The following is a 53,492-nucleotide window of genomic DNA, read 5'->3' on the forward strand; positions in this document are numbered from 1 at the left end:
ACTAAATCTCTTGAGAATTAGGTGTTCACCCTTAACCATCCAAGGCCTTCTGTCCCAAGCTCATCTAACATCAGCTTCATGCTTGAAGGTGAACACAAAAACATTCTTATCCACTGAGGCTACTTCTATTTCGTTTAATACATTCCAAGCTTTTGTTAGAATGTCCTTAACTAACGCTCTAGGAAAGGATTTATTAGATAAAATCTTACCAATGAGTAAACACTTGGATGTATTACTAGAGGTTGAAACTACTTCCAGATTGACTTTACTCTTAAGCCAATTGAGTTTGGCCGCTTGAGAAGTATATTGGTTTGAAACTACCCCAGTTGATGCCATATTTCTTGATCCTGTCCTTCCATCTTCACACACTTCTCCTTCCCCTTGTAATCCTACTCAAGTTTCACATCAAGCAGTAGATCCTATCAATACTGTCATCCCTAATTCTATTGTACCCGAATCTATCATATTAGATTCTAGTCATTCCACTTCTACAGAATCTGTTACTATTCCTTTAGTTGCTCAAAATCCTATAAATGATCCACCTGCATCTATTCCTTCCTTAAGAAGATCTTCTAGACCTTCTAAGGCTCCTACATACTTGAAGGATTACAAATGCAGCACCATTACTTCAAATGAGCTTACACAGTCCACTCATCTCAACAGCAACAAGTCAGGTTCTATTCACCCATCAGGTACTAAATATCCTCTCTCTAATTACATTGATTCTTCCCAACTCTCTCCTTCCTATGCCCATATTTGCTCCCTTATTACCTCAATCCCTGAACCAAGATTCTATCATGAGGCTATTAAGGATCCTAAGTGGAAAAATGCCATGAATGCTGAGATTGCAGCTTTGGTTTCTAACAATACTTGGACACTTACTCCTTTGCCTTCCAACAAAAGGGCAATTGGATGCAAGTGGGTCTATAGGGTTAAATACAAGGCAGATGGATCTGTGGAGAGGTATAAAGCAGGACTAGTTGCAAAGGGATTTACTCAGCAAGAAGGATTAGATTTTACTGACACTTTTTCACCTGTTGCCAAGTTAACTACTGTTAAAACTCTTCTTGCTATCTCTGCTGTGAAAGGGTGGCACTTGGTACAGTTAGATGTCAACAATGCATTCTTGAATGGGGATTTACATGAGGAGGTGTATATGCAACTCCCTCAAGGCTTTCATAGCAAAGGGGGGAATGTTGTTTGCAAGTTAAATAAGTCTTTATATGGACTCAAACAGGCCTCAAGGCAATGGAATGCTAAATTTTGTTCTGTTGTCAAATAGCTTGGTTTTAAGCAATCCAAGGCTGATTACTCACTGTTTACAAGGAGGCTTGGTGGCTCTTTCATAGCATTGGTGGTCTATGTTGATGACATTCTCATAGCCAGCAACAATGTTCAAGAGGTTGAAGCACTCAAAGTCTCCTTAGATCAACACTTCAAGCTTAAAGACCTTGGAGATTTGAAGTACTTTCTTGGTCTTGAAATAGCTAGATCAGCCAAAAGGATCAGCTTATGCCAAAGAAAATATGCTTTGGAGACTCTAAAGGATGCTGGTATGTTAGCTTGCAAGCCTAGTAAAGTACCAATGTAGCAGAATTTAAAGTTGAGCAAGCTACAAGGTACTTTGTTACCTGATCCTAGAGTCTACAGAAGGTTAGTTGGTAGATTGATATACCTGACCATCACCAGACCAGACATAGCCTACCCGGTTCACAAGTTGAGTCAATTCATGTCCAAACCAAGGAAGCCTCACTTAGATGCAGCTTACAAGATTTTGCAATACATAAAGGGGTGTCCAAGTCAAGGAATTTTCTTGTCTACATCTTCAGATTTTCATTTGAAGGCTTATATAGATGCTGATTGGGCATCTTGTATAGACACCAGAAGATCAACCACAGGCTATTGCATATTTTTAGGTGATTCCTTAATCTCTTGGAAGTCTAAGAAACAATCTATAGTGTCTGGATCTTCTGCTAATGCAGAATACAGAGCTATGGTTGTCACTATGTGTAAGCTGACTTGGCTGCTATCATTGTTAAAGGATTTGGAGATTTGGCATCCTCAACCTGCTCTTCTGTTTTGTGACAATCAAGCAGCCATTTATATTGGAGAAAACCCTGTGTTTCATGAGAGAACCAAACACATAGAGGTTGATTGTCATGTTATTAGGGATAAGGTACAAGACAATGTGGTTAGGCTGTTTTTCACTCCCACACACACTCAGCTGGCAGATTTGCTCACTAAGGCCCTTAACAGTTCACAGTTGAGACATTTGTTAAGTAAAATGAATGTTATGAACATTCATGTTTCAGCTTCTCTTCCTCAGGGGGAATGTACAGTCTTAGATGGTGATAGATCATTTGCAAAGAAAACAGATACAGATGCAAGCAACAGATTAGATTCTCATCTTGAGGGGGAATGTCAAAGTTTGAAGGTAAATGAGAGTATTTCAAGATGAGGTTTTAGATTAGGCAGAGAGGCAGAGTATTGGGGTAGAGTATACATGTGTTGATGAAGTTTGCCAAAGTCATTAAACGACAATTGCCTCAACTACAAAGCATACGACCTGTAGCTTTCTATAGTGTAATCAGTTTACATGTAGCTTTCTGCTGTAGTGTAGTTAGTTTATTTGTGTTGACACGTGTAAGGTGATGATCAATTGTAGGTTGTAATGATCAGATGGTGGGAAGTTGATCCGTGAAATTTGGAATTGGTTAGGGAGTGGTTAGATTATTCTCTTTTTTCTTTAGGCTATATAATCTTTCTGTAACGATTTCTTTGATGGATTGATTCAGATATTTCACAGAGCTTTGATTCTTCATTCTCTTTCTTTCTCTCTCTCTCTCTCTCTCTAGCTTCACTGTGTTTGTTACACTTTGTTTTCTTACAACTTGCACCATGTCCAGATTTAACTTCTGCAACTTGGATTCTGTAAAATTTGGATAAGAGCTGCGTTTCTTTTTCTATTAATAAACTTAAGAAGACAAAGATGAACTTGTCTTTATATTTGATAAGATTTACATTGTATTGGTTTTAGCTTTGGAAAACAAGAAATACATAATATGGTGATGTTGACGAACTTCCCACTATTCTCTTCAATTTTGAAGTGAATCTTACAGCCTATTTGGCCAATTTGAATTGAGGGAGAGGGAATGGGAGTAAAGTAGAGTTGGCTGCAAATTAACTGCAAAACTCCGGTCAACTCTACTCTAGCGCACTCTGAACTGAAAACTAAAAGCTATGAATAATCAATTGGGAATCAAGCAGATTTTTAATGCCCAAATTGACAAAATTTGAAGAGATCTTTTTGACTCTGCCACTGTCAATGGTAATGAATGGAGGATAGAAAAAGGAAAAGAAAGAAATTAAAGAAATGAAGAAATGGGCAATATGATAGTTTTGCTGAAACCAATATTACGTTTGGAGAGATGATTTCAAATTAAGGTATTTGAAGAACAATTACTAATATAAATTATTGGATAAAATTTAGTTACAAAATTGGTTGTAACCTTAGGTTACAACCTTACTCAATATTATTAACATTACTACATATTTTGAAAATCTAACCGTTAAATTGCATGTTCTATACGGTCTTAATCATTGTTTTAAAAACGGACCGGACCGGCCGGTTCAACCGGGAACTAGGAGTCAATCCGGTCCGGTTAAAAGCTCCATAACCGGTCAACAACCAGAAAACCGGCCAAAAACCGGCCAAAAACCGAGGTTGAACCGAAATTAAAAAAAAAAACGGTTTTATGACCGGTTCGGTTTTTAAAACCATGGTCTTAATACACATGTCAAATTTTGTGCCAATTGGATATTATTTACTACATAATCTCTAAAATTATATTTATGCATAATTTTAAACTACAAAAACTTGCAATTTAAACAATTTTTTGATGACATAGATGTTTAATTTTCTAAAAAATTTACAAGCATAGAGGATATAAGAAGAAAATGTAATCCAATGGTGGATTTGTCAAAATTCACTTCCAATAAAAAGATATTGAATAAGGTTTTAGCCTTAGGTTACAACCAATTTTGTAACTGAACTTTGTCCTAAATTATTTGATACAAATTTAACACCACATGATAGTTTGAGCCTCTGGAGATTTTGCTGAAACAAATATTCTTGTGATATTATGAATTTGAAATGACTTCTTAAACTTAACCATTTCAAACACACATTTATATATCTAAAAAAGCTGTTGAATCTAATAATATCTCTTAGTTTGTTGTATCTTGTCTTGTGTTCTATCCCATATTTTCATGTAATCTTTTATACGTTTTTAACAATTTATGTCATTAACTAGTTCCCATAATTTTCTTACACCCTCTTCTATTAGTAACAATTTATGTCATTAACCAGTTCCCATAATTTTCTTACACCCTCTTCTATTAGTTGGTATCAGAGCCACAACACGTGAAATGTTTCTCCCTCCTTTGATTAGTATACTTTGATTATTGTCCTGATTAGTATGCTCTGTGATTTACAGTTGCCACAATACGTGAATCCTCTGTATTAATCACATCAGAACACTGGATTTGATAATCAAGTAGAACACTAAGGAGTTGGTTCTCAAAATTCCTAAAGAACTCAGTTTTCCATAGATTACCATGTGGACATTTGAGCCTGGAGTTGGCGGTTTAGTCCAATTGGGTCTTAGGTAAACAGTTCTTTCTTGAAGAAACTATCATGGTCAGTTCATCCTCAATAGTTACTGATATTGAAAAACCTATCCTTGATCTTCCCCTCCGTAAATCCACTACAAATAGGTTAGACTACTTGTATTAGATTTCTCATGTACCTGAAGATACTAAGATCCCTCTTACTGATTTCCCTATTGTAAATCCCTATACTGTGTTTGATAAACCCCAAACTTCTATCAAAAAAACCATAAAAAATTTAATTGGCCCTTCTCATTCTTCTACTATCAAAGAGTTTGTCCAAGGTTCCAAGTTTGATCATCTCAATATGTGAATATGAAAACTTTATCACCCTTGCTCTTCCCAAAAAATTTATAATTCCATGGCAAAAACAAAGGTATACACACCTTCATTTTGGTGCAGTAAGTTTGGCACTAACTTTCCATGGAAGGAAAGGACTCCCCGTAGTCTCTAGAATTTCACTCCTTGATTCTAGATTCCTGGAATATCAAAATGCAGTCAAAGGAACTGTTCAGACCACTTTAAATGCGGGAACAATTTTTGTCACACTTTTTCCCAACTTCAATATGTCTCTCAAAGATCCTCACCTTTGTAATGCTCTCAAAGTACAAGTCCAAATTACAGGAGCCTCTCAAGTGCAAGACACCTTTGTTGCCACACTTCATTACCAGCTTGCTTATAGGCTTCAAAATCATGACAATATATATATATATATATATTTGTATCAAGGAACACATATGAATTAGTCAATAATAGGACAATGAGGGTACAAACCTCTAGTTGGAGATCCTCCTATGGGCAACTATTAGGTTATATCTTTCTACCATCAATGATTAAGCAAGACTTGTGAATATTTGTATTCTTCATTGATTTCATTTTTCAATTATAAACAATCAAAAGTAAAATTCTAAAAAACACATATATTCATCAATCTAAGGTAGAAATGCAATAAAAATAATAATAATAAATCCAACAAAAAATGGAAAAAAAATTGATAGAGAGAACCTTTTTTGTATAGGAAAAATATACATAGAATGGTAGAGAGTGGCAAATTTATAGTTAGAGGAAGAAAATAAGAAGAGCCAAAATAAAAGAAAATAAAAGGGCAAAATAATATTTAAATTTAAAACCGCCCAAGAAGAATATATGTAGACAACACTTTTGTTTTGATTTTCCATTGATTTATTATTTAGTAGATGAATATGTAAAGTTTAAACTACTTAAAATGAATTTGTAAAGCTAAAACCGCCTTAAATGAAATTGTGAAGTCAATATATTTATATAGTTAATATTGTAAAAAATTAAATTTAAAAAATAAATATGAAAAAGACTAATGATGTGATGAATGAGGTAGCTCAACAGGAATGTAACAATAATAAATGTTACGTTTCAGCTTTTAGATATATATAGATTAACCAAAATCATAAATGATCACGAACATACATAATATATTATTGACACCTAATGTATCTAAAAGATAAAAATCAATTATCTTATTTGAAGTGTTCCATTTTATACTATAGCAATCTAGCCTACCACATGTCTTTTATTATTTTCTTATAAAATAACCAAAAATTTTTTTTTTAATTTTAAAAGACACATAACATATAATAATTGGTGAAACATAAAGTATAACACTAAAAGTGGAACATAAAATTATATATATATATATATATATTTTTTTTTTTTTTTTTTGTGCTTAGCAAGATTGGAAGTAGGACTTATTCCAATCACATCCATCTACCTCTTGAGTCAAGACATTATGACAAGAAGTTAAATTTAGACTAATAGGGGAATGTGGCCATTTTTAAATGGTATGGGTAGAGAAGTGTCCTACTTGTGAACTAATAAACTATGTGGCCCCAATAATATTATTAGCTCTCCAAATTTTATATATATATATATATAAGTTTGTCATTTTCATCCTCTTTCCCCAAGACGGCACCCGCAAATAAGAGGAGTGCAATCTTCACCATTTGTCTTAAAAAATACTAGTAGTTATAATAACAATCTCAATCTCTCCACATCATATAAGGCTGTGATGCGGCATATCTACTAGATATTATCTAGGAATAATACCAGGCATCTACCATATGCTCTTTGGCATTTCCAAGAGAGAGAAAACCATGCACACCCCACTTTCTGTCTTTCACTATGCATTGCATGCAATGCAAACACCAACTAGGCTCAAGTTACTTCCCCTTCTTTAAATAGTGAGGGTGTAATATCCTCTCTTTTCATATCTCGTCACTCTTGGATCACCAGCATCTCAATATATATTTGCTCCACTCAAGACTAATATTGTTTCCTTTCCTAGCTGTAACTTGTAAGTATGATTGCCCTTTTCTTTTCTTTAAATAAAAGTTGGATCGATACTAGTATTTTAATGGAACATTTTATGTGGTTTGGCTGCAAGTAATTAATAACACTGTTTGCATATGCTGGTTGTTACCTTTTGATGTTTTCAAGAATAATGGAAAGTTATTGAGCTAACTGAGAGACCAACAGGTTGAGCATATATAAAAGCCATAAGAAACCAAGAGAGAAGTTCATCAAGGCATCCAAGCATTGCAGAAATGGGAAGCAATGGAAAACATGCAGCAGAAAGGCACATTATTATCTTTTTCAGTTTCTTTTCACATAGCACTATAGCAGCTTACCTTTTCTTGACAAGAACCGCATTGTTGGTTATAGGTACGCAGTGGTTACAGGGGCAAACAAGGGCATTGGTCTTGAAACCGTTCGGCAACTTGCATCTCAAGGTGTGACAGTTGTTTTGACAGCTCGAAATGAGAAGAGGAGGATGGAGGCTTTGCTGAAGCTCCAGGAGTTGGGTTTGTCAAATATAGTCTTTCATCAGCTCGATGTTTTGGACCCAGTTAGCATCAAGTCCTTGGCCAATTTCATCCAGGAAAAATTTGGCAGGCTTGATATCATGGTAAGGATGAAATTCTTTCCATTTTTTTTTTAATTTTTTATATTTCTAATTGTTACATCAAGTTGGAGAGGGTGTTCAAACCGTTATTCTCTTCATAAAGAATAGTGTTACTGAATTACAAGGCTCTTAATAAATTCTTCCAATTAGAACCTTATACCAACCATTCAAGTAAAATGTATTGCCAAATTATTAAGTGTATGTGGGATTTTAGGATGAAATTCTTTCCAATTTGAATCTTAGACCAACCATTCAATTAAAGTGTATAGCTAGGCAAGTTATTTCAAAAGTACGTGGGATTTTGCTGAAATCTCTTTTAGCACATTACTTTACTTATATATATTTGTTTGAAAATGAGATGCAGTGACTACACAATCAGTTAATGCCTCCAAAAGTTCCTTGATGAAATTTGTATGAACACTTTCTTCTCATATCATTCAATATGTTGCCTAAATTGTATACACTTTTTTTTGTCCTTGCCATTAACTCTCTACCTCATAGACATTGGATATCACGAATAATCGTGATAGGCTGATAGGCATACTTGAAAATTAGCTCGATGTGAAAAACTTTGACCACTTAGATCATTCATTATGAATTCTAATAATTTATAATTATGTGATTTGACACAATAATTTATAATGCCTTTATTATGAATTCTGATATTCAAAGAAGTTCACCAACTTTGGGTGTAGTGAGTGATCCATTAACTATGTACCCAAAAAAAAAAAAAAAAAAAGTTTACATAAACTTTAGTTTGTGTAATGAATCATTAACCATCTTTCATTAATTAACAAATGTAATATGACTTTCCTTTGACTTTTACAGGTTAATAATGCAGGAGCTTCTGGAGTTGTGGTTGATGAGGATGGCCTAAAGGCCTTAAACATTGACCCCTCATCCTGGGTAAGCTCATAAAAATAAAGACAGTAATTTTGATGCATGCCTTGTTCAGACCGATATCCGTAACTACTACTTCAATGCAGCTTTCAGGGCAGGTTTTCAAGTTGATTGAACTTCACGGAGTGATTGAAACAAATTATGAGAAAGCAGAAGAATGCTTGAATACTAATTACCATGGTGTGAGAAGAGTAACAGAAGCTGTCCAACCACTATTACAGCTTTCCCCTGCAGGAGCAAGGATAGTAAACGTGTCCTCCCTCAGGAGTGAGCTAAAGGTAAAAGGTTAACCTTCCTCTACCTATACATATATTCAACAATTAGCCTTGTACCAATTGTCATTGTGCATACACAAAGTTCCCTTAACGGACAAGGCTTGAAATTGGGCTCACAACTTACTTGTATAGTGGGCTTAGTGTTACCTACTAAGGGTGGTTCCTTGCCAAGCGACCCAATGACACCCCTCAGCTCTCACAAGCTCCTTCTTTTCATTTCTAAGTTGCTCCCCCTTCTGTTGGTACTAGCTCTCTCTCTCTCCTCTACTCTCTATTTTCTCCCCCGAATTGCCAACCCCTTTCTCTTCACTCACTTCCCCTATTTATAACTTGAGGTTGGTGGAGGTTTCATGATTGCGTTCTGGTCTTACTCATGTGTGTGGGGTCCAATCTGATTATTCTTGACAAGGGATAAGCTCTATCGAAACAGAGGTGATGGCATTGGAACTGGTTCCTACCTCCAAAAGATTGTTCGACAACGATATTCTCCAAGGCAATACCGAGTTGCCAAGGACAGGGGCTGTTCCGAACAAACACATCCTTGGTCAAGTCATACTTGACCGGTGTGGGCTTCTCTATCACGCATCCAAAACGAGATGGACTTACTAAGAGGTTTGGGCCCAATTTTGGTTTTTGAGAATGTTTGGCCCAAGGCCCAATGTGCTTGGGATCATACCTCGTACAGTCATATATCCAAAAATAAATAAAAAGGAGAGTATAAGGAATGAAGGTAACTAACATAGTGGTTGATATTGCTTGTGATTGGAACAACATCACTTTCACTTGGGTCTAACATTGACATTGCTTTTTTTAAACACCAATCAGCAATTGTGAAAAATGTTGTCTCCGAGACCTATTAATTTTTTAACCCCATGTTGGCAAAAATGACAAAACTCATAAATTGAAACTTTTTTATTTTGAGGGACAAAAATTGAACTGGGCCCAAATTTGCAAGATGAAAATTGCATTTTAATCCATGAGAAACAAAAATCTCCAAAAGGACAAAATAATGGTGAAGTTCTTTTGGTGTACATTTTAAGCATAAGTGTGTTATGACATGAATGCTCCCCAGAATACCAGCCTCTTACTTAGATTTACCTCCAACATCATAAGAGGATCTCATTTTCATTCACATTAGAATCTTATATATTAGATGCAAAGAAGGCATGTATTATCATCTATGAAGCACGGGTACGTTTCCAGATTCGAGTGCGGGTGCAAGTGTGGGTGCGGGATTCAGCAATTTTTGAAAAAATAGGGTCAGGTACAACGAGATGCGGCGATTAAAAAACTATTAAAAATATTTTTATTTATATTTTCTATATATTGCTAAGCATACTTTTTCACATTATATAAACATATACCAAATTTAAGAGCAATAGTAGATAATAACTAAAACATGATATTCATAAATTTAGAGGACATAACAGTTCAATGGAAAATATAAAAGTGAATGCCCAGCAACCACCATCAAAAAATTTTCAGCTGTTATCGATCCTAATCCAGCATGGAGCCAATGGCCTCAATCTTTTAGAAGCACAGCACGTTGTCTTAGTAGAACCGCTATTGAATCTAGCAGCAGAAGCACAAGGTATCAGCCGGGTACATCAAATTGGGCAGGAAAATAAGACACTCATACACCCTCTTCTTTTTTTTTACTTGAATTTCATCTTGAGAGGTACGTAATTTTGTTTTAATTAAAACCTATGGTTGCGTGGTACAACGATCTTTAAATATAAATATAAATTTTGTTTTAAATTGCTTCTGCAAAAACTATCACCATTGACGTTACCCAAATTCCAATTGTTGCTGCCTAATTGGTGTTGTTATTATTGTAGCTATTGGTGGTGGTATTGGTGGTATTATTGCCGGTGGTGCTAGTGGTTGTGCTAGTGACGGTGATATTGTTTCTGGTGGTGGTATATGTGGTGGTACTAGTGGTGGTATTATTGCTATTGGTGGTATTGGTGGTATTAATGGTGGTATTATTGTTGTTAATGTTCACAAGGTTTGTTAACAAATCCTTTAAGGCATTATCAAAATCAATTCCTTCCAATGCCGGGATCTCCCAAAAAATCAGACCATTCTTCTCAGCAAATCCACAAGCTTCCTTTCTTAGAACTTCACGATCATTCTCGGAATCACTTTTGTTCCCTATCAAAATGATAGCTTGTCTCTTCTTTGCATGGTGATGCAGCTCTTCCAAGCAAAGAGTCATGCAATCAAAACTCTTGCGGTTAGTTATGTCGTAAACCAATATTACCCCATCAGCATTCTTGTAATCTGCATTTGAATCTACATTGTTTCTGCTCAATACACCCAAAAACATGATTAGATGAGTATAAATTATACTAACAAAATTAATTCAATTATACTAAAGCCAATTATTAAAATTGACATCAACCTCTTGATGCCCATTCAAAAGGGTTAAGAAAATCTATCATACTTTCCATCCTTGAATTCTTAAAACATTAAAAAAAAACCAAAACGATTTAACCAAAGCTGACTTCATCAAATATAGAATAGCCAAAGTTTTTGAAATAAAAATACTTGACTCTTTCTGCCCGAATAACTCTCTTTTTTTTTTTTTTGCTGAAACCTGAACAACTCTCCACTCTCACGCTTGCTGTCGATCCACCATCAGCAGATCCACGTCGCTGACCCATGCCACCGACCCAACCCCAACGCCGATCCTCGCTGCCAATCCGCAAAGCCTCGGCCGCCGACGCATTTCCCCTTCCCCAGATCAATGTTGGGTGGCCGAAACGGTCTTGGGTTTGGTGTTGGGTGGCCAAATCGGTGTTTTGATCGCTTCAAAGGCGTTGATTTGGATGCCCTTCTCGACATGTCCACAAACGACCATGTCAAGCTCCTCACTGTCAGAGATCGTAGAAGGTACTTGTTTTTTTCTTCATATATTTCATCTTTCATTTTTTACTTATTTGTTTTATAATTGTTTTATTAATTTTGTAGGTTTCAAAGTGGTCTGAAGCGAAAGCCCATGTCTTTGATCAAGAAATTGCGCTAAGCTGTAACCATCTCTCTCTCTTTAAATTTTTAGATATCTTGAAATTTTGGGTATTTTGTTTTTGACAATGTTGTTTGGGTTGTTTTTCATGTTTGGGTGTCTAGATATGCTGGGTTTGGGTGGCTGAATGTGCTAGGTTTGTTGAGAGAGAGAGAGAGAGAGAGAGAGAGAGAGAGAGAGAGAGAGAGAGAGAGAGAGAGAGAGAGAGAGAGAGAGAGAGAGAGAGAGAGAGAGAGAGAGAGAGAGAGAGAGAGAGAGAGAGTGGTGGGGTGGGGTGGGGTGGGGTGGCTGGTTTTTTTCTTTTATGGTTGTTGGCTATAGCGGCGTTTTGAAATGCTACTATATTGGTATCACAATTTAATTCCTCCAACAAAAAATCATTGTAAGCCCTTGGTTCTCATTGAACTTAAAACCAAATCCTTAGGAATTATGGAAAGAGTAGTGTTTCTTATACACAAATTGTTTTACACAAACCCTAAAAAAAATACTAAAACTGTGAATTAAAGTGAGAAATTTGTTGAGCTAGACGTACCGTTCTTGGTGAATGATGCCCCAGATGTGGGCCTTGACACTCTTTTTCTCGATGTGAAGGGTTTGGGTCTCGTACTTGACAATGACGGCAATACCAGTCTTGGACTCTTTGCGTTCGCAACATGCTAGTATCTGACACTTCCCAACCTCAAAGTCTCCTATCAGCACCACCTTGAATTCACAGTCAATCCTCTGTTCCGAAACTCCATATCCTTCTTTACCTTGGCTTGCCATTTTCTTTCTATTATAAAAAAGCAATTTGAGAGAGAGAGAGAGAGAGAGAGTAATGAATGTCTGAGCTATACTTTATGGAAGTTCAAGAATCGGAAAGGAAGGGCTATATATATGCATTTGTGTGAATTGTGCAAAGTGTGATCGATGCAATTATTTGGAAAAAAATGTCCCTACAACGTTGTTCACTTCTTCTTCTTTTTCTGTCTTTTTTTTCTTTGTTTTCTATTATTGTGCAAAGAAACATTTAACAGCATATAACCTCAATGAAAAACGGTGGGCAATATCGTTGACTTATGAAAAACGTGGCAAAACTAATATATATAACCATCCTAATATATATAACCAAAGAAAACGTGGCAAAACTAATAGGACTTAATATATACAAATCCGAAAGAAAACGTGATGGCGATATTCACTTGTTCTAGGGACCCACAGTGGACAACGTGAAAGCCATACACACAAAGGCCAATTTTAAGATTTAATATATATACAAATATGTCTCCCAATGGGTTTAACAACATATAACCTCAATGAAAAACATTGGGCAATATCATTGACTTATTATATATATATGTACATATCTGAAAGAAAGCGTAAGCCATAATCATAGATTAGAACTTGTAATTCCATGGCTCAATTCAAGAATATACATAGTAGGCAGTGGGTAATCTAACGTAAAAGTGCAAGTCATATTCTAGGAAAATCCCTTTTAAACAATGTACACATCCCTAATGTTTTCCATGATAAAATTCTAGACCTTCAATTATTTGTTTCTAACAATGAGAAATCATACCTTGAACAATTTGGTTACCTCTTCAATTGTATGTGCTCTAAACTCCGAATGAAAAATACACCTCCTAGCCTCCTTAGTGGTGAAACCCTTCTTATGAAAACCCTAATTTATCTTTTCTTCTACCCTATATTTTAACGCATCAGAGATGTGGGCTTGATGGGGTAGTGGGCTGGAGTTTAAAACCCTCTTGAGCTTATCTCTTTAGACTCAAGAAGCCCATAAAACACCTTCCTCTTTTATTTATTTATTTATTATTTTAACCGCCGCACTAAATTGTATGCACTAAAACTTTAATTTTCTTACCTATTTTGTAGCACCACAAAATTTTCTACTCCCATACAATTGAAGAGGCAACCAAATTGTTCAAGGTATGATTTCTCATTGTTAGAAACAAAGAATTGAAGGTTAGAATTTTATCATGGAAAACGTTAGGGATGTGTAGATTGTTTAAAAGGGATTTTCCTAGAATATGACATGCACTTTTACGTTAGATTACCCACTGCCAGCTACGTATATTCTTGAATTTAGCCATGGAATTACAGGTTCTAATCTATGATTATGGCTTACGTTTTCTTTCAGATATGTACATATATATATAATAAGTCAATGATATTGCCCACCATTCTCCATTAAGGTTATATGTTGTTAAACCCATTGGGAGACATATTTGTATATATATATTAAATCTTAGAATTGGCCTCTTTTACTTACAGCACTTAAATCACTCTGAAAGTCCAGCCGAAACATCCTCCAAAAAGTCTCAAAACACTCTTAAATAGGACCTATAATTAATCATGGAAATTACTTAATATCCTCCACAAAATATAAAGCTTATCGAATTATATAAACTGACTCACTAAGATTATACTTTGTTGAACTAACTAATAACACTAATGCAAGGAATCTCTACCCACAAATGTTTCCTTGAATTTATCAAACTCCAGAGGCAGTAACCAATATGTTGTAAACTCAGGACTTGATATATGCCCCAACGGAAAGTAAACCCTTATACATTATTTAAGCTTTATAATCTTGACTTTTGTTCTAGAATACAAGTTGTAGGGACCCTAGGGTTTAATATAAAACCCCAAAGAAAACGTTAAACCATCCTAATATATATAACCAAAGAAAACATGGAAAAACTAATAGGACTTAATATATACAAATCCGAAAGAAAATGTGATGGCAATATTCACTTGTTCTAGGGACCCACAATGGACAACGTGAAAGCCATACACACAGAGGCCAATTCTAAGATTTAATATATATACAAATATGTCTCCCAATGGGTTTAACAGCATATAACCTCAATGAAAAACGGTGGGCAATATCATTGACTTATTTTATATAAATGAAAGCATGAAACATTTAAAGCTGCCAACACATGTGAGACCCAATGTAGATTCAACTTTTATTCGATCGTGGGATCCAGGCGGTCTGGGGGGGATCACTATGGCTCCTCTCTTCTCAAGAATCCATACATCCCTTATCAATATATGGACAACTATCTCTCAAGCACTGGTTTAGGTTTAGCCTCAATGGGAAAATAAAATGGAGCACCTAATAACGTATCTTCATAGACCAAGAACTACAATATATGTACATATATATATGTATATATGTACATATATATATGTACATATCTATATATATGTATGTATATATATACATATATATTTATGTATATGTATACATATTATAGCACCCGATTATCTTGCATCAATATGTTTGCCATCTCCTTAGAGCGACCATGGCACTAAAGTGAGCCCGGATCTTGCAAAATTGATAAAAATTATAGCAGTTGTTAGATTAAAATTTTATATTACAAAAATTTTACAGTTAAAAATCTACTTCCCATGAAGATATCAATTGGACACTTAAGTGGTGGTAGTAATTATGATCATCATTTAAAGTGTCATAAAGAATGACATAATAACATAGGACAGTCTAGCAGAAATTCATGACAAGGGCATGGTTTAGTATTAGGACCATTCAATGTACATGGTCTTTCTAGGCAAATTGCTGGATTACAATTTCAAAGCAAAAGCATAATTAGGCTAGAATTCTAGGCACATTTACAACTAGCTAATCTATGTAGCTAGGACTTATTTTTGTTTTTTAATATTCCAAGTAAAAAAAAAAATTATAATAATAGTAATAATTATAGATGCTTTTAAGATGGTGAAATTAATTTAGTGTCTACCAAGGCAATTTCCATAAAGAATCTCCAATAAAATACCTATAGTATAAACTGTATATGTACTTTTATAAGTAACAAAACCTAATGGCTGATTAATTTTATGCCACAGTTATCAAATACATGTTTCAATCTATAAGGTTTTTTTTTTTTTTTTTTAGAATACTAATTTTAACACACGCAGGGAGAGGGGAAAAAGTCTAAAAAAAACTGACAGTAATGTATATCCAAAATAATCTAACTCTTAAATACACAACACAGACTTTAAACATTTTTTTTTTTCGGTAAAGTTGCTTTCAACGTTGAAAGTGAAGGAGTTTGAACCCCACACGTTTGTGTTTTTTTCCAAATTTTTACTTGGGGATGAGAACTTACGTGCGTGTGTCATTCTTTAATTTCAGCTAAATGTTATTAAATTCATTTGGCCTAAATGTCGCTTTCAAGCCAAACAAACAATGACTTGTGTTTTGTTTGCTTCTTGCACACAGTAAAGCATTTCATTCGTTCTTCAAAATTTCAATCTTCCTATTCCATTTTCTTGTAAACCTGGGAACTGATTGATACAATTTATTGTTTATTATCTGTGAGTGTGGCCCTAAGAATAATAAGAATAAGAACAACATCTAAAACCTTCATGATGATTTTAATATCATATACAAGAAGATCAATTTTCAAGGAGAGAACCCAAAATTACTCATTAAGCATCTTGATTTTCCTATACGGATTATCAGAAAAGTCTGAACTCGAATAACAAGGTAATTATCTTGATATTAAAGAGGATAAAAATATTAAATCAATGGTACTACTACTATTTGCCAATCTGACCTTGAATAAAAATATTAAATCAAAGGTACTACTATTTGCCAATTTGACCTTGAACAATGAAATATAATTGCAGGGAAAAAATTTCATGGTGGTGGAGATTGGAGAAACTAAAGAAAATGATGGCTGACATGATATCTTCAGTACAAACACTGCAAAAGATGACATAAAGGGTCCGTTTGGATACAACTTATTTTGCTGAAAATTGAAAACACTATAGCAAAATAATTTTTAAATGTATAAATAGTGTCATGGGACCCATTTTTAATATTTTTCTGAATAAAGTGGTTGTAGGTCCCGTAAACAGTGCATATGAACATTGCGCAAACAGTGCACTATGTCTCCTAAAAGCTGAAACACGTGCATCAAAAAAAAAAAACGCGTTTATTTCGTTTTATTGTAGCGTGGGTCCCAACATTAATAAAACATTGAACGTGAGGAGAAAACACAAATCCAAACGCTCACAAAGTTTGTTTCTATAATTAATACGTAGGCCCAAAGATTGAAATGGCATAAACTCTTCAAACAATAAAACAGAAATTTGTAAATTGAATATTGTAATAAGTGGGGTTAAAACCCAATGAAAATAGATATGTTTGAGATTTTTTTTTCCCCATAACAGTTAGACATGACATGTTGTGACTTATTTAACCTCTTTATCATGCACTAATAATAATAAACTATATTTTGATGCTGTAAAAAAAAATGTTGTATTTCCAAATTCATTGCTCATGGAAATTAAGAACAGACATAGTTAAAGATTTGGTATGGGTTGATCAATGGATATGGTGGTTTTGACTTTGAAAGAACTTGCCAAAAGTCAAACTCACTTTGTAAAAATTAAAGCCGTTATTAAAACTAGAAATTTCACCTTGCCATTCCAAATGTTGGTTGATCGATGATTTGTTTGTTGTGTCAGCAATGAAGTATTTTCTGGACCAGGGCACACGATCTCTGGCTCCTCATCGATCAAAGGCTCCATACTGCAAAGAGTGCTCTCGTGAGATCATTAATAGTTTGAGGGCAAATAACCTGTTGTCATTATGTAACACTAGTTATAGACTAAAAAATAAATAATAAAAAAACTTGGCTTTATGTTTTCTGAAAAAAAAAAAAAAAAAAAAAAAAAAAAAAAAAAAAAAAAAAAAAAAAAAAAAAAAAAAACTTGGCCTTATATGTACACATAATACTGTAAACATACAGGAGTACCTACCAAATGCAAACTTCTAAGTTCTAGCAAGAGGAAAATAATAATAACAACAACAACAATAAATGCCAAAATAGAGGAAATTTAGCGATCAGGACAAGCCAAATTCATTACATACAAGGAAAAAAAATGAGGACAGTATATAAGTCATTGTAGGAATTAGGAATAATAATAGAAACTAATTGAGAATCATAAGCAAGCTTCCATCACAACAAACCCAAATATAAATGAAAGCATGAAACATTTAAAGCTGCCAACACATGTGAGACCCAATGTAGATCCAACTTTTATTCGATCGTGGGATCCAGGCGGTCTGGGGGGGACCACCATGGCTCCTCTCTTCTCAGGAATCCATACATCCCTTATCAATATATGGACAACTATCTCTCAAGCACTGGTTTAGGTTTGGCCTCAATGAGAAAATAAAATGGAACACCTAACAACGTATCTCCATAGACCAAGAACTACAATATATATATCAACAAGGAACCTAATATGATACATGTTAAAGGAATCAAGTTTACACTTCAAGCAAAGTCAATAGAGGAGAGACATGCAAAAACAAGGCCAACTACTCCTAGCATAATCTTAGAAATTAATTTCTATGAATAACCTAGTTAGGAAATTGTTAGTCTATTAACTAACTAGAGGTTTGGCATGCACCACCTATGAGCACCATGACTCACAAAAATTTCTTTATTAAATTTATTTGAGTTGCAAATTCCCTTCTCCACAATTTTTGGTCCTAACAAGATCCCATTGCCAAGCAAATCTTGGAAAGTGGGAGATATAAATAACTTTAAATAATAAAAATCCAAATCCAAATTATTGTCTATACAACTATATCCTCAAAAGTTAAGATGAAACAGACTTCTACTATCTTCCATTAATTTCAGCTCAAGACAATAATAAGTGACACATGCCAAACAACTAAAACCCGAATCTCCTTCATGATGAATCTAAAGATTTGTCCCTTTTGTCCAATTTCTTCTTCTAATACCTAATTATACAAACCCAGATGGAAATTAATTTAGCACATAATGTTTGTAAATATGCAAGCTACAATATCAATAAAATAACACCAAAAAAAAAATGCAAACTTTACGTATTAAAATCACCACATTCCTTAATTGATTCTTATTTAAACCTGCATATGAATGCTTGCAAACCCAAATTTGCAAATTATGTGAAATGTTGTCATCTTTAAGGAGCAAATAAGGTCTTTACACAAATTCCCCACTGTAGCTACAAAGATACTTGTTCTTTTAATTATATATGAAAATTTTAAATACATTACAACAATATTTCAGCTAAAATTTACAAAATTTATTACAAAAAGAACAAATTAAATAAAAGAAAAAGGAAATATTTTCAAAAAGGAAATATTTTCAAAAATGAAAAAAAAAAAAATCTAAAACTGCCAAACTAAAAATGTAGGAAACAGTCATTAATTCCAGTGCAAATTCCTCATATCAAAAGCCAAGATCTCACAAAAAAAACCAAAAAAAGGCCAAATTTTGTAGGGAAAAAAAAGAAACCCAGATGGAATAATTATTTAAAAAACTCAAATTTTTATAAGAAAAAGTACCTTTACCACATCACAAATTATTCCTCATTTCTCTATAAATGAACATACAAATGAGAAAACATACCTTCAAAATTGAAAAAATCTGAACTTCCGTTGGTAGGGACAAAAGGGATTTTGAAGGTATGGGTGAAGGGATCGTCTGAAGCCGATTGTGAAGAAAGAGGAGAGCGTTTGAGGGTTGAGGGTTAGTGATTTCGGTGTTTGAGTGAGAGTGTTTGAGAGACTGAAAGATTGAGAGTGTTTGCGTGATTTGGGTGTTTGAGTGAGAGTGTTTGAACTTTGAGAGAGTGTTTGAAAGACCGAGTGTATAGTGGGCAGATTTGAGTGAGGCGAATGAAATAGTCGGCAGATTTTGAGTCTTATACACTCGATTTCTACGTGGCTAAATTTGGTCCACGTGGAAAATTTGTCCATGTAAGGGTATGACAAACACCAAAAATCGAGTTTCTAAAACTCGAGTTCTAACCGGATCTCGAGTTTTAAAAACTTGAGATGTTAGTTTTCAACATTGTTTTGAAACCTGACAACTAACAAAAATGTTTGATATTTAAGTCAATTTGGAAAAAAAATTCTTGGAACTTTTGTCGAACCTATGTGTGCAAGTGTGAGAATGTGCACTATGCAAAACCAAACTTTCTTTGTTTTTCTTCTTAATAGCCCATGCAGCAACACACTATAATTCCACTGAAAACCCATGATCACGAGGGGCAAAGAAAAGAAACTCACTGAAAACGTGTACTGGGCTTTAGTGATTTTTTTTTTTTTTTTGCTCTTCTTCTTCTTTCTAATCTTTAAACTTCACCCTTTACTTCTCTTCATCATCATCATAATTTTTTTTTCTTTTAAATTGGATATAATTTTCTCTCATCATCATCATATATCATTTTTTTTTCAAAATTGATTTGTTTTCTTTTGGGTTGAATTTTGGTGCCAAATAAGTTGTTCCAATAGTGATTTGTTCATAGAAGATAATTTGGGTTTGTTGCAAAGAGAAGATATATATTTTTCTAAAATATCCCTTTCACAGTAGAATCTTCTCAAATTATGTATAATGATTTTAGTAAATACATATGCTATACATAGTATTAAAAAAATATATTTTATCTGCTTAAATTTCCAATTGTTTGTTATGGTTGATTCAGACTAAAGATAATTTTTTTTATTGTGCTTAAAGGAATAGTTAAATATAGGAAGTGAAAGCCATACATTAGAGGGATTATTAATTAACGTAAAATTATATGATTTTTTCTAGATTAATTTTTTAACCATTTTATTAAAGATTAAGGAGATGCATGATAATGGATGATTTTATTCAATGAAAGATCATTTTCAAGCATAACTTTGATGGGAGATGATAAATTCTTCATTAAAATATTTTGTACATCTTTATAGCAAAATAAATCATTTTTATATATTCATTTGAGTTTAGAATTTTTTTTTTTTTGATAATTTTATATATATAATATATTTATAAAATAATGGCTAACATATGAATGTATAATCCGGCCCCCCCATGTGAAAATTCTTGGCTACACCCCTGCATGTTCCCTGTGACTCCAGTCTCCCAGTCCCACTTATCTCACAAAGACACTACATATATCTAATCTAAAAGCTCCCCCTGTAGTCTGCAGAGAGTGGAGATCATTACTGCATGATTATTATACTTCTTACTACCCTTCAAGAGGTAAATTAACCATCTTTCATTCTCTCACATCACATTATCATCATTCTTAATTTCTTATTATTGAGGTTGAGGTTAAGGTTAAGGTTGTGACTTGTGAATCTAATATATCTATTGGGAAATCTTAACTTTATGGATTCTCTATCCTTTTTTTTTTAATAGAGAAATGTTAAATATATATATATATATATAAATTTATAACAAATATTCAACGGTAGATTGTGGTTGGTAGTTATGAGTTGACAAAAAAGTAATTTAAATTTTGAATTTAAATTAGAATTAATAAAAACTTACCACACTTATGATTTGCTGTGAGTGTAGCAATTTTTTTTTTTTTTTGGTCACCTTTCCTAGAGTGACTTTAAACACTTGTCAATTGTCATAAATAGTTGTCAACTACGAGAAAAATATCGGATTTTCACGGTGGAGTTACAGTAAGATCTCTAAAAAAATGTTAACATATCCCATTGTATGTTTCCTTTTCATTTCAAAAGCAGATTTAATATCAATATTTTCCTATTTCTTTAATCTTTAGGTTTGAGAATTAAGATTGATTAAACTTCTCACAAGAAATTTATTATAAGATTTAAAAATCTTATATACCTATTTTGAAATGAGTTGATTGGATTTTACCATGTCACTAATATATAAATAAATATTGACTCTCACCATTTCTATATCGCTTTAAGTTATTAATGACATGACAAAAACCAAATTTAGTCCTATCAAAATGAATGTGACATGATTTTAGACACTCCATAATGGAGTTGCCTAATAACTGTAGAACATCCTAACATGTTGAAATAATATCCTTCCACTCACAAACTATTGTGGCATTAATTACTAGTAACAAAAATTACAAATCACAGATCACGTATACGTCATATGCATAATCTAACACCAACCATACTATGTGTTTTATGACTAATGTTCAAGGGTGTGTATTAAACCCACCAAGTCGACGAAATCAACCCAACTTGATGCCTCAAGTTGGTTTACATGGATTGATGGATTGGATTGAGTTAAAATTTTATTTTTAACATCAGGTCAAGTCGAGTTCGGATTGATAGTTTTTTAAAGCCATTTGACCCAACCCAATCCTTGATGTATATAAGTTTATTTTATTATCCTTATTTGAATTTTTTTGGTTTGATTGATTTTGGTATTTTGAGAATTAGTTTTGATTTGAAATTTTTGAATACAACTTAAGCATATTATATGAATTGTTATAATTTATTGAAAAAATGTTTAAATAATTTATGACTTAATTTTTAATAATAAGTTATAAAATATATATATATATATGTATACAACTCACTGATCCGACCCAATTCAATCCAACCATGTGGGCTGGGTTGGGAATTTCTCAACCCAATAAAGTAAAGTTGGGTTAAAAACACCCTCCAAACCAATCTACCAACCCAACCCGACTCATGCAAATCCCTTCTAATGTATATAAAATAATAATACCTTATCCTATTCTGCATCCTTTTTTGTTCCCTTATAAGATAATAAAAGTTAATATATTTTTCAGAAATGGGAAGCAATGGAAAGCATGCAGAGAGGTACATTGATATATTTTTTAGTTGCTTTCACATATCAGTTAGCTAACATTTTCTTGACAAGAAACACATTGTTTGTTATAGGTATGCAGTGGTTACAGGTGCAAACAAGGGCATCGGTCTTGAAACTGTGCAGCAACTTGCATCTCAAGGTGTGACAATTGTTTTAACGGCTCGAAATGAGAAGAGGGGGATGGAGGCTATGCTGAAGCTCAATGAGTCAGGTATGTCAAATGTAGTCTTCCATCAGCTCGATGTTTTGGACCCAATTAGCATCAACTCCTTGGCCAATTTCATCCAGGAAAAATTTGGCAGGCTTGATATCTTGGTAAGGATGAAACTCCTTCATCCTTTTTATTTTTTTCAAATATTACATCAAGTAAGGAAGGGAGAGGGATTTGAATTGGGGATGTTAATTCAGGTTAGCATGTTGTGTTGATGTAGTTATATTCAGTTAAATGGCTCAACCTAAACCCAACCCATTTTATAATCATGTCATGACCTTTCAACTCTAACATGACCTGTTAATGAAGCAGGTTGACACGACATGACCCACTTGACATGCTTAATAAATGGGTCGTGTTGGGTTGACACGAATGTGACATGACCCATTTCCACTTGCCTAATATTAAACAAGTTGGATTGACACAAATTCAATCCATTTAACTTGCTTCAAAAAAACACCTGATTAATATTGTTAAAATTTAATAAACAACAAATTGAATACAAACTCATAACATCAAAATACCTATATACAATTTGAAAGTCAATAACAACATCAAATACTTAATTAAAACACATTGTCCAAAAGTTCAAAATAACATCAAAGTATTTGATAAATATTAAGTTTTTTTTTTTTTAGAAGGTAATAAATATTAAGTTGATAATTTAATACCATCCATCTAAAAATAAGTTCTTTACATCCCAAAATAAAGTGCATACACTTCAACCAAAATCAAAATAACATAGTTCAACAAAAATATAGCATTCATCTATAAATAAGTTATTTACATCCCAAAAGAAGTGCATACACTTCAACCAAAATTCAAAATAAAATAGCTCAACAACAATATAACATCTACAGAACTTGTCAAATGCTAAGTATCAATATTGAAAGAGTTAGAGCAACTAATAGATTGATCATGACTATAACTATGACTATGAATATCATTCATAGATTTTTTAGGGTTTGTAAAGTTTGAACTTACAATTATAATACTTATAAGTTTTTGTAATTACTCACTTTTTTATTTAAGTTTATGATATAAGTTGGATATAAAAGGTATTTGACAAATCTAAAATAAAATGAATATTTATTTGCTATATGAGTTAAACCAGTTAGGTTAAATGAGTCATTTTAGGTTGACATGAATAAATTGGCGTGTTAAATATGTCAATTGCAAGCCACGCGAGTTGACCTACATATGACACATTTATTATCGTGTTGCTTTCAGGTCAACCCATTTATAACCCGAACCCGCTAAGGCCCAACGTAACTCGTAAAAACCTGTGTCATGTTTGTATCGTGTTTGCGGACCGTGTCAAACATTGGCGCCCCTAATTTGAATCTTAAATTGATTCCAAACTTAACGTTGTAACCATTCAATTAAAATTAGCCAAAATTTTAAGGATGAAATTCTTTCCTATTTGAATCTTATACCAACCATTCAATTAAAATGTATAGCCAAATTATGATAAAGGTACGTTGGATTTTGCTAAAATGAAAATGAGATGCAGTAACTTCACAATCAGTTAATGCCTCCAAAAGTTACGTGATGAAATTTGTATCAACACTTTCTTCACAGATCATTCAATGTGTTGCCTAAGTTGTTATCTTTTTGTCTTTGCCTCTAACTCTATCTCTCAAGCCTCTGGCAACAAATGCAATGGAAGAAAAATGAGGGCCCATAGCAGCATCAACATTAATCTTGATTGAAGAAATGGAGGGAGGGGTCCACTGATGTGAAGGAGCCAAGGTGGCCTGGCTTGAGACAAAGGGCCTAGTAGACTTGTGTTCAAGAAATAATGAAGAGATTCTAGAGGATAGCTCTTCAACCTTTATAGCAACACCTTCAAAAAGAGAAAGATTTCTCTACTTCCAGATAACATCACATAAAATAGCTCCAAAAAATAAGAAGTCTTCCCTTTGGCACACAGTAAGCTCCTCGGCAAATGGAGGAGAGAAGAGAAAATTAATGAGGTCATGAATGGAGGCAAGGCCAAGTGAGTCAATTCTCACACCCCACTAACTGCGAAACCAAAGTGACTTAGCAATGGGGCAAAGAGCAAATATGTGGAGAGGCGATTCATCAGACAAGTTACAAAGAGGACACCCCACCTCAACATTGGCAAATTGACTAATGACATCTTTGGTAGGTAAAACATTTGCAGCAATTCTCCATAAGTGCATTTTCAGCTTTTCGTGCAGCCTAGACTTCCACACTTGGCCCTAGGAGAGGTCCATCATCAAAGGAGGGTAAGAAATTCTGCCCAACCAGTAAGCAGATTTGATTGTGAATTTTCCTGAATTTGTGAGGGTCCACGACCAACAATCAGCACTAGGGAAAGAGGGCAAAGGTACCTGCATAATAATGTCCACCACCGAATCCTCAAAGAAATGCCAAAGTTTAGCAATATCCCAACCACTTCAATCTTGATTCAAGAGTTGAGAAACAATCAAAGCAAGATCAGGATTTACACCAACCTTGGGAGATGGGATGAAACCTGGTAGATTTGGGACCCATGGGTCTGACCAAGTTCTAATGAACTCACCATTACCCACCAACAAACAAGCCGCTTCAAATAATAGGTATTTAGTGCCAATAAGACTTTTCCAAACAGGGGAAGCATTACTATGGGGAGTTTGATTAAGCCAATTGTGGTGAACTTTGTACTTAGCTCTCAGTACCTCAATGTAATGACAATCTTTCCCAGATAGCACCCACCAAGCAAGTTTGGAAAGGAGAGCTTGGTTGAAATCCCAGAATTTCCTAAAACCCAAGCCTCCCTCCTTTTAGGGTCTGCATAATGACGACCAAGAAATTGGAGTCCAATAAGAATCGGGCTTTGATTTAGGGTTCCACCAGAACCTACGAACAGTAACATCAAGCTGCTCACATAGATTTTTTGGGAATTGAAAGGCTATCATGGTGTAAACGGGAATGGCTTGAGCCACCAATTTAATAGAGGTCGCCCTCTTGGACCAAGATAAATTTTTTCACTTCCAACTATTGAGCTTGTTCTTTAACCTCTCTTTCACCAATTTGAAATCTTGACCTCTGCTTCTAGACAAAAATAGGGGGACCCCAAGATACGTAGTGTGTTGAGGGAGAGAACAAAGTCCCCAGGTACACCTTACTTGATTGAGGAATTGATGACTGTCACCCTTGGAAGGGAAAAAACCAGATTTCTCTACACTAATTTTCTGTCCAAACCGGGAGCAATACTTTTCCAGGCAACCTTTAAGAGAAACTAGCTCAGATGCTTTAGATTTACAAAATAAGATAACATCATCTGCATAGCAAAGTTTGGAAATAGGAGGGGTCATACTTGAGACTTTCACTCCTGAGATATTGCCATCAGCCACTTCTTTGTTGATAATTCTCATCAAAACTTCACTGCCAAGGATAAACAAGTAGGGAGATAAAGGATCTCCCTGACAAAGGCCACGCAAAGGGTTAAAACTTGGGCATTGACCCCCATTCAACAACAAAGTGAATTGCACCAATGATAGGCATTAGTAAATACGATTAGTGAAATTTTCGCTGAATCCAAAAGCTTTAAGGACTATGATCAAATACCTCCATTCCATTCTGTCATAAGCTTTTTGAAAATCCAGCTTAATTCCCAAGAAGCATATTTTCTTCCTAGTATGTTTAAAACTATGAATAATCTCATGGGCAAGAACCACATTCTCATTAATCCACCTATGAGGAACAAAAGCAACTTGAGCCGGATCCACGATCCTATTTAGTAATGGCCTTAACCTGCCAACAATTATTGTTGAGATCACCTTGTAACAAACATTGCAAAGCCCAATAGGACGGAATTGGTTGAAATTGCAAGCCCCATTCTTCTTTGGGATGAGAGAGATGAAGGTCTTGTTGAAATCCTTTAAGAGCCAACCATTTCGAAAAAAAACTTTGGGTTGCTAACACAACCCGATCACCAACCGTATCTCAATAGTGCTTATAAATAGGGCTAGAAAACCGTCAAGGCCAGGAGCTTTAAGAGACTTCATACTAAACACCACATTTTTTATTTCCTCCCTAAATAGGATTCTACATAAGCCCTCATTTTCCTAATCAGAGGCACAAGGCCCTATTAGATTACTAAGGTCATCAGGAATGGGAGGAAAGCTAGTTTGATACAAAGCCTTAAAGTTATCAATGAAATAATTCTGGATCTCCTTCCTAGAGTTAATCCAAGAACCATCATCCAACTTAATCTCAGAAATACAATTCCTACGCCTTCTGATGATTATGGAGAGATGAAAATACCTGGTATTCCTATCTCTTTCCTAGACCCATAACTCTCTAGACTTTTGGTTCCATTTCATATCTTCCTTGGCCAACCAGCCATCTAACTCTAGGCTAAGAGAAGCCTCTAGCTCCAAAATTTCCCTAGTAGGGGCAGATTGTTGAACCTCAGAAATTTTGGCTTGGAGGCAATTGATTTTTTCCCTCGTATTCCCAAAAGAATTCTTATTCCAGTACTTCAAGTCGTGGCAGGTTACTGCTAATTTTTTAACAAGATTGAAACCATGAGAACCCTCCACCTAAACTTGCCAAGCATGCTTAACAACCAATCTACTTTCTTCCGCCTTAGTCCACATTGCTTCAAAACAAAAGGGACGGAGAGGATTTTCTGGCTCCAAGTGAGTGTCCAACAAAATTGGGTTGTGGTCAGAGTTTGAATTACATAGATGCCTGACTCCAGCCTTAGGGAAGAGAGATTGCCATTCCTAATCACATAAGCACTGATCCAACATCTCCTTAATATTTGCTAAACCTTCTCTTCTATTGGACCAAGTAAAGGAGGGGCCATTGAAGCCCAAATCGATTGCCCCTATATTAGACATAAAATCCTTAAGATAATTCATAGAGCATTCAAAGACTGCACGACCCCCACGTTTCTCTTCAGAGCGTTTAATACAATTTAGGTCCCCAATCATAGCCCAGGGCCCTGAGAAAGATTTCACCATATTTTCAAGCATTTCTCAAAAAACTTTCCTTTTGCCCTCCTATAAGGCCCATATATGCAAACAAAATCCATGGAGACTCAGGGGGATCCGAATAAACCAGAGTAGCAAACATATTTTTATCAGAATAAACAACTTCTAAATCCACACCTTTTCTCTAGAAAAGAGCAAGACCCTTAGACTTACCACTAGCCTCCACACATTGAAACTGGGAAAAATTTAATCTATTACTAATATTAGCTATTCTTGGAGATTTTATTTTAGTTTTTGAAAGGAAAACTAAATCCGGATTTGACTCACGAATTAGCTCCTTTAAGGCCCTAACTGTCAAGGATCTACCAGCACTTCGACAGTTCCAAGTTAGAGCCCTCATAGCGAGGTGGGGGGCATGATAAGGCCCACCTCCTTGGCCATCGGAAGAACACAGGAAGAAAAAGAAACATGAGACTTGGAGACCCTACCTTTGCCATTTTTCTGATTAAGAGCGCGAGAAACAGACTTGGCTCTAGTTTTGGCTTTGAGAGAATTTCTTCTGCTAGGGGATAAAAGATGGGACGGATGATTCGAGGGAGGTGTGGAAGTGGAAGCATTTTTCTTAAGAGATGAGCTAAGGGGATTAACAAAGTTGTTGAGTCTAGGTTTTTTGGGTACGATAGAAGTGGAGTTTGGTGGGCTGGAGGGACATGATTTTCTTTTGGGTCTTCACATGCTATGTTGGCTTTGGGAATTTGGCTTTTGGAAAATAGGATTAGTTGGGCTTTGGGTTGAAGAGGGAGCCTAACCAAGGAATTGGATAGGTTAGCAGTCTCTCGCTCCATGCCAACCCCATCAATCAACAAGGGAATAGAAGGTTTACACTACATTAGGCAAACCACTGCTTCATCTCTGACACCTTTTTCTTCCCTAGCAATCATGGCATTCCAAGAGTCCATGGCTAACTAAATCCATTTTGGAGGACCCGATGGAACTGAAGCACCATCTCCAGCCGCCTCATGGCGGTAACCACCACTCCCAGACATATCAGAATTAAGAAGACTTTCCAGATTCATACCTGATTGGAATTCGTCATTATCTACACACACCCACCTTCCATAAAAGCCAAAAGAAACTCCTTCCCTCATAAACCGTTGGGTGGCACTATCCTGACAATCCCTTTGGTCATGACCCAGTAGACCACACCCAAAGCAAAAATTGCCCAACTTTTCATACTTGAAAGGGACCCACAAATCTGGAAGTTGGTTTCTTTCAAGTGGGAAGCCTGGAACCTAGGGACAACTAGTGTCCATGTCTACCTGAACCCTGACATTATTCCTCCAAATACCATCCCCTAGACCCACAAAATCTATCTCCAAGGTTCGACCAGCCATGCTCCCAATTTTAAGCTGGTTTTCCTCGCTCTGCCGGTTAAGAGGGAGTCCATGGACTTGAATCAAAAACACAGTAGTGGGAAAATCCACTTCAGATGCACTAATATCGGGACTATATCTCTTGAGAATTAGGTGTTCACCCTTAACCATCCAAGGCCTTCTGTCCCAAGCTCGTCTAACATCAGCTTCATGCTTGAAGGTGAACACAAAAACATTCTTATCCACTGAGGCTACTTCTATTTCGTTTAATACATTCCAAGCTTTTGTTAGAATGTCCTTAACTAACGCTCTGAGAAAGGATTTATTAGATAAATCTTACCAATGAGTAAACACTTGGATGTATTACTGGAGGTTGAAACTACTTCCAGATTGACTTTACTCTTAAGCCAACTGAGCTTGGCCGCTTGAGAAGTAATGGCATCAGCAGAGGCAGGGCCGGCTCAAGGCCTAGGCAAGTTAGGCCTAGGCTTAAGGCCCCACCAAAAAACAAAAATTTTCTTAGGAAAAAAGGCCATACTTTCCATAGTTGAAGGCCCAAATTTTTATAAAACTATATATATATTTTCTAAAGATTGTACATTTTTTTTATTAGTGATGTTAAGGATACTACAAATTTTACTATTGGTTTACAAATTGTCATGTTATTAATTACAAAAAAGTAATATAAACATTCATTAGTTAAATTGATGAAGTTCATCAATGAGAGACAATGTCACATTATATTTTGAACATTTTATAGTGCTTTTAATTAGCGCATTTTTATTTTTCATTTCTATTAAACTCTCAAATTACAAGACTAATAGAACCTTAACTCAATTGAAACCCTAAAATATTTCAAAAAGATGTTGCAAATGTGTTAAATCATCAATTATAGATTAATCTCCCTTAATAGTTTGAGACTTTGATTTTTGTAAACTAATATCCTACAAAGCCACACACCAAATAATATCTATCTCTCTCTCTTAAAATCAAAATATAAAATTAAAAATTAGATTACAACTTTATTTAACTATACATCGTCTTATATCCAAAATAAAGTATCTTTTTCAATCGCAATATATTTTTATTTCTTTTTATTAATATTTATAATTCAATTATGATATTCAATTCTCTATATGAAATTAACATTAGTCTAGTTGGTATTATTTATGTATTTAATGTATCAAATTAACCTTAATTTGATTAGTATTAAATAATTTTGTTTAATTAATATTTACATATTAAAGGCCCCGCATAAATTTTTCGCCTTAGGCCCCAAATTATGTTGGGCCGCCCCTGAACAGAGGTCTCTGTCATAACAGAGCCGTACTATAATATTAACTGAGAGTGGAGTGGAGAAGAGAGATAAATGTTGTTGAGAGTAGGTGAGATCAAAGAGGTGGTGAGGGAGATAGCAAGCTAGATCAACCAAAGTCAACTAAGAAAAATCTTCACACGGAAGACAAAAGCCACATAAAGTGGGATAGCTTCACGAGGAAGGCCAGAGAGGCATTACGCCCAAAACGTTTTTCTTCAATGACAATGTGTGTCTTAATTCTTCTTCAACCATATAGATCATTCACTAATTATGTTAGAATAATTATGTTACTTGGCATAATAATTTCTAGTGCCTTTATTATGAATAAATATTTAAACTTTATTTGTGAAATTATTAATTATATTTTTGTTGTATAAAATATTGATGTCTTGAAATAAGTCTACTGCATTTAGTGGAATGAGGTTTTAACTGAACTCATATATTATACATAGTTCTAGACTTGACTATGTCTATCAATAATATACACTATCATACTAATTTACTATAGATACACGTTTTTGGATAACTTGGATTATGATGGAAATGAGGTGCAAAATTAAAATAGTTCAGAAAGACAAAAGGGTAGTCTTCATTTTGCTGGTCAATGCATAATAATTTGGTAGGCCTTGTATAATAAGAGATCTCATGCCGAAATGGCCTTATGACCTTATTGCATCATTACCCCAAGTACTTGATAATAATATGATACAAGTACTTACAATTTGCTGCTTTTAATTTTTTTTTTTTTTTTAAATTACAATATTTTGTGATTTGTTTTTCTCAGCTGTAAAAGTACAAGATATAGAATTCTAAAATTTTAAAAAAGTTTTCATGAACTTTAGTTTGTGTAACCATCTTTCAGTAATTAAAAAATATAATATGACCTTCGTTTGACTTTTGCAGGTTAATAATGCTGGAGCTTCTGCGGTTGTGGTTAATATGGAAGGCCTAAAGGCCTTAAACATAGACCCTTCATCCTGGGTAAGCTCATAACATAAAGGCAGTAAATTGTTGATGCATGCCTTGTTCAGACCGATACCCATAACTACTTGAATGCAGTTCTCAGGCCAGGCTGACAATTTGGTTCAACTTCAAGCAGTGGTTAAAACAACTTATGAGAAAGCGGAAGAATGCTTGAATACTAATTACTATGGTGTGAGAAGAGTAACTGAGGCTCTCCTGCCACTATTAAAGCTTTCCCCTGCAGGAGCAAGGATAGTAAATTTGTCCTCTCGCTGGAGTCAGCTAAAGGTGAAAAGCTAATCTCCTATATCCACACATATATTCAACATTTAGCCTTGTACAAATTGTCAGTGTTTGCTGCATAAACCCTATTCTAAATAGTAAGCTACTTTGGCAGCCAGAACCAAAATTTGGTGGCCCACAAAAAAAATAGTAAATAAGGTTAGATGGTAAATAACATACAGGCTGATATTGCAGTTGTGATTAAAACAACATTACTTTCATCTATGGTTAACACTAACATCACTTTTATTATACACCAATCACAACAGTCAATATCAACAATTGTAAAAAACGTTATGTCCCTAAACTTACTAATTTCTTTAACCCCCTTAAGATGAAAATTTCATGTGTGTTCTTGTGACAGTGAAGTTCTTGTGGCATGTTTTTTAAGCATGTGTGTGTTGCGAGATGTATGAGCCCCAAAATACCAGCCTATTACTTAGATTTACCTCCAACATCATAAGAGAACCTCGTTTTCATTCACATCAGAGTATAATAGGTAAGATACAAACAAGGCATGCATTATCATCTGCTATGAACACAATGGTAGAGTGAGTTTAGACCAGTAGTTCACAGTATTTGCTTAAATCAATAAGAGGTGTTTCATGAGCAATCTGTTCGGCAGCTATCTCATCCTTGGATAATCCACTAATCACTGCCACATTTTATCAATTATTTCATTGAGGTCCTAGCACCACATGGAAAAAATGTGTCGTATTAGTAAAAATTATCTAATACAACTACATGCATCACTTTAAGCAGAGAATTCCTGGTGAGCATATAAGAAAAGAACTAAGCGATGTAGAGACTCTAACTGAAGAAAGAGTAGAAGTCGTATTGAGAAGATTTTTGCACGACTTGAAAGAAAATGCTCCTGAAGGCAATGGATGGCCATTGACGGCGCCTGCTTATGGCATGTCCAAGGTCACCCTCAATGCCTACACTAGAATTCTTGCCAAGAAGTTCCCCAACATGTGTATCAACTGTGTTCATCCTGGCTATGTCAAGACAGATATAAACTGGAACACAGGGACAATGAGTGTAGAAGAGGGAGCTAGAGGCCCAGTTATGCTGGCTCTTTTACCTGATGGAGGACCTACTGGCTTCTATTTTGATCGTACTGAAGTGGCTGAGTTTTGATTCAGCTGTTTTCCACTTTCACCATGTCAAGATTTAACTTCTGCTAATTGGATTCTGTAAATTTTGGATAAGAGCTACGTTTCTTTTTCTATTAATAAACTTAAGAAGACAAAGATGAACTTATCTTTATATTTGATAAGAATTAGATTGTATTGGTTTTAGCTTGGAAAACAAGAAATACATAATATGGTGTTGTTGATGAACTTCCCACTATTCTCTCCAATTTTAAAGTGAACCTTAGAGCTTATTTGGCCTGTTTGGATTGAGGGAGAAGGAGGGGGAGTAGAGTAGAGTTGGCTGCAAATTTCTGGCCAACTCTACTCTATACACACTGAATTGAAAACTAAAAGCTATGAATAATCAATTGGGAATCAAGCGGATTGTTAATGCTCAGATTGACAGAATTTGAAGAGATTTTTCTGACTCTGCCATTGTCAGTGGTAATGAAATTAGGATAGAAAAAGGAAATTTAAGAAATTAAAGAAATGAAGAAATGGGCAATATGGCAGTTTTGCTGAAACCAATATTACGTTTGGAGAGATGATTTCAAATTAAGGTATTTGAAGAACAATTACTAATATAAATTATTTGATACAAATTTAACACCACATGATCGTTTAAGCCTCTGGAGATTTTGCTCAAACAAATATTCTTGTGATATTATGAAATTGAAATGACTTCTTAAACCTAGCCATTTCAAACACGTATATCTAAAAGCTAAATTGTAGGATTTATTTAACATTTCAATCCAATTCAGTCCATTTATTCCACCTCAGTTCCATTCGGTCCAATTAAGTGCATTTGGTCCAATTCGGACCTCTTAGGTCAATTCGGTCCATTCAGTTCAGTTCAGTCCATTTTGGTCCAATTCTGTCCACTTCAGTTTCATTTGGTCCACTTAGGTCTTTTTGGTCCAATTCGATCCACCACTGTCCAATTCGGTCCACTTTGGTTCATTCAATCCACTTGGGTCCATTTTAAACTAATTGGGTCTTAAATTGATGGAAAAGGTGTTTGGAGACTTCTCCTATATTTTTTTATTTGATGTGAATTTTGAAATTCTAACCGTTCGATTGCATGTTCTTATTATATCTTCACTACTTGTAAAATTTCAAAAAAAAAATCAAAAATCAATATCTATGTTATCAATCAAATGTTTAAATTTCAAGTTGTGGTCTAAAATTAAGCTTAAAAATTAAGTTTATTGATTAAATAATAAATAATATCTTATTTGAATGAAATTTGATATGCATGTTAATAACATAGAGAACATACAATCCAACGATTAGATTTTCAAATTCACATCCAAATAATATACACACACGAGGAGTTTGAAGGATTTCTGGAGAGAAACCTTATCCTTCAAAAAAATATATATCAAACATCTTTTTAACAAAGTTAGGTCAAACATTAATTTTGAATTCACTACCATTTCTTCAATAGTTTAGGAGGGAGCATCGTTTCCTGAAACATCAAATGAGGTTGGTGTAGTTTGCCCTAGGATATATATCATGGTAATGGGCATTAAACTTAAAGTGTACTCTCTTGCCAAACACCAACAAGGCAGTATGCTGACAGTGCTAAGTAAAATGCATCTGCACCAAATTTCGGTTGATACACGAACTCACGCATACAAACATTGCAGGCAAATTGACCAAACTGCAAGTGGCAGCTTTCCAAAGAAAGAAATATTTATACTATTTTTCCCAAATATTTCGAACGCTTGGTTGCAATGGCAAGTAACATTCGTATCACCATTGGTCCCGAGTTTCTTCTACATCAGCCACAAAAGATTTATTTTTCAGGAAATAAATCCTGGATATCAAGAATATCAGCAAGAACTCCAGCTGCTGTAGTATCATTACCAGCTCCAGCACCTTGAATAACCAGTGGCTGTTCAGAATAACATCTACTGTATATCTCCAACTGCATTACATCAAATGAAAATTAGTCTTTACATATTATGACTTAACACACGTAACCAGGGCCATATGTAGCTAAAAGAACTTCAGAGTGTAGGCTGAATAAGATGTGAAATGAGTGCCAAAGATTTGACTAGGTATGAGCTATTTCATAGAGACATCCTGGTTGTAGATGCAGTATCTTCTGATGTGCTATAATGTGTTTTCAGAATTATACCTACCTTCATTAGCTAACCAGTAAAGGATAAAACAGTGAGAAGAAAAAACACAGTACTTACCACATTGTCACTTCCTCTCAGTCTTCCCAATGGAGAATCCTTAGGAAGCTCTTGAATTCCAACTTCACATCTACGAATGAAAAAAAAGTAAATATATAAGGGGCAATGGCAAAGCCAAGACTTTGAGGAGAAGTGAAGCGCGTAATAATTTTAACCACTTCCATATGTGAATATTTAACAAGGTGAGAAGAGAAAAGAGATGGAAGGAAATAGACCCCATTATCCAAAATTGGATGCTTTTAGGGAGAAGTGGAAGGTTGTGGTTATGTACAACACTTAAAGCATATTGCACAAATTAACTATAGCATATTAACACAACCTCAGTGAAACTACTTTCTTTTATTTTTCTTTTTCTTTTCTTTTTTTACTTCTTTTCCTTCCATATTACCAAACAAAAAAAGTGTTAGAAACTTCATTCCTCATCATTACTTCTTTTGTCTGTAACAAAATTTCCAATCACACTGTTAGGCACCAAAAATTTTTCCCCCATCATGACACTTTTCCCTGTCACTCATAACACCTCCTTAGATCATTATCCTAGGGACTTTAACAAAAGTGACAAGTGTTTCTACAATGATTCCATTAAGATGCATATATTCTACTGCAAGATCAAAACCACCTTTGCTTTGTTCCTTAATGAAAACTTTAACATTGTGTGACTTTATGCTTATTATACAACACACCTTCAAACATCTATTAAAAAGTAATTTAGATAAAATTGTCCGTATCTTTCTTAGAGTGAATATAAAAATTACCTTGATCCCTCGATCACACATACATAACGCAACACATTCCCATTTAAAGAAGCCTTATTAACCCTCTCTTGGATATCTTTGTCAAGCAATGACAACCCATTGTCCAGGAAGTCTTCAACAGACATTACATTTGATCCCATTACTTCAGGGTACAAGCTCTCAATCTGAAAACATATGTAACCAAATTTATTAATAAAAAATTAAAAATTAAAAGACGGCACTAATATACATCAATTGAGCGTCATCATAATTATAAAATAATGATATTTTAGTTTGAAAGAGTGTGATAATACAAGCAAAATAGAGCATTAACCTTAATACTATCCAAGTTAATGCGCCGACCAAGAAGCCGAGCAAGGATCAATGCCTGCATGTGAATATAAAAGAAATAATTAGACCAAGGGGAATAAATCATGGTTCTGCATTTCAAAAACCATGACATCTATATTCTCATCACAGGGAGATCTGCTCTGCAGATGATATCTACATGACTATTAAAATCACTTTACATCAGAAATATGATGGGGGTTGTACATAAAAATACTAACATATGTACAAATTTTTTTATAAATCAATGATAACACGTAAAACTATAACAACCATATTGATTCACATATTACACAAAAGAAACAGGACAGCTTGGAAGGTTTCATATGCTAAAACACTAACAAAATGGATGATCATAACTTTTTTTTATATCTATATAAGTAAAGCTTTTTCATTGAAAAATGACTACTTTCATATCCATAATGAACACAAAGAAACCTAAAGAAATACAAAGAATAAGATATCATGTACAGAAGTAGGAACCTGTATTTTAAGTTCGAGGGGGCAAGTGGTGCTGGTATTCATTTTTGGTATGATTGCTGGTGCAGGGACATGAGTCTTAAAGGATACTTTTCCATACATATTCTGATTGATCAGAGATTAAAAAAAAACTGCGATGGCAGATTTAATGCAAGAACAGAATGGGACTGTTTTTTGGAATGTGGTATTTACAAGATCCTGTCAAGACTGGGAGTTGGAACTCCTGCATTCTTTCTTCACCCATTTATATTCTGCCAAGATTGAGGGGGCCAGAGAGGATCACTTAACATGGCTCCCAACAACAAGTGGAATTTTTGAGGTAAAATCTTAGTATAGAGCTTTGACTCCTAGGGGACATCATTCTTTTCATTGGAAGCAAATATGGAAGGCAAAGGTCCCAACAAAGGTGGCTTTTTGGTGTGGACAGCCGCTAAGGGGGGAATTCTAACCATAACCTCCATAAGTGAGGATTGTGTGTAGTAGATTGGTGTTGCACGTGTAAGCAGAGTGGTGAGTCTGTTTATCACTTGTTATTTCATTGCCCTTTGCATATGATATTTGGTCTATGGTGTTTGGCATGTTTGGGATAGTTTGGGTGATGTCAGAGCATTTTGGCCTTGGTGGAGTGTAGGAAAGGTTGGTTTGGTCGGCATCAAAAAGGGGATATTTGGGGTGCTCTACCTTTATGTATTATGTGGCTTATCTGGAGAGAGCATAATAATCACACATTTGAAAGGCATCAAGTGTTCACCCTTGGATCTGAAACTGTTACTTCTTCGCACTCTTTTTGATTGGATAGCTGTTCTGAGTGGCCAACTGATTTTCAAATTGGCTAGAATTTTTGGATCTATGAACTCTTAGCTGATTTCAATTCACAGCCTCTGTACACTTCCTTTGTATAGTGGATGCACCGTTTCTTTTTCTCTCTGTTCTTAATAAAGTTTCACATTTACTGATCCAAAAAAATAAATAAATAGCAAAGAAGTATAGCGACTCTTTACAATCAACAATGGAATTATTATTGGTAAAACCCCACACATGACACTAGTCGAATAAGCTCTAATAAACAATGATTGCAATGAAGTCACCGAACTTTCTGCATCTTCAAAAGTATGACGATTTTGTTCCCTCCACAAAGTCCGCATCAAACTTCAAGGAACTAGATTCCAAATATCCAAAAAAAAAAAAATGTTTTACAAACCAATTCCTCCAACCAAACAAGAGATCCATGACGTTTCAGTAACACAATTGAATCCCGCAAGAGATTCATGAATTTTTTCTGGTAATGTTGTGGACCTAGGGTAATGGAACAGAGGGTTGGGATAACAAAATTGCGCTAAAGGGAATGGACGTGGGTACTGAAGGCTCGATTGATTTGGTGTAGGCCACCATAAATGGTTGGACAGCTGCAGAAAGCGGTAAATAGGATGGCCATTTGGTGGTGGTGGTGGGGCACTATGCATGGTGAAGAGTTTTAAACAGTGTCAATAGAGTTTTTCTTTAAGCTATCTATCTTGTCAGAATTTTGTCTTGTTTGTTCTTCTTCAAAAACCATGATTGTCACAATTGAAAGATTATTCCAAAAGGCAAAAGTTTCAAATCAAAATGAATTTACCAAGTCAAAATTGAAACATGCATTATGCACTGCCAGCCCAATTCAAGGTCTCCGTAATAGGAAGCATGTTTTTGATACTAATGATGTTGAGCTAGAAGCCTATATAAATAAATAGAAAAAACATAACAATAATATTGGACACAAATAAAATAGACCATGTCCGAACCTTTCTTGCAACATCCATTCCACTGAGGTCATCACGTGGATCTGCAAAGTGGATATCAAGTCAGTGATAATCATAGTGTCAGACACTTCAAAATTAATTTCCAAGACCTGACTTCTCATTGCGAGTCAAGAGACAAAGAAGAACAGAAGTCATGTGAAATAACAAGAATCATATAATAATAAATAAATAAAAGTGAATTTCACAGGGATACCAGCATCCCTGTTTTTCCTTATAATTTATTCAAGAATTACTAATAAAAAAAAACATTACGAGGAAGAAAGGCAAGAACACTTAGAATAAAAAACAACCAATTAAGTAATTAACACAACTGAAAGCAAAAGTCCTGAGTATAAATAAAATAAAATAAAAAACAGCATTGAGTATTTGTTAAAATTCAAATTATTCCAAATAAAAATGTAATACATAACACAATTGAAAGCCAAAAGTCATGCAGGTCCTCACTTCCTCTATCAGATAGCAAACACAAGTTTCATAGACTATTGAGTGTTTTTTTTTTTTTTTTGGATAAGTAAGTTTCATAGTTGCCGAATGCAGTTTATAGGAAAGCAAAAGAATTATCTGAACCTGGTTCAGTGTACCCCAGGCTTTTAGCAGCTTTAACAACTTGGCTCAATGGTTTTCCATCTTCTACCTCACTCATAACATAACCCAATGTACCTACAACAAATACAAGAGATAAAAACCATCATTCACATATATGTGATCCCCAGAATACAAATGCAAGCAATTCTCTATGAGAGATTATGTACTGTAACCATAGAACAATGACTTAAGAAAATTTGGTACCACTTAAACTCCCAACAATACGATGGACAGAGTCTCCAGATGAAAGTATACGGTTTAAGGATGCTATAACTGGAAGACCAGCACCAACCTAGTAAGAAAACTGAAATCAATTCAGTGGAAATTGCTTAAGCAAATTTCAGATATCTATTTTTTTTTATATAGGTAATAAGACTTTTATTGAATGAAATGAACATCGTGTTCACGATGATGAACCATCTGAACATGAATTGCAGGTATCTATATAAGCCAAAAATAATAAATCAGAATCCAAGAATGCCATTTGCTTAGCAAGACCAAAAAGGAGACCATCAATAATAGATCAAACAGCTGATAGTACAATATCAATCATAAAAATTCCTACTTCACAGCTAGCATGGACATACTTTTCCCATTCATAACAAATCTTTCATCTTTATACTTTAGGGGTTTTTTTTTTTTTAATAGGATTGAAAAAAGGCTCCTCACTGCATCAAGAAAAAGTGACTTACAGTTGACTCATGTCGAATGCGACGTGGATGTGAGACCAGTTTGTCATAATCCTCCTGCAGGTCAGCAAATACAGAGTTCTTTTTAGATACCTCATTTTACTAACTGGTATTTCAAAGACAAATTTGTCGTGCAGGAATGGTGAACAAGGAATAAGATGAATCAAGGACACTTTCACTTTAAATATACATATTAATTAGAATGGACCTTATTGGCAGTTTCTCCTGGTAAATACGATGGCGATCACAAAAATGATAACATAACAACAAATCCATAATAATGTTCCTTGCATCACATTTAGAAAGATAATTGCTTCAATCTACCAAACCTACTAGTCTAAGTTTATTACCATTGTAGAAGTAAGAGGCTTTTTATTAGCCATGACAACGCAACAGCCCAAATCAACCACTTGTTTCATTACTCCAATAGTCTCAGAACTAGCAGAGCAATCCACTAGAGCCAAACCTACAATAAATCAAAAAAAACAAATTCAAAACCAAAAGCATGAAAATATGCCCCCCAAAAAAAAACCCATTTTCTAGAACCCAGTGAAACATAAAGAACACACACATGCATGCCACATACCCATTGATTTACCCAGAAGAGCCGCAATATCTATAAGTTTTGTTGTTGAATCTGAATTGGTTAGTACTTGATACTCAACTCCTGCAAAAAAAAACATACAAATAAAATTGTAAATCCATTTTAATGAGTAGAAGCAAAGATATAGATAGATATAGTAATGGAATTACCAGAAGTAGTAGAGATTCTGAGGAGAGAAGAACCATTGGACTTGAGTTGACAAAGCTCCAATAGAAACTTGTCATCAAACTCCATGGAGAGGACATCAGACACAACAATGGATGACTTGCTATCACAGACTCCCACAACTCTCAAGTGAACACCCTGCCAGTTCCAACCAAACATGTCAGCTCAGCTCTCAGCACATAAAAAGTATAGAATTTTGACAATGGAGAAGAAAACAAACCCATTTTGAAAAATGGGGTGAAATTTGAGAATAGAGGATGGATGAAAGAGAATGACCAGTTTGGCATGAAGAGATCGGGAGGAGACAATGTGGTGGAGGAGTTGGCGACCAACGCCGCCGCAACCCATCAAAACCACCGGAATTGTCTTCATTTTTTGTGTACAACGTTTGTTAATGACTGTTTTTGAGTTTCTAAAGCCAAACAAACGAAACAAGCGTTTCTCAATAGCCAATAATACTCTCGATTGATAGAATATTATATAGTATATATTCAATGAATCGGGTATTATTGCCGTAATATTGTCATTGGTCCCTACATAATCCGGGTTTTTTTTTTTTTTTGAGAAAGCTACATAATCCGGGTTTAATTTCACTAAATCAAAGGGTTGTTTTAAAAAAAATATTAAAAATCAAAGGGTTTAATTTCACTTATAAAAAAAAATAAAAAACTAGTGAATCTTTTTTTTTTTGAAAGGGAAAAAAAAAAAAAAAAACTAGTGAATCTTTAAAGGGAATATTATAATGTAATGGACCATCGGTAGATACTATAAAGAAATGGATAGATTTAGCAAACCAAAAAAAAATAAATTGATAGAATTTAGACTCAATTAAAAAAATATTTATTAAAATAATAACTTTATTTTTTATATATTATATACATTATAGAATCATATATATATATATATATATGCAATGACTATAAATGAATTGAATATTTATCATTTTTCTTTTGGTGTTTAAAATGGAATAGATGGAATAAAAATTAAGATTATTTGGATTTTTTTTTTAAAGAAATAGATTTTCATTAAGCAACAAAGAGAAACAAAGTAACTCAAACTCACATTTACAATATTTGGAATTTGGATTGGGAATTTGTGAGAGGATAGTAGACAATAATGGGATTGAGGATTCTGTTCTATATTATTTAGATTTTTTTGAAAGATAAGGGCAAAAATCCCTCCAATCCCCCTTTTTAGAACCAAACCCTATGAATTTTTATGAACCCTTTAGTTCAATCTTCTAATTTCCTCTCATTTTTAGTTCAATGTGTGGTTTTTAAATTGTTACCCTTAATATATAATAGTTTGGAATAGAGGTTAGGAGAATAAAATGATTATCTATTTTCATAGAATTCCTACCTATCAAACAAGTTCTTAATATAAAAATGATTCCCTAAAAAAAATCTAAAAATGAGAACAAAGGAAAAAAAAAAAAAAAAAAAGTTTCTTGAGATTTATCTAACATAGAAATGAAGAGGAAGTTGCTTCCAAAAAAAAAAAAAGAGAGAGAGAGAGAGAGAGAAGAGAAGAAGAAGAAAATGGAGGATGAAAAAAAGTTTCCCTAACCAAGAATTCTTTTTCTTATTTTTTTGGCTAAACCAAGAATTTTTTTAAATAATTTGGTCTTGTCATCAAAACACTTACAATGTAAAGGGGGCCCACAACTGAGACCGATTTCATAGTAGTGTGATAAGAGTGGAAAGTGTTTGTTCCGAAGGAACACAAGCCGTCTGATCAAAATCGAACGACGGATAACACGCGTGTGTAGTAATGTCCTCTGGAATCTATGCGACACGCACTCCCTTTCTCTCTCTCTTTCTCCGTCTCTCTCCGACTCTGCTATCGCCCGGTGCTGCTTCCCAAACCCTAATTAAACCCCTCTACAAAACGCTGTCGTTTTTCACTTCCTCTTCAGGTACCACTTCTTTATTCGCTATTATTTAAAAAAAAAAAATTTGCTTTAAGCTGAAAATTGAAAACCCTAGAAATTCATATTCTATAACATGACTGTGTAGTATATAAATTTTAGGGTTTTGTTTTGCTCTCTTTCTGTTTCTTGTTGCTCTGTATGTAATATGCTAATATATATGTGTGTATGGAATGTGTGATCACAGTTCATTTTTACATGCCAATATTGATTTTCAATGTTTCATTGGTACTGAGTGATGAAGTTTGTTTATATTGAAAGTTATACGTGTAATTCAGAGTTTAATGGTATCTATCAGCTTTTACTTTTCAAATATGAGTGGTTGACTTTTTGTGTTGAATTTATGGTGCTTGGAGGTGACAAAAGTGGTTTGGCAATATGTGTGTGTGTGCGTGCACTAGGAAGCATGAACACTTCATTTGGGGTGCCGTACTGGTGTTGTAGCCGTCATGTCATGTTATAATACCGGTACCCGTGTCTGTGTCTGTGTCCATTTAGTGTCATATATTTTGTTCACAACCGGTCCCAATCTTGGAAAAAGGAGAGTCGTGGTGGTTTAATGGCTAGTGTAAAATTTAGTCACTCCATAGAACGGCCCTGGCTAGCCTGTTAAGGATTCATAGCCGACTCCAAAATATTGACACCAAGGCTTTGTTATTGTTGTATATGTGTGTGTGTGTATTTATGCATACGTATACTTGTCTGAGTTCATATTTATGGATAGAGCTGCTTAGGAAAATCGAGAGTTATTCTATTTTGGTTTCTTAATTCATAATATTTATATTTTTGAATAAGATTTCTTTGTTGGTTGAGAATGATGCAATGAATAAATATTGATATGGATTCTTTCAAGGAATTGATTATGGAAATTCTATAATAGGTTAAGGTTTGTGTGGCATAAAAATATTTGTGATTATCAGTTATTAATTGTTCCTTTTGTTTTTTTTTTTTTTTTTTTTTTTTTTTCCTCCTTTTAAAGTACAATTTCTTGGCAATCAAATGGAGTCTGCTTTTTTTTTTCTTTTTCTTTTTTTGGGGGGGGGGGGGGGGGGGCATCCTTTCAATTATTATATAGTGAATCAATTTGTATGGTTGGAGACTTGGTGCAGATTGCGTCTCCTTTGGCTTTAAAAGCATTTGTTGCATTGCTATGTAATCAGTCTGTAAATTGGACACTTAACAACTAAGCATTGTTACGGTAGATTAGCATGGATGTTCAAGTGATAGATGTGGAAGAAGGGATGGGTCATCGGGGTGTAGCAAATGATGGAGATGCTGAACTCAACGAAGGTGAATTAAATATTGCTGAAAATTCCACAGCTCATGATGAGGATGGGTTTGCTGAGCCTTATGTGGGTATGGAATTTGATTCTGAAGATGTTGCTAAGACTTTGTACGATGAGTATGCCAGACGTTTGGGTTTTAGTTCCAAAGTTGGTCAGTGTAGTCGTTCTAAATCTGATGGGACAATCATATCTCGGGAATTTGTTTGTGGTAGAGAGGGTCTGAAAAGAAGGCATGCTGATAGCTGTGACGCAGTGCTTAGGATAGAGTTAAACGGTCAAGAAAAATGGGTTGTAACAAAATTTGTAAAGGAGCATAGCCATTCCTTGGTGAGTCCAAGCAAGGTGCATTACCTTCGGCCTCGTAGACATTTTGCTGGTTCTGCAAAGACCATGGCTGAAACTTACCAAGGGGTGGGAATTGTTCCGAGTGGTGTTATGTATGTCTCCATGGATGGAAACCATGTCCCTGTGGAGGCAAATCGTGGAGTTAGGAAAACCCCTCCTGCAGAATCAAATCGCCCAGTTAAAAACACAGCAGTAATGAATTATGTTGTTAGGCCTTGTAATCGAAAGAGGACACTTGGGAGGGATGCTCAGAATTTACTGGAATATTTCAAGAAAATGCAAGCTGAGAACCCTGGATTCTTTTATGCAATACAACTTGATGAAGACAACCGCATGGCTAATGTATTCTGGGCAGATGCAAGGTCAAGGACAGCTTACAGTCATTTTGGTGATGCAGTCACACTGGACACAATGTACAGAGTAAATCAGTATAGAGTGCCGTTTGCTCCCTTTACTGGGGTGAATCATCATGGTCAGATAATTTTGTTTGGTTGTGCATTACTCCTAGATGATTCGGAGGCTTCTTTTATTTGGTTGTTTAAAACATTTCTTACGGCAATGAATGATCACCCTCCTGTCTCTATAATCACCGATCAAGACAGAGCGATACAGACTGCTGTCTCTAAGGTGTTTCCAGAAGCCCGCCACTGTATTAGTAAGTGGCACGTTTTAAGAGAAGGCCAGGAAAAGTTGGCTCATGTATGTCATGTGCATCCTACTTTTCAGGGGGAATTGTATAATTGTATTAACTTGACTGAAACTATTGAGGAGTTTGAGTCATCTTGGAGTACAGTCCTTGATAAATATGATCTCAGGAGAAATGATTGGCTTCAATCATTATATAATGCTCGTGCTCAATGGGTCCCTGTATATTTTCGGGATTCCTTTTTTGCTGTTCTATCTCCTAATCAAGGATTTGAGGGTTCATTTTTTGATGGTTATGTGAATCAACAAACCACATTACCTATGTTCTTTAGGCAGTATGAAAGAGCTTTAGATAGCTGGTTTGAAAAAGAAATAGAATCAGATTTTGATACAATTTGTACCATGCCAGTACTAAGGACACCATCGCCAATGGAAAAACAGGCAGCAAATCTCTATACAAGGAAAATTTTTGCGAAATTTCAGGAGGAGCTAGTTGAAACATTTGTGTATACTGCAAATAGAATTGAAGGTGATGGAGCTATTAGCACATTCAGGGTTGCAAAGTTTGAGGATGATCAAAAAGCATACATTGTGACATTAAACTATCCAGATATGAGAGCTAACTGCAGTTGTCAAATGTTTGAGTTTTCTGGCATTCTTTGTAGACATGTTTTGACTGTCTTCACTGTGACAAATGTGCTTACGTTGCCACCCCATTACATCTTGAAACGATGGACTAGAAACGCAAAAAGTGGAGCTGGATCAGATGAACGTGGTGGTGAATTACATGGCCAAGAGTCTCTGACATTACGTTACAACAATCTATGTCGGGAAGCCATCAAATATGCTGAAGATGGAGCTATAGCTGTAGAAACCTATAATGCAGCAATGGTTGCTCTCAAAGAAGGTGGGAAGAAGGTTGCTGTTTTGAAGAAAAATGTTGCCAAAGTAGCACCTCCTAGCTCTCAGGTTAGTGGGATTAGCTATGATGACAAGAAGACCTCTACATCAGCTTCAGATATGACCCCACTGTTGTGGCCACGCCAAGATGAGATGACACGGAGATTTAATCTGAATGATACTGGTCCTCCTGCTCAATCAGTTGCTGATTTGAATTTGCCTCGCATGGCCCCTGTGTCTCTTCACCGAGATGATGGTCCTACCGAAAACACGGTATGAAGGAAAATTAATTTTTGCTATGTTTTCGTAGTTTCATATATATTTTATTTATTATTTATTTTGGCTCACTTACAAATTCTATTGCTTCACATCCTTTTGCTTCGAGTATGAGAGCATGAGACTGATCTGGCCCTTCTTTGGACCTTTTGCATAGGTTGTTCTTCCTTGTTTGAAGTCAATGACTTGGGTCATGGAGAATAAGAATTCACCACCAGGGAATAGAGTAGCTGTAATTAATCTGAAGGTTTGTATTATATGAAGTGGAAGCACACAAAAAAACCAGGAACTTTTATGTCATTAAAATGCTCAAGTTGGGAAGTGTTCTATCAAATATTTGATCTCTTATGGATCACTGCTTATTGAAATAACTGATTTTGACCAGAAGCGTTGAGTTAGTTGAACAGTTTCTCTTATTCTTCCTAAACTTAATTTAATACTGTTCTGGAGGTTTATATTACATATATGTTATTCTTAACCACTGCAGTTGCAAGATTATAGCAGAAACCCTTCCGCAGAATCGGAGGTTAAGTTTCAGCTGTCAAGGGTATCACTTGAACCAATGTTGAGGTCTATGGCCTACATCAGTGAACAGCTATCAACACCGGCTAATAAGGTTGCTGTCATAAATTTGAAGGTATGTGAATTCAAATTCTTGACCTTTGTCTAAAATCTGTTGATGAATCACTTCGCTGTATCATAATGTTGGAAGTTAATTCTTAAAGGTTTATTTCAGATAAGGTTTACACATGGAGACACCAACCCATGTGCCTATGCAAATATTAGTAATACATGCAAGTTTGAGTGCTATGCTAGACCACCAATATGAAAGATTGGGTTGTGTTTAACTTATCTCTTTCTCTGGCTAGCTCAATATATGTACACATTTCTGCAGTGCAAGCACCTGACCCTAAAAGGTTATTGTGGATTTTAAACTTCGAAGATAAGAGTGGGTTTTAACCTTAAAACTGGGTTTCACCTCTCTCTCTCTCTCTCTCTCTCTCTCCTTATGACAAAATACAGACATAGGCTGGTGTTTGGGGAGGAAATGAAGGAGCCACCTTTCAGGTTGTGACGTGCAAGTGTGAAGTTCCTAAGGGGTCTGCAATGTCTATTGTCAATTACATATAGATCATGTTTAGGAAAATCCTTGACAACAAATCTATGGATGGCATTACTTCTGAAATTGGAGGTGCCTAGTATTTGTTGAGGCTCATGCATAAGCACTCCATCTGGCATCCATCTCCATCTTTGCTAATTTCAGGCATTAAGTACTTTGCATCTACACGTGCTACGCTAACAAATTATGGTTCCTGTATTCATTTTTTATTGGTTAAACTGGAGGATCTCATGATTATCCTCCAACCTTGTTGTTTAGGTTGAATAGGTATCTGAGCTTCTTTTTTCTGTCTGTGGAACAAAGGAGATAGTTTATTTCCTTAAACGAAAATTCCTTGGGCTGTGGTGCTCTCTAGAGTTTGCTTCCTAAAAAAGCAGTTTCAAATTAGATTTTGAGTTTGGAAAACATTTTGGAGAGGCCCCAAGCAGGGGGCATGCTTTGTAAAGTGGATTCCGTAAATCATGTGTGCACTGCCCCTTTTCGTCTTAGATTTGAGATTGTTATTAGAAATACTTTTAAAGCTTTGAGTAGTGCCTGCCTGGTAAGTGGTTTGGTTGTGGACTGTCACTGAGATGAGTGAGTTATTTGGCAGACATGCTTGTTGTATTGAGTTCCATTTGGAAAGAAGGGGTGTATTTCTAATGGGGAAAGGTGGTTCAAGATGTGGAGTTTAACAATGTTACACAAGTTGTTTTTATCTTGTATTACTTATAGGAACTAGGATGCTCTTTGTGTGAATGATGATTAGTTCTAGTGAAGTTCTCATATTACTTATAAGGGTAGTATATTTCTTTTTCCTTTTCCCTCCAAGAGATGATAATGATATTTTCACTAGGATGATTACTGATCCAAAAAAAAAATCACTAGGATGATCAAAATTATGCAATGCATATGATTATTAAAACTTTCCCTGGCCTTCTCTTTTAGGGTAGGTGGGGTTTGTTCTGGCTCTTTGCATTTTTTCCATGTGATTCAATTTCATACTGTAGTTTGGTTTGATCTTTTATAATATTTATGATCTCCTTTCTCTTTCATTGTGAAGAGTATAACCTTATCCTTTATATTTTCTCATCTTTCTTTATCATGATTTAAGAGAATTTATATTTTGGGGGGGGGAATCGTGTGAAAAAAAGTTGGGCAATCCTCTAATTCATTGATTTCTGATTTTATTTTATATCCTGTAATTTTAGAAGACCATTTTAAGACCAGTGATACTCTACGATACGGAATGTTGGGATGTTAAGAAGTAATGTTGTGTAAATTAAGCATAGTTGAAATGAGAATATTAAGATGGGTGAATAAGAATACTAGAAAAGATACTCTCTCTCTCTCTCTCTCTCTCTCTCTCTCTCTCTCTCTCTCTCTTGCATGAGCACACGCACTAAATTAAGTGATACACAACTGTTTCTATGTCCTTCCTCTTCCTCTCTCCCTAGAGTCCCTACACCAGCCCACCTTCCTACCCCCAAAAGCTCACAGAAATATAAAATGAAATAATAATGTAAACTTTTTGTGTATCATCCATATTTGTTCAGTTATGATTGGAGTGGCAATCCATTAGCCTACAATAGTTTTGTTGCTTGATTTTGTTACATAATTGTACTTGTTAAGTCATTCAAAATGATGTATATGTTTTCTTCTTCCTGTCATTCCAGCTTCAAGATACTGAGACAACTTCAGGAGAGTCGGAGGTTAAATTTCAGGTGTCCAGGGATACATTAGGTGCCATGCTGAGATCAATGGCTTATATACGTGAGCAGCTTTCAATTGCGGTAAGCATTCTCTATGTACCCTTGTAATGAAATATATTCCTTTTGGTGCATGGGTTACAAAGTTTTTGTTTTAATGGAAAGCATGAGATACCTTCTATTTCAAGTTTATACTTTTCTTTGGGGCCTTTAACAAATCATTGAAATTTACGATCATCACATTAGTGAATGAAACCATTTGAAATGTAGAAAGACTAATAGTGTTTGAATTGATAGCAAAGCACTAAAATTAATATATCAATAAAGTTTAACATATGGTAACGATTCAGACATGTTACAAGGACTTGATTTCAATTACATATACTTGCAGCATATTCAACAAAATCTTAACACAATCAAAGATTTAAAATAAATATGTGAAGTAAATGAAGCAAAGGAGATTTAATTTCAAATACAAAATGAAACTTGGAATTATTTTTTGATGAGTATGGAAGACTTGGAATTATTTATGCATTCTTATAACTACAAGAATATAATGTACTTAGACCAGGATCTATTCTGTTTCAAACATTTTTTATTCAGCTTAAATGAACCCCCCTTGAATATATAAAAACATTTTGGTTATTGTTGATAAATTACCACTTGTCTTTGGTAGAAATAATATATATCACAGTTCAATGGATTTTCAGTTACTAATTTGATAGGAAATACCGATGCGGAATTACTGATATGGGATATGTATACAATATGGTATGGACATGACGATATGTCAACACCTAAAAATATAGGATAATGCAGGATGGATACTTTTATTGATTAATATGTGAAAAAAGAATATTTAAGTATGGACTGCCTATCAACCACCTTTCCCCAACCTACACAAGTTGAAGGTGTATCATGCAGTCTCCGAGAGTATGTGTATTGATACATGTCTGATTCAAATATGATTGCTAGTTCAAAGATTCTATACTTTCTAACTAGTTTGTCTTTTATTAGTATAACAATAAAAGACTTATTGGTGGATTGTTAGTTTGACGGACCTGCCCAAAAAATAATTATTCTTAATAAATAAATAAAAATTAATTTATTTGCTCTCTCCATCATCGTCATTCATCACATTTTCCACTTTGATCTTTGAATTTAAGATTTGTTGTCATTTTTTTTTTTTAAATCCCTGTTTAGCTTCTATAGATTATAAAAATTTCCTTTCAATCTCTCAGACCAGCACAGGCTATATGTAGACAATAACAAATAGGCAGTTTCCTGATTTGTGCCTCCATAGTACATCCCCAATGTACTCAATTTGGCAATCTTTCTATTATTAATAATATTCTTACGTTATTTATCAAAAAAAAATAATAATAACAAATAGGCAGTTGTATTAATAGGACAGACATTTGCTGAGGATTTGTCTTTCATCTCCCTTTATGGAAATATAGTACACAAGGGATTCCCTTAAAGTGGAGTAAATGTAACGGGAGGCATGATATGTTGAGTCTACTAAGTACCAACACCTGGTGCATTCCCACTTATTAAAAAAAAAAAAAAAAAAAAAATCCTTTTCTTTTTTATTTTCCGTAATAAGATGTTGCAGCTGCGTAGAGTGGCTGTAACTTAGATGAACCAACGTATGTAGCCACTTTTTTGGAAGTCAGGCAGTGTTCTGAGCAATTGACACTAAATGGCCGAATCAGCTTCAATTGGTTGATTCATCTGTGGATCCTCTGTAATTCCGTCATGTACAGTTGTTCCTTTTGTCATTTGACTATTTTGATAGTAGTATCCTATACATCTGGGATTAGCCTGGCATCTATGTAAAAGGTTTTGTGCACTTGAATTTTTTTATCAATCAAACTAGACATTCGCATAATTTCTTTTCAATACTTATATGTTATGTTGAATGACTACATTAGGATCTTATTTTGTCTATTTAATCACGAGTTTTAATTTGGCAGGCTGAGACCCAGTCGGAACCTTTACCAAAAAAGCCAAGGAAGTAGAGCATTGTAATTGTGTGCTTCCAGTTTCATACCCAGAGGAGGGTGAAGAGATCCCTATGGATGGAAAAGTGGGTCTCTGCTCAATGTGCTGGGATTTCTGTAGTTATTTGTTTTATGTTGGATAGCTTCTCTTTCCCTTTCTCTGTGAGCTTGTTGTCCAACATATTTGTACATGTAATGTACCAAATTCAAAAATTCAAGGCATCGAAAAGTTTTTCCTAGGTATGATATTGTCCATATTGTCTCACCCTTTTCATTGATAGATTACACCATTTTAATAAGCTTGTTCAAGTTTTTCTTCCATGAAAATTGGTAAGGATCAATTTTCAATTTTGGTTGCTGTGAATTGTTGTGATTTAATTTCTAGCTGCACCATGGAATGACCCAAGGGAATTTGGATTTTGCTTAAAAATTGAAAATAAGATTGATTTGTTTCCATTGCACGCACAGTGGTAATTGTGTAATCGTTAGGTGTGTTGCAATATTGTGTTGTAATATCTGCTTGATGTGCAAAGCATGAAGAAAATTTTATTTTAATTCAATTTTGTTTAATTTTAGAAATCAAGTGTATTTTTATTGATGGATTGGATTTAATTATAGGTATTTTTAGTTAATTAGGTTACTAATATAAATTAATCGAAATTTATAATCCAAAATTACCAAGAAGTGGTTAATATAATGAGAATTATAAATCTTAACACATAGCGAGGAATTGCAAAAGCCATGAGGCAAATCTGTCACTCCTTGCAAGAACTGTGAACTAAAGAGTATCTCAAGAGCATCTTCATTTTCTCACCCAAATTTGAAGGAGAAAAATCATCTTTACTATTTTACTTAATCATCTTTACTTCATTTAAATAATATTTTCTTTATTATTATTATTATTATTATCATCTCGGCCCAATTCTCAAACCCATGAACACACTTTAGCTTTTGCTTAAAAAAAAAAATTTTAAAAGGATAAGATATAATTGACACTTTTGAGATTTGGGCTAATGCCAGTTAGGTCGAAGACTTTTCAAAATTGACCAACTTAGCACCTAAATTCAACTTGAACCCTAAATCGTTACTCATTTCATTCCTCTCTCTCATGGTAATTAAGGATTAAGTTGACTAGTTTAGTATTAGACTGGCATTAGCCCAAATCTTAGGGGTGTTAATTATATTTTACCCAAAAATAAATAAATCTTTCCCACTAGAGAAAGAATACCCAGGTTCCAAAATTTGTTCTTGAGCTCAAATGATTAAGATCTGATCTAAACCATAGCTTGAAGCCAAGCCTATCTTTGAACTTTTAAAAAATTTAAACACTTGAAATTCGGAGTTGTGTGATTTGAGTTTAATATTAGAATTATTGTTTTTATTTGTTAGTGGTGTTGTTGCCTGTTGGTGCAATTTAATTATATTGAGCGGGGAGAGGAGAGAGAGAGAGAATATTAAAATTGATTTATTCAATATTTTTGAAAGATGCAATAAAATTTTAATGTATGGTGTCCACTCTATGGTAATTACTTTTATCATCAAGCTAAGACACCAATCAATTTTTAGTGTAAACTGAGTTCAAACCCCATATTTCTTATTCGATTACAAAAGATTCTACCAATTGAGACACTGTAACTCTTTAAAAAAAAATTTACAACTATAGAAAATCAGTTGGAAATTAGCTTTATAGATTCACTCTCCAAAAGTGAAAACACCATCTATAATCCATTCTTGGATTCGTTGTGATAATATGGTGGCTTCTTGGATCTTGAATGCAGTTTCTCCACAGATTGTATCAGGCATAATCTACAAGAATACAGCCGTGAAGATTTAGAATGATCTTAGAGAAATGTTTTCTCAAAGAAACAATCCTAAAGTCTTTCAACTGCAAAAGGACATTGCTGCGATCTCATAAGGTGAATCCTCAATCCAGTCTATTTCACTCAATTGAAAGCATATTGGGATCAATTGCAGAATTATTGTCCTTTTCCAACTTGTTCTTGCGAGAAATGTACCTGCAATTTGACTCAGAAGCTCGCTAATCTTCAACTCCAAGATTCAATGATGCAATTTCTCATGGGGCTTAATGAGTCTTTTGCTCAAATCAAGGGGAAAATCTTGTTGATGGAGTCAATTCCATAGATCAATAAGGTTTATTCACTATTGATTCAAGAAGAAGCACAGAGAAAGTAGGTCATCATTCACCAATTCATGTTGAATCAACAGCTTTGGCTACCAAAGTTTTCACCAAGGGAAAAGAGAAATCAATTTGTAGCCATAAAGTAGTAAAACGGGCCATACAGTGGAGACATGCTACAAGATTCATGGCTTCCCTCCTGGTTTCAAGTTCAATGGAAAGAACTCTCTCCTGTGAACCAAGTGAGTGTTCAAGATGAGTCTACTAAATACATATTTAGAACAATAACCAAAAAAACAAAAACAAAAAAAGACCCGATTTTGAAAGCTGAAAAAGATAATAGATTTAATCTCAAACCTGGAACCTCATTGTTCCTAAAACTTTTCAATATCATATATAATACAGGCACAAGGTAAAGAGGTATCATCTTGTGAATTGTAAGGTCAAATCCCTCTACCAAGTTGATATCTTCCCTCTCAATCCCATTTGACACTTCCCAATCAAAACAGTACAAAAGGTTTGCAATGTAACCATGACCGTAGTGGCTCTCATTATCATGCCAAGACACATTCTAGATCCTACCGGACCCAAATGGTATGAGTTCAAAATTGTGACCCTTAAAATCAATGGCATTGTCCTCAAACCTCTCATGATGAAACTCATTCAGATTCTTCCAAGTGTTTAGGTTTATCCCAATAGCTCAAGCATTAATCAAGATTCTTAATTTTGCGCTAATATCATAACCACCTATCTTACAATGCAACATTGTCTCATGAAGAAGTAAAAGGATAAAGGGTAGTTAGAGGGTGGAACCTTTTAGAATCTCCTTCACCACCATTTCTAAGTATTGAAGCTTTTCTAACTTGTTTTCATACACATTCGGTTTCCTTC

The 53,492-nt window shown here is 34.7% G+C and overlaps 5 protein-coding genes across 8 annotated transcripts; 3 read left to right on the forward strand and 2 right to left on the reverse strand.

The window, feature by feature from the left end:
- Positions 1-7,244: 7,244 nt before the first annotated feature.
- On the forward strand, positions 7,245-12,576 carry LOC115986358 ((+)-neomenthol dehydrogenase-like). Its single transcript, XM_031109302.1, has 7 exons — positions 7,245-7,276; positions 7,363-7,606; positions 8,432-8,509; positions 8,590-8,781; positions 11,423-11,673; positions 11,752-11,809; positions 12,398-12,576. The coding sequence occupies exons 1-6, from the start codon at positions 7,245-7,247 to the stop codon at positions 11,804-11,806; spliced, it is 852 nt and encodes a 283-aa protein (XP_030965162.1). The 3' UTR covers positions 11,807-11,809; positions 12,398-12,576.
- Positions 10,170-12,591, reverse strand: LOC115986400 (ras-related protein Rab11D-like). Its single transcript, XM_031109423.1, has 2 exons — positions 12,339-12,591; positions 10,170-11,084 (listed from the first exon to the last, which is right to left on the reverse strand). Exons 1-2 carry the CDS (start codon positions 12,569-12,571, stop codon positions 10,592-10,594), a joined length of 726 nt encoding a protein of 241 aa, XP_030965283.1. The 5' UTR covers positions 12,572-12,591; the 3' UTR covers positions 10,170-10,591.
- Positions 12,592-22,395: 9,804 nt separating this feature from the next.
- On the forward strand, positions 22,396-32,738 carry LOC115986302 ((+)-neomenthol dehydrogenase-like). The gene is made up of 5 exons (XM_031109187.1): positions 22,396-22,424; positions 22,506-22,749; positions 31,189-31,266; positions 31,345-31,536; positions 32,293-32,738. Exons 1-5 carry the CDS (start codon positions 22,396-22,398, stop codon positions 32,668-32,670), a joined length of 921 nt encoding a protein of 306 aa, XP_030965047.1. The 3' UTR covers positions 32,671-32,738.
- A 1,275-nt stretch (positions 32,739-34,013) lies between these two features.
- Positions 34,014-40,735, reverse strand: LOC115982614 (bifunctional aspartokinase/homoserine dehydrogenase 1). The gene is made up of 12 exons (XM_031105260.1): positions 40,551-40,735; positions 40,259-40,412; positions 40,092-40,172; positions 39,856-39,971; positions 39,509-39,562; positions 39,021-39,108; positions 38,799-38,891; positions 38,214-38,254; positions 35,939-35,992; positions 35,626-35,789; positions 34,871-34,940; positions 34,014-34,596 (listed from the first exon to the last, which is right to left on the reverse strand). The coding sequence occupies exons 1-12, from the start codon at positions 40,644-40,646 to the stop codon at positions 34,465-34,467; spliced, it is 1,143 nt and encodes a 380-aa protein (XP_030961120.1). The 5' UTR covers positions 40,647-40,735; the 3' UTR covers positions 34,014-34,464.
- A 1,216-nt stretch (positions 40,736-41,951) lies between these two features.
- On the forward strand, positions 41,952-50,763 carry LOC115982622 (protein FAR1-RELATED SEQUENCE 3). 4 transcript variants are annotated; one of them, XM_031105278.1, is made up of 6 exons: positions 41,952-42,189; positions 43,300-45,650; positions 45,811-45,900; positions 46,141-46,290; positions 48,429-48,545; positions 50,438-50,763. In XM_031105278.1, exons 2-6 carry the CDS (start codon positions 43,410-43,412, stop codon positions 50,480-50,482), a joined length of 2,643 nt encoding a protein of 880 aa, XP_030961138.1. In that variant the 5' UTR covers positions 41,952-42,189; positions 43,300-43,409; the 3' UTR covers positions 50,483-50,763. The 4 variants fall into 4 exon arrangements, with proteins under 4 accessions (XP_030961138.1, XP_030961131.1, XP_030961146.1 ...); XM_031105271.1 differs by having other exon boundaries at positions 43,311-45,650; XM_031105286.1 differs by having other exon boundaries at positions 43,404-45,650.
- The last annotated feature ends 2,729 nt before the right edge of the window (positions 50,764-53,492 follow it).

This window comes from Quercus lobata, chromosome 1 (assembly GCF_001633185.2).
Source record: "Quercus lobata isolate SW786 chromosome 1, ValleyOak3.0 Primary Assembly, whole genome shotgun sequence".
Taxonomy (NCBI): domain Eukaryota; kingdom Viridiplantae; phylum Streptophyta; class Magnoliopsida; order Fagales; family Fagaceae; genus Quercus; species Quercus lobata.

Bases quoted from the DNA above. Each gene is read 5' to 3' on its own strand.
- LOC115986400 (XM_031109423.1), bottom strand. From the start codon at position 12,571: ATGGCAAGCCAAGGTAAAGAAGGATATGGAGTTTCGGAACAGAGGATT. The intron at 11,085-12,338 runs GTACGTCTAGCT...TGTATTGAGCAG, and splicing joins GGCATCATTCACCAAGAACG to AAACAATGTAGATTCAAATG.
- LOC115986358 (XM_031109302.1), top strand. From the start codon at position 7,245: ATGGGAAGCAATGGAAAACATGCAGCAGAAAG. The intron at 7,277-7,362 runs GCACATTATTAT...TGTTGGTTATAG, and splicing joins GGAAAACATGCAGCAGAAAG to GTACGCAGTGGTTACAGGGG. The intron at 8,510-8,589 runs GTAAGCTCATAA...ACTTCAATGCAG, and splicing joins ACATTGACCCCTCATCCTGG to CTTTCAGGGCAGGTTTTCAA.
- LOC115982622 (XM_031105278.1), top strand. From the start codon at position 43,410: ATGGATGTTCAAGTGATAGATGTGGAAGAAGGGATGGGTCATCGGGGT. The intron at 45,651-45,810 runs GTATGAAGGAAA...CCTTTTGCATAG, and splicing joins ATGGTCCTACCGAAAACACG to GTTGTTCTTCCTTGTTTGAA. The intron at 45,901-46,140 runs GTTTGTATTATA...TAACCACTGCAG, and splicing joins TAGCTGTAATTAATCTGAAG to TTGCAAGATTATAGCAGAAA.
- LOC115982614 (XM_031105260.1), bottom strand. From the start codon at position 40,646: ATGAAGACAATTCCGGTGGTTTTGATGGGTTGCGGCGGCGTTGGTCGC. The intron at 38,892-39,020 runs GTACCAAATTTT...TATTTGTTGTAG, and splicing joins TATTGTTGGGAGTTTAAGTG to GTACATTGGGTTATGTTATG. The intron at 35,790-35,938 runs GTTAATGCTCTA...ATATGTTTTCAG, and splicing joins TTAACTTGGATAGTATTAAG to ATTGAGAGCTTGTACCCTGA.
- LOC115986302 (XM_031109187.1), top strand. From the start codon at position 22,396: ATGGGAAGCAATGGAAAGCATGCAGAGAG. The intron at 22,425-22,505 runs GTACATTGATAT...TGTTTGTTATAG, and splicing joins AATGGAAAGCATGCAGAGAG to GTATGCAGTGGTTACAGGTG. The intron at 31,537-32,292 runs GTGAAAAGCTAA...CACTTTAAGCAG, and splicing joins CTCGCTGGAGTCAGCTAAAG to AGAATTCCTGGTGAGCATAT.